The 72,089-nt window shown below is 38.3% G+C and overlaps 1 long non-coding RNA gene across 1 annotated transcript; it reads right to left on the bottom strand.

The window, feature by feature from the left end:
• Nucleotides 1–51,815: 51,815 nt before the first annotated feature.
• LOC311296690 lies at nt 51,816–52,730 on the bottom strand. The gene is made up of 3 exons (XR_014628676.1): nt 52,598–52,730; nt 52,185–52,419; nt 51,816–51,923 (listed from the first exon to the last, which is right to left on the bottom strand). It is a non-coding gene; the product is annotated as an uncharacterized lncRNA (long non-coding RNA).
• Nucleotides 52,731–72,089: the final 19,359 nt, after the last annotated feature.

Here is a 72,089-nt window from a genome sequence, read left to right as displayed (position 1 = left end):
TTTGCGGATTGGTTGGCAGTCCGAAAGTTGGCAGATATTTTCTTTACCGATAATAATTAACAAATTTAATTAAATTTGAAATGAACAAATATTGTAAGTAAACAACAATAGCCCAAGTTTAGAAAAACATTTATTATTAAGACCTTAAAAAATATTTCTGTATACATTTTTAGTCTCACACTATTTACTTGAATGTATTTGACATGAAAATGAATTGTTGCTCATTGTGACGACTTCTTACGACATATCTTCATGTGAGTCGGAAGGCTTTTTTATGTTTGAAGCTTCAAAAGAGTTATATTTGAACCTAGACTTTTGAGAAATACTGAACATATTACTATAAATTACAGCAACACCCCTTTGCCTTTCACAGGAGGCTCATGTTTATAACAGTGATCTTGGAGGTGGACTCAATAAAGTAATGTGATCATCTGGTTTTCTGCCAGGCTTCTGTCAAACACAGCACATCTAGATTATGATAATCATATCATTTACAATAAGTGCTTTTGAAGAAAGGGATTTAATATTCAGCAACCCAAGCTTTGTCATTTGTTTATCTGAATTATATATGTTTTTTATTTGTTGAACATCAATTACATTTTTACCCTTAAATGAATCTGGGAGCCACTTCTAGCATGTCGTTTTTGCCAAAATAACTTGATATTTTTATATTAATTTAAAAGCAAGTTTAATTTTACTTGTCAATTAATAGGCTATAATAACTATATGAATATATTTCATGAATCAAAAGTAAATATATTTCATATAATCTAAATATAATGAATAATTAGCAGCAAAAGATGGGCAATTTGGTCTCTAGAGTTTGTTTCACACTATAAACTGCTTTGATTTGGAGTGAGAGATACAGGGGGAGTGGCTTTACTGTATCAGATACATGTCACTGCACTGATTGGTCCAGTTTTGGTCTGCGATCTCTAACCCAGAATAAAACCTGCTCCGGAGCAGCTTAGCCGTGTAGCGTAAGTTACCATGATGATGAACACAACTAAACAACAATCCACTTTGCTCAAACTAATCTCGAACTTTACCTGTTAGCAAATGAAACCGGCTTTGTGCAACAGGCCACAGGACGTTTGTATTGCTTTACTAGAGACAAAGAACTGCCTTACACTGACAGCTAAATGACAAGTCAGAAAGTTACAACTCAAAAACAACTTCCACAAAACTAACGTCACAGAACTCAAGTTTATTTCATTTATACATTTGCTTTATCTGAATCTCAGTTTATATTAATTATTGGATCTGTAGAAACCTTTTACTCACAAAATCACACATTGTCAGTCAAAACATTTGCTCGCTGTGACACAGAACAATGCTTTCTAATATGCTTCACTAGATTATGTGATTGGGTGAAACTCTTCTCACACTGAGTACAGTAGTACGGCTTCTCTCCAGTATGAACTCGCTCGTGTGATTTCAGGTTTCCACACTGAGTGAAACTCTTGTCACAATATGAGCACTTGTAAGGTTTTTCTCCAGTATGAATTCTTTGGTGCTGTTTCAGATTGCCCGCTGTAGTAAAGCTCTTCCCACAGTCAAAGCACATATAATCTCTCACTTCATTGTGTGTTTTCTGGTGCAGTTGCAAACTGTCCAGCCTTGAAAATCTCTTTCCACAGAGAGAACACACATAAGGCCTCTCATCTGAATGAACTATCAGGTGTTGATTTAGATTTGATGATGAAATAAAATCTTTACCACACTGATCACAGATAAATGGCTTTTCTCCAGAGTGAACGTGCAGATGATAACTGAGACCTGATGCATCTCTGAAACTCTTCTCACACTGAGTGCATGTATACGGTTTCTCTCCAGGGTGAATTCTCATGTGTATGTTAAGGTTTCCTTTCTGTGTGAAACTCTTTCCACACTGAGTGCAGGTGTGCGTATTTTTGGCTTTTGTTCTTTGAATTGTAAAGTTACGATGTTCCTCCTCCACTTCATTCAGTTCTTGTCTTTGCTCTTTCACTCTCACCTGGTCTAAAATACACAGAAATACAGTTAGAATCAGTTCAAGTGAACCCTGATTTAATATCAGAAAGCAAAAGAGATCAGGTATAAGATATTTTAAGTGGCAAAGTTTTGTTCTGTCATTCACTTGTTAATATAGTTAAAACATGTTTGACAACTGCTATATACAAGGTTATGATTTAGATGCATTTCATCATTTATCATCCATATACTGCTTATTAATTCACATCTACCAAAGACGTTGTAACGACTGAGACAATCAGACACATAACTATAACATTTAACAATTAAGCTTCAAAGCCCACTCTTAGGAATGTAACATTGTTGTATGTTTGTTTTTTTTAGTTATGTTTGTGATTTAGTTAATAAAACTTGTGCACAATATGTATTTGGTTCAGATTCTCTGCTTGCAACAAAGTTTACTTTACGATTTAGATTTTGACTACAGGCTCTTAGTGCTGTGCAGTAAGAAAAGACATTTCCCTTCCCCGCAATTGCAAATTTCTTAGAATTAATAAACAATTAACGCTGAGTGTTCACAAGACAAACAGGTGGGTTGATTGTAATATTAATTTTACTACATTAAGTTAATTATATTAACTGATCCAAATATTCATAATCAATTATAACCAGTTATTATTGATTATTAATATTTCATAGAGCTAATTCATTACACAGTCAACAATGAAGAATTAATAATGGACACCAACCTATTAGTTCCTCAGTATCTTCATGTTTTATTCTGGATGGTTCTGGATCCCTCATGTCTTCAATCTCCTCTTTAATAAACTCCATCTTTAACAGTCACACAGATTTCAGCTTCTACTCCTGGAGTTTGTCCTTCTCTTGTAGGATGATGGGAATGTTAGAATGAGTTCTGGAGGATAAATGTGAATTTTCAAGTGAACCCTGATTTAATAACAGCAAACAAGTGAGATCTGTTTATCAAATATCATATTTTTGATGTACCAAAGGTTAGTTTTGTCATCCTCTATCCGATTTACGGCAAAAGAGTAACACTTGACCTGACGTACAACGTAATGACGAACGTGGAAGCGCAGAGGATAGAGCAAAACAAAACACCAGTCATGAATCAAAGTCTAAAACGGCAATTTCTGAAGAGAAATGTTGGAGGAGCTTGAGTTTGTTGTCCAGCCCTGTTTGTTTGTAACCGCACATCGTCACTCATCGTCAAGTGTTACTCTTTTGGCGTAAGTCGACTTGCGTATGCCGTCTGCCGGATATTTTTCTTACACGAACACATCGCTTCACTTCAGAAGGCCTTTATTCACTCCCCAGGGCCGTGTGGAGCACTTTTATCATGGATAGATGCACTTTTATCATGGATAGATGCACTTTTATCATGGATAGATGCACTTTTATGGACTTCACAACAGAAACGGCCGTTCACTTCCATTATAAAGCTTGGAAGAGCCAGGACATTTTTATTATAACTCAGATTGTATTCGTCTGAAAGAAGAAAGTCATATACACCTAATTTTAATTACTAATAAATTACTAATACTAATAATTAATTTTTAATCATAGGGAACTAGTTAAATAGTTAAAATGTGAATGACAATTGCTGTAGAAGATTATGATATAAGTGAATTTATGCCATATATATACCTAGATTATGTGCTTATTTTTCACAGCTCTTATTGTATCTAACAATATATATAAACTAGGGCTGTGCCGGTAAACTTGACAACCCTGGTGACTAACCCATGATTAGATGCATCACGATGCGGACGTGGACGATTCTGAATCGATTCACAAATGTCAAAAATTGATTTTCTAAAGAAAAAATATATAATAATTCCTAATAACGTAATATTGACGGAACTCAGCAGACGTGCAGTGCGCGGACAGTCTGTGGCGCGCACACAACAGAGACGCATTAATGCCAGTTGTGATTAATACTTAAATCATAATTTGATACTTTTTGTTGCCCTTATCCTTGTGGTGTGACTTGGCCAGGATTCGTCAGGAGGGTCACCTCTCATCACTACCCTGTTGCATTTCTCCCTTACTTTAAATGGAGGCCAGAGGCTTCGACCATCCTTTACCCATGAGGTTGGAGGAAGTCGGCAATGTGACACATTGTCTTTGAACAGAAAAGGATTTAAAAATAATTTGAAAAAAAACTAAAAACTAAAACCAAAACCTTTACAATGATTTACAATAGTACATAATACAGAGGTTGCATGATTATTCTGTGACAGCTAGTAATTTCATACTACTTCAATAATACTAATATGCTGCTAAAAAGAAGCATTTCTTATTTTCTTATTATTATTTTTAATATTATTAGTATTGAAAACGCTTTTTTTATATAAAAGTATTTTTTTTAAGCATAAACAAATAACACTAAATTTGTCTTCACTTAAAATGTTATAACCTCTAACTTAACCTGCCCAGATAAGCTCCAGCTACTAAGCTACTACTAGCAAACATATAAAAATGAGGTTTTTATTTTCAACTTGGGTTTTACTGTTGACCAAGTTCAAAGTCTTTCATAAGACAAAAACCATAACAAACATCTTTGTAAAAAAATAACTTTTTCATTACACTAGGCACATATCTAATATACTGTTTAATTACATAATAAAAGTTCACTCACCACAAAATACATTTTAAATCCAATAATCAGATGAGATGATCCTATACTTTAACAATTATTTGTCTTTATTAAGCCATGATTAATGACTAACTGCATGATCTACATAGCTTTACTGAACCTAAACGCAAATATTGAGAATGTGACTGACAAATATATGCATATACTTACAAAGCCAAAGACGCACTGTGCTGTGGCTCTTAAAGGAGCCTTTGGGTGTGTGTAACAGCTATTGACAAAAAAACAAGGGAAGGAAAAGATGAGAAAAAGAAAAACACTGAATTTGATTCAGAAATATTGCATTTACAAATCGAAATGTATTGATTGGTCATCAATGATCACTGACTAATACATTTTTTAAGAACATGGCAAATCATACATGCAGATGACTGCTAGATTGATCACTTACAACGATCAGATGAAAGTTGACACTAAAAAAGAGAGAAAATAATTATTTTCATGCCATTCACCATAAAATCAATAAAAGCTGTTATAACCCAAGAAGGTTGTGTTTTAAAAATAAACATTCTGACATACTCTGTCAGCTACACTGTTTACTTCTGAATATTATATTTTATTCACAGCCATCATTTGTGGTAACCTGATCCCTGAACTCAATGGGTTCACAGTCTCTTTCACGACCACTAAAACCACACACAAAACTGATTTTGCAAGGGCATTTTGCACTAGTTATTATAATTATATTATTATTATAATTTCACATGGGTAGGCTACTGTATGCTTAGTCATTTCTGTCTCACTCACTCTCTCAATGTAAATAGCGCTCAGAGTGCGTGACAGAGGAGTTCACGCGCTCCTTAGAGAGCGCACTCCCGCACGTTCACGCAACCAAATATTAGAGTAAAATATTATTAATAATTGTAAACTTACTTTAAAAAAATAAACTAACGTTAACTTTACCAACATGAATCTGAAACGAAATAGGTTTTCTCAATCCTAGCAAATCTGCTCCATATAGTATGAATGACGTCAGACAGATATAACGGTATTAACGGTAGCGACCCTGAAAGTGTACCATATGGGGGAAAAAGCCACAAAAAAGGCAGAAAAGCCATTGTTTATGAGAACAGAAGATCCAGATGTGATACGTTTAGCATACAGGCCGTCCATTATATACTTATATATACAAAAAATACTTTACCTCAGTAAAACTCTCAGTCCGGCGATGACCTCTCACCCACAGGGGAGTCCGACTGTGCGCGCGATGGGCGCGTGTCCCTTGCTTATATACCCTCGATCTGGTTCTTTCGCGTCTTTGCACTTGTTGTGAAATAGTAATGTTTATATCTTTTTTTTTTCTTTATTATTATTATTATTATATTTATTATAAGCAAAGTCCATTTGGATGGGATATAATAATAATAATAATAATTATTATTATTATTATTACTACTATTATTACTAGTAATAATTATTATTATTAGTAGTAGGCTATGGCACTTTTAATAATAAATATATATATACTAAAAGTCAAATGTTTTGGTGTAACTTCAGTTCGTAGGTGTATACCCATCAGATTTATTTAACAAAAACATGAACAAATAAAAAATAAAAATAAAATAAAATAAAATGTATGTCATTCCAATTCTTCAATTCATTTCAATTATTTTATATACAGTATAGGCTATTTATTGTTGCTATTTTTTTTTTTTTTTTTTTTTGGCATAATTCACCTCTCTCTATTTTTCCTCACATTGAAAAATCATGGGAACTCAAATATGGTCCTTGTGGATTTTTTATTTCAACATGGTGAAAATAATATAATAATTGTATTTGTCCTGGTCTCCCATTTGCTCTACCCCATTTAAGTTCATCATGCTAATCCTTGATATAATTAAATCATAAATAATATAGGCACATATATTTTATTACAGTACAACATTTTTAGTTTATGATTCATTTGTGTTACAGTTTTAATGGCAACAGGTAAACAAAAAAGATTATTAATATAAAAATGTATATTAAATCATGAATTTAAAACTCCTTTTGAAGTTCTATGAATTGTGGTATTTTTATAATTTAATGTGCCTAATGCGCCATTTCTCAACCACAATCGGCCCAGCTACACACAGCCAAAACCTAGCCAGATCTGGCAACCATTACTGGGCCAGAGCTGGTCACTTCCGGTGAGCCGCTGCCAGTACACAGCCGAGTGAGCCGACACTCAGCCGCGATTGGCCCGATTCCGCTGGCTACCTGGGTAACGTATGGAAAATTGGCAATTTCATTGTGACCTATTTAGTATTTTCTGTATGAGAGCTGCTTTCTGTATTATTTAGTTTTTACATCAATATGCTGTAAACCGATCTGTTATACGCACGTTACACTGCCCTCAACACTCACAGTGTGTATCAGTTCAATGCCAGTCACAAAAAGTTACATTTTGACTGTGCTCTCTGCAGATGTTCATTCACTTTTTTGTATAAGCTGTTTTTGATTGTGGTATACAGCAAACATTTCAAGTCATAACTCTTTATTCTTTAGTTGTATAAAAGCGGCTTCTAGCAAGCGCATCTTTTCTTGGGCAATCTTCTGAGTAATCTTCTGACGCCTTTTGTTGCGATCTGTAATAAGAGCAAAAACAATGGTGTTACAAAAGAGCTGCCATGGCATTTAATGAACAGAAACAATATAACTTCCATCTGCATCACTTACATTTACTAATACACTGTAAAAAAATTCCCCGTTAATTTACAGTAAACTACAGGCAGCTAGATTTACCTGTATAATGCTGTAATCTGAAGTTACAGTTTATTACTGTAAAAAATATTAAAGTACTGTGCTGTAGAAAATATAGGCTGCACAGTATAATACTGTCAGGTGTTCGGCTGCATATACACAAACTGTGCATTACTATAAAGTGTATTAAAGTACTCTAAAATGTGATCTTTACATTGTAACACTACTAGAATCTGACAATTTAAAATTTGCATTCTAAAATAAAAAACACTGAAAATTGCTTGCAAACAAATGACTCAAACAAAAGATTACCTTAAAACATGCTTTTATTAAAGCTAATACATTTAAGAACAACACAACACTAGATAAACTTTTAGATTTATTCTCATAAAACATTAGATAGACCTTTACCATATGCCTTAAAACAGGCATACATAATTACATATACATACATAAATACATTACCTATTCATAAAATACTCTTAAGTACTCTTAAATACTCTTAAGTCAGGCTTCAGTGAACACTAGCCAATTATTTTATATCAAAACAAATAGTTTATAAAATATATATCAGCATTTTATACTTTTGGACTGATGGTTAAAGTCTTTTTCTGCACAGGTTTCCCAATTATTTTACACACCTCTTTTCTCTGTGCAGCTTTGGTTCTCTTTTCCGGATTTATTCGAATAAAGTATCTGAAAAATAAGAGGAGAAATTTTTCAATTAAAATGATTTGCAGTGTATAATTTTGATTATCTAAAAAATTCCTAACCAAAAACTACTGGATAATTCACTGAAGACTTGGAATTAACTGTGGAGATCATACAGAGTACATTTATAGTCAGTAGATTCTAGCATGATGCACATAAATGTGAATCTTATCCTGATAAACGAAAGTTATGTGTCAGTCTGGAGTGTTAGCTTTGTTTTAGAGAAACAAAATGCAGACATGTCTAATATGACATACTTACCAAGAAGGATCAAACAAGGAGACACAGGCAAACATTTTCTCAAGGTCAGCAGGTTTGGCAGACATCTATTGGTAAAGAAAACAATTTAAGATGACTGACAGTATTTGTATCTGCAAATTAAAAATTAAAAACTTAATGTGCTACTTGTTCCTTATATTCTACAGAGGCAATAGGCCTAACATATTCAGAATATGAATGGTTTATGTAAAAATTATAATTTTCTCATTTACTTACCCTTATGCAGATTTAAACTCTAATGATGAAAAAGATGATATTTTAATGGAAAAGCAATGTCTGTTTGTCCCTACAATGGAAAAGAAGAGAATCGGGATCAATAATGGGGAACACCATTAGTCATAGTAAATGAAAGATAAAACTAGCCTAATTTATACGGGTCACTTGTTTCAATTTGTTTCACCATACATCTAGCAATTGGAGTCCAGTTTTTGATGCTTTGGTCTCATATCTTTGATATTACATGAGAAAAAAATAACACAATTTCACTCGGATTTTTACTCGGATAAGTTAAGGAAAATGTGCAAGTTGAATAAAAGTTGCTTACCTGTTTGAATGTGATGTGATGACAGTCTGTACAATGGGCTAACTTTCCTGTGGTATCTTCCGGATTAAAACAAAGTCGCTTCATCAGACTTAAATCACAAAAACATCACTGGATGTTTAATATTTATAAGTAATAGGTAGTTTACGTATAAAATAATACTAGGCAGAGCTGCAAAATGACCTCATGCAGATAAACTAAAATGTCTTCCTAAACTCATGTGCATGGAAAAATATGGTATTATACTGTTAAATAACAGTGTCATAATGTTGCTGGTCAACACGCAATTTGAAGCGACCAAGTTTTCCCATAATGCACTGCAAAAAACAGTAACTTGCAGTTATTACATGAAAACAGCATTTTGCTGTTAAATTTTCATGTAAATTTACAGGATTTTTTTACAGTGTACATACCATTCTGTCTATAAAGGTAGTGCTTCTTCTGACAAATGCTCACAGAGAAAGAGTGCTTCGATGGAGATCTGCAAACCACGAGCATCAACAGAGCTGGCTGCTGCATTTCCTAAATTCAAGTTAAGAAGAAAGAGAAATGTTTCAAACACACTTAAAGGGATACTTCACCTCTGGGAAGATGAATGTGTATTTAAAATAGATCATTTAAGTAGAAGAAATGTGAAGAAATTTTTGAATTTGGAGCTTTCTAGACTGAGAAAAGCCAGAAAATGTATTTTTGGCTTATGTGGATGAAAGACAACAACTCCCAGAATGCACTTGCTTCGCTGTCTTAGGAGGCCACGCCTACCGGTAAGAGTGCGCAGTTTAAAACAACAAAGCTAGCCTACGTGATGAGTTTGCGAGGGATTTAGAGATAGCCCAAAATGTCCGGGATTCGGCTTTTGCGTTCTACAGTCGCCATTCATCATGTTTACTGTGGCGAGCAGGACGAGGCTGACGGCCGCGGGAGAACAGCGCGAGGCCGGTGGCGTGATTACTGAGACGCGCTGGGTCTCCCATCTCTCACGGAGGAGCGGGAATTTTTCTTAGCAATGGTAAAACGCACATCAACCGATCACTTGTTTAGCGTTCATGTAAACACTACATTCAAATTCACCAATCGGAATGAATTCAGTTAGATTGAAAGGTGTGCATGTAAACAAGGAATAGCGACCGCAGAAAGCAAAAGCTGAATCCCGTACATTTTGAACGATCTCGCCCACCGGACAAGTCCGGGAAAAGGAGGATGGTTACTTACTCAGCTTTCTCCTACTACTCAGCTTTCTCCACAGAACAAGAGCCTGCTAGCTTAGCTTCCAAAGAAAGACGGCTGACACTGTGTACATTCTGACTAAGTGAGATCCCACCCTGTATGGGCGGGCTGAAAACATGCGGAACAACGCCATCTACTGGCTGTAGTCTTTAGCCTCTGGCCAGAAAATCCAGACAAAAAATACATAAATCTCTCCTCTCAGGGGGATATGAGGGTGGAAAGCATGGTAATTCTAAAATACTACAGGTTTTCTACTAATACAAAGCTTAATGCTAAATCCTGAAGTAACCCTTTAAGTTTTCTTAATTGCACATAGTACAGCAGCAACAGACACACTTTAGGACAATGTTTAATTTGGACAGAAATATCTGTCTCGTATGTTTTTCTCATACCGTACTGGACACTGACTGCATGTTTCAGCAACAATTAGGGACCAAGCAACATAGGCCAAGAGGCATAGGCATCTAATCTGTGTGATATCTTTTTTATCATCACTTTTCAAGATTCTGTTTATGAGAGTCCATAGTCCACAGTCTTTCTTTATGAAAGTCATTGATGGGGGATTATGTCCCTTATCCATTCCACACATCGAATTTGGTGACCCCATGACCTTTATTGTAGCTCCACCAATAGGCCAAACTTTCAAAGATGAAAAAAAAACGATATCCTCTGAACTGACAGAAGTAACACGTGGTGCTCTTGCGGATTAAGGAAAAAAGTGAAATCCTTAGGTTCATAGTTTTCTACAGAACTAGTTTCTGTTTCCAATGAGAAGCTGAGATACTTGCACCAAGAATGAGAACCAACAAGTGCCTTTTGAAAATATCAGAATTACAAGCGGAGCATGCATGAATGCTGCAAACATGGAGCCTTAAGGCTGATTTATACTTCTGCGTCGGACCTACGCCGGAGCCTCTACGCTATAGACTACGCGTTGGCTTTCATTTATACTTCTGCGTCGTTGTCCGCGTTGACGCACAATTACACATGCAGAGGGAGCATGTGAAACCCGAGGGAGGGGTTCTAGCAGACCAATCACAGCGCTTGCGTCCGCATACAATTGACGCGTTACATTTTTGGAGAGGTGCACGTCAGGGTACGCTGAAGGGTTCGCACGCTACACACAGCATATGACGTAGATATGGCGGGAGTTTGACACAGAAGTATAAATTGGGCTTTACTGGCACATTTTGCTTGGTCTGTCATTTCCTACCTCAAATAATATTGGTCCATTTTGGTGGAAAAAAAATGACCAAAGAGTTTCGATATTTTTCCTATTTAAAACTTGACTCTTCTGTAGTTACTTCGTGTACTAAGACCGACGGAAAATGTAAAGTTGCGATTTTCTAGGCTGATATGGCTAGGAACTATACTCTAATTCCTGCGTAATAATCAAGAAACTTAAGCAGCAGGCGTAATGATAGCAACCAATACTACAGATACACTGTGCCCTCTGGATTAGAATCTAGTTGTATTTTTTTCATCCAGCTCTGCAACTTCACTCTTTGTGAAAGTCCGATTGCATCGCTAACCTCAGCAACCTGCCATTGCCATCTCAACACCTGATCAAAGATTCCCTCATCCGAACACCTAATAAGGCTACAGTGTTTCCAACTTTACTTCCAATTAGTTATAAAATAAGCCAGAGATACCCGCTGCTCAGCCTGACTGAAGACTTACACTCTTGACTTCCCCCGGACTTCCTCAACAAAACTGGACACCTCAGAGTCTTGGGATAAAAACACTCCATCAAAGAACCCTGGCTCTTCACTCCTACAACAAAATGTATTCTGGATAACCACTGTAGTAAGAAGTTTTACATAATAATAATAATAAATTATAATAATTGTATTTATATGACACTTTAAAAAAAAAACAAGGTTACAAAGTCTAACATGGATATTATATTCAACAGCTACAGTATCAACAGCTTAATTTTAAATAACAAAATGAGAACTATATTATTATGATAATGTTAATAGCAAGCACATACATTAACTACATTGACTGTTTTTAATGTGTACACAAAACTCACTGGTTTGCTTTCTGGAACCTGTAGAGTTTTCTGTTGCCATCCACTGAAACAGCCACCATTTCAGGACTACAGGCTGGACAGACAAATGGCTCCTTTTCCAGAAGTGTGTCCTCTTCAGAGTTGCAGTACATATTGCAGAAAGCTCCTCTGAAAAGCATCTGCATTCACTTTGCCAGTCTGAAAAACTATTTATAGAACAGCTTTAAATGACAATGAACTACAAGGTCACCCCATTTGTGTTTTGTCAATGTACCTTTTCAAACCCAAGAAAGGATGCAATTGGCAATGCTGTCTAATATGGTCTTCAGTTCAGTTCATTTCAGTAACCTGAAATATTACAGCCACTTGTGGACCTTGACTTCATATGTGGGTATATTTGAATTCGCGCCCTGTTTGGACTCGAACACCCTTTTTGCCATTCTGTCCAGCCTTACAGCTGCTTACAATAATAACAACTGCATTTGTCTTTCAGCTTCAAATGTTTACTCACTCTTCCAAACCGTTTTGTTCTCTGGCCCAACATTGCTGTGAAGGCTTTCACTGACATTCCTGGAGCTGTTGTCTTCATAGCTGCAAAGGACTGGAACAGATCTTGGTGGAAAAGTGTCTGTGCTTGCATGGTAGCGGGCCAGTAACCCCTCCTTACAAAGTCACTGACTTCTGGAGCCCATTGCTTATTGCAGTGTTTGCATGTTAGCACCAGAACGTGAAGATTATAACGGCCTGAGAGCACATGAAAGACAAAATAACTAACAAGGAACTAGAGTAATATGTTAGATTAACAATATTTTTTTACCCAATCCTACCATTTATGCAAACCAGTATGATGGATCTACCAACAGAGATTGCAACATCACCAGTGTCACAGGAGCATATATTTTGAGGAAAGGCTGTTGGCAGCAAACAATCTGCAAGAGACAATCAGGATGACATTAAAGAATGTTTGGATTATTAGCAAGTACTTGGAAAAAATAATGAATAATTTAATAATGTTGTGTGTTGATGAAAAAATGCAAATCAACTGAAAAAGAGACACCAACCTTGTTCACAGATGATGTACTTATCATCATGGAGTTTCACAAACTCTGTTGGGGGAATGTATTTATAAAAGCCATACATGGTGGTCCGCCTACTGTGCAGAGTGTGGCGTTTATGTACCAATTGATCACAGTCTGCACAAAACCACTCTGAGGGCAAACCTTCCCTGCAACGGATGATGGCTTCTGTCCCGTGACAGTGGTTGCACTTCATCTGGACAATGTTCTCAGCTGACAACAAGTTGTGAATGTTTTGTGGCCTCGCCTGTTGCCAACATTGTTGGACCCCTTTCTGTCTTTGACACCAACTGGACAAAGATGGCTGCTGAGCAAAATCTTGCCCATCAATGCTCTCTGAATCCCGTAGAAGGTCCTCAAGCCTCTGCATATTAAAATCTTCAGAGAGAGAAAGAGAAAAAGAAAAACATACTACAAATCCAACATTGCAATTCCACTACCACTGACTTCTTGTGAGGCATTTCCATTGCTTTTAATACAGGGACAGTCCAGTGTTAGCAGAGAAGGCAGAGGGTGAAAGGATAGCTGGAAATGGGCAATCAAATCCATGACCCTTAAGATTCTGTGTAGGTGCTGGCTGTCAGTAGTGTTGCCCACTTAATTGTGAAACTAAACAACAACCATGTGATTTTGCTGAGAAACAGTGATGCTATTGTCTAAAGTGCTCCTATTTCTGTCATGTTGACAGGGCTTGATGCACCAAATTGTGGTAACTTTAATATTTGAGGCATGTTAGGGGACTGTGGAAAAAGCATTTAGAAAACGAACATTGTCAGATGACTAGTTACTAAACATAGCAAAAGTGCAGGTATAATGAGGCTTCCTTTTTACGTAACTCCTTGTTTTCATTTGAAGCATACCATAGTATGAAAAGTGTTTTTAAAGTAGTTTTTCTACTCACCAGGATCTTGGTAGCTAGTATATGAAGCTGTGATGGTGGAACTAGCACATGGAGAAGTACCGGTACCAACTGTTTGGAAGTAAAAATAACATAAACCACATTAGAATTCTTATTAGAGTACAATTATTTCAAACTCTTTGCCAAATGTACAAAAATAAAAGCTGAAACCTTTGGCAAACTTGCAACATGAAAACTATCAAACCTAAATGTATTTGGCATTATAATGTAATTTACATCATGAATGTGCAAGCATACAGAATATTGAGTAACAACAGCATTGTCAAACCAGCGCCTACTCTAAATCACACATCATCACTCTCCATTTAAAGTATTTGACATAAATTTGATAAGATGTACACTAACCAGCAGATTAACCTTTTTTCCTCCGTTTGCTAGTGGTCACACACTGCCCATCACGGTCCCTCTTCCACCAGGTCACTTTAGATTGTCCCGTGACTTCAGCCTTCTGAGTTTGTAACTCTGTGTTACGTTTCTTTATGCACATGTAATGAAAAGTAGATGAGTGAAACATAGGCATTAACTAACTGGAGTTAATTAATTACACATTTGTGTATAACAAGAATGAAACTTGCCTGTATCTCTTCAACAAATGCATCTCCGAGCTGAAGAACAGCTTCTAGTTTGTTCTTATTTCCTCTTGACATTGTACTTCAACAGAAAATAAAGGTGTCAGTTAGATCTGAGATCTGCCTGCAACTCAAACTTGCTGACTATATAATTGAATGGAAAGTTTGGACCACATCAGTGATATGAGGGTAAAGGTTAAAATGTAAAATTTTCCGGTAGAGGATAGTGGTGTCTGACTATTTGCAGGAGAATGCAGATTTTCATTACAACCTTTGGTTGAAACTATAATGATATTTCTGGATTCAATTGTTTATTTTACCAAGGCTACAATTATGTCAGCTAACATATTAGCTATTATTATCAACAACAGATTTATGTTTTTTTTTTTTGTAAGCGTTTACTGTTTTTCAGCTGAAGACAAAGGGTCTAGTCTAAATCTTGCTTAATTTTCCTTTACATTTAATCATTTATCCAATGCCACTTACAAATGAAGAGAGCAATAGAAGCAATCAAACCACCAATGTGCAATTTAGGTAAAATTTACTATATATATATATATGATGACATTAGAAATCAAATATCTTGGGGATAGGAGTCTAATCCAACCCTACAGTATCATGCATCTGCAAGCAACTAGTAATGTCTGCGTGTGCCTGAATTATTCCATACGCACTGATTAGTCCACATTATTGACCCCTGGGGGGTCCCGTAGGCTTAGGCTAACCATGCCACTTTAGCTAAAAACATTAGCAAACACTAATTCAGTCTGTTGATTTGTAGTGCTGTCATCAGCCATGTCTAAAAGCTGAAGACCCATGTCAAAACATGATTAAAAACTGTTTATTTATTTATTTCAAACTGCAACAGGCATACAGTAGAAGTTAGCTTAGGCTAATGTCAATGGTAGGATACCAGCTGTGCTAACGGAGCAGCGCACGGTTCCACTAACAACTCATTTTAACGCATTACGCTGCCATTTTGACACATGGCCCCATGTAACAGAAACACTGAAATAATTAAAATAATACAGTTAACACCGTGATCTCATTACAAAAAAAAAGACTGCTGTCCTTACTTACCTGTTTGAAGGTGTAACGGTACGCGCATCAGGTGCAGGTGAACTGGGTGAACTGAGCCTCGCTGGTGACGGCATTGCCGTTGAAGGTGATGCGTGGTATTTAGACGTTAGAAGTTAATGGGAAGGATTGGCGTATCATATGCACGCAAAATTGGACTTTGGCGTATGCATTACACGCAATTTGAAAGTGTAAAGTCGTGTTATTTATATGCAGATTGATGAGAACGGGTTTACAATAAGTGCTTTTGAAGAAAGGGATTTAATATTCAGCAACCCAAGCTTTGTCATTTGTTTATCTGAATTATATATGTTTTTTATTTGTTGAACATCAATTACATTTTACATTTTACTAATGTACTTTTTGGTCAACACTTGACACAATTCTGCAAAGATAACAAGGTTATTTTGTCCACTAAGGAATTACTGCCAGCTGATAGCTATACACATGTGAGTGAAGCTTGGCATACTACATCCTGGTTGGACCATTGTATTTCTACAGCTGATGCACATGACTGTATAAAGGAGGCTGAGATCCTATATGGTTTGGCCACAGCAGACCATATTCCTGTCTCTATGTTCATAAATATTAAGGGTTTACCTGAGCTTGTCTGTAGTGACAGCCATAAACCAGGTGAGATACTGGACTGGACAAGGCTCACAGAAGATGACCTGCAATATTACAAGTTACTGACTGATGTGCACTTGAGAAATATTGAGTTACCTGTTGATGCAATTATGTGTGTGGATAGCAGCTGTAAGAATGTAAGTCATAATAATGACCTATGTGCAATGTATGATAGAATTGTGAACTGTTTAGTTAATGGAAGTGAACCACTAAGAAGTAAAGTAGTGAAACAATATATTGTAAGACCAGGGTGGAATGACTGTCCATGATGTTCATATGGAGGCAAGAGATGCATTTAGAAGATGGGTCTTAGCAGGCAAACCTAGGCATGGCCCAGTCTGTGAGCACAAGGTACGGTCTAATGCTAGGTTCAAATATGCTGTGCGTTTTCTAAAAAGAAATGAGCAGACTATGAGGGCGAACTCTATGGCGAGAAAGTTTCAAACTAATAATGTTTATGAGTTCTGAAAGGAGGTGAAAGTGGTTGACAACAGCAAAATGCCACTGCCTTCTAGTATTGATGGCATTACTGAACCTGAAAACATTGCAGAGCTATGGAGGAGACACTATGAGAACATTTTTAACTGTGTGAAGAGTGATGTGTTTAACATAGGAGAGATACCTCACAGTGATGGTGTAGTCATCAGGCCGGAGGAAGTATGTTATGCTATTGACAAACTTAAAATGAACAAAGCCTGTGGGCGGGATAGAATAACAGCAGAACATCTGAAATACGCTAGTCAAAGTATTTCAGTTTTACTTGCTCTATGCTTTTCTGGGTTTATGAAGCATGGCATACTTCCTGGATCCATGTTATCTGTCTTGCTAGTGCCTGTAGTTAAAAATAAGACTGGTAAATTAACTAGTATAGATAACTATAGACCTATTGCACTTGCAAGTATACTATCCAAGGTACTAGAATGGATCCTTATGGATAGGCTTGCAGAATACATAGCGTCAACAGATAATCAGTTTGGTTTTAAGAACAAGCATGGAACTGATCTGTGTATTTATGCACTTAAAGAAATTGTCCATAGGTACAGATCACGCAATAGCACAGTCTTCATGTGTTTCCTGGATGCGTCAAAGGCTTTTGATCGTATCAATCATGGGAAACTGTTTGGTAAACTACATGAGCGTGGTGTCCCCTCTTACCTAATCAGGATACTGCAGTTCTGGTACTCTCACCAAACTATGCAGGTCAGGTGGGGGATGAGTTTGTCAACAGCCTTCTATGTCTCCAGTGGAGTGCGGCAGGGCGGAATTCTGTCTCCGCTGCTATTCAATCTGTACATGGATCATTTATCTAGGGAGCTAAAGGGCTGTATAACTGGCTGCTTGGTGGGGGATAGTCTCTTTAATCATATGCTTTATGCTGATGATTTGGTGGTACTGTCTCCCCCCAGTGCTGGCCTGCAGCAGCTTCTTAGAAAATGCTCTCAATATGGACTAATGTTAACTCAATGAAGAGTGTGGTACTGATCGCCAGAACCAAGGAGGATATGAAGTGTGTCCATCCTTCTTTCTCATTGGCAGGTGAACCACTAAATATCTGGGACATGTGATAAGAGATGACCTCTGTGATGATGATGATGATGATGTGCAGCGTCAGTGTGGAAAACTGTATGGGCAGGCAAACATGCTGGCACGCAAATTCCACATGTGCACTCCTGATGTTAAAATCTCACTCTTCAAAACCTATTGCACTCCACTGTATACTGCCCACCTGTGGTGTCATTTTAGTGAGTCGAAAATGAAAAAACTTCAAGTGGCTTATAATGATGCGCTGAGAATTGTCCTTAAAATTCCTAGGTGGAGTAGTGCCAGTGAAATGTTTGTGTCTAACAATGTGCCCACTTTTAACGCTGTTTTAAGAAATTGTATGTATAGATTCATGTGCAGACTGACAGGGTCTAAGAATATGATCATTGTGTCCATAGTTGATGTTTCTAAGAGTGACACAAGGTATACATCTTGCTTTTGGAAACATTGGACCCGAAGCCTGTATATGTTTTATAAATGATGCCTCATTTGCATAATTCTTAAATGTTTTTTGTATTGTTTTTCATATTTATATATATATATATATATATATATATATATATATATATATATATATATATATATCTGTACTGTGTTGTCTCTATGGACCTCTGTGTCTTGAATAAAGTTGATTGATTGATTGATTGATTGATTGATTGATTGATTGATTGATTGATTGATTGATTGATTGATTGATTGATTTTTACCCTTAAATGAATTTGGGAGCCACTTCTAGCATGTCGTTTTTGCCAAAATAACTTGATATTTTTATATTAATTTAAAAGCAAAGTTTTTCATTTTACTTGTCAATTAATAGGCTATAATAACTATATGAATATATTTCATGAATCAAAAGTAATTATAATTCATATAATATAAATATAATGAATAATTAGCAGCAAAAGATGGACAATTTGGTCTCTAGAGTTTGTTTCACACTATAAACTGCTTTGATTTGGAGTGAGAGATACAGGGGGAGTGGCTTTATTGTATCAGATACATGTCACTGCACTGATTGGTCCAGTTTTGGTCTGCGATCTCTAACCCAGAATAAAACCTGCTCCGGAGCAGCTTAGCCGTGTAGCGTAAGTTACCATGATGATGAACACAACCAGGGCTTGACATTAACACCCGCCAACCCGCCAAATGCGGGTGGATTTTGCTCGTGGCGGGTAACACAGTCACTCCAACTAGCCACTTTGGCGGGTTGAATAATTGTAGTCTTTTCAAAAGGCATCTGAAATAAGTGTGACACTACGACACTACAAATCCCATAGGGCTGTCAACGAATATTCTAAATTCGAATATAAATTCGAATAGTTTTAAAAAACAGAATTTCGAAGGTGAAAATTAATATTCGAATGTGGAAAAACGCCCGCGGTAGCAGAGGCGCGGCTGTCTGCTTTGCGAGTGGGCGCGCTGCCTGAGGGATCATTTTATTTAACGTTACACAGAAACATTACTAAAGTGTAGGCTACTGTACTGACTGAATAGATATTGCATGAATAAGGTAGTTAGATACAGCAGTTTCATGCACTGCAGGCTTCCACTGGTTTGATTATTTACCGTTTCATGTCAAGGAAAAGTTCCATGTTTACCACCGCACAGCTCGCTCGGAGCGTTCAATGTCGGTTATATATACTGTAAAACTTCAATTAATGTTAATAATATTTGTTTCAATCACTGAATGAAGCCTGCTATATAAGAGTCGCGACCTTAAATTGCTTGCACAAAACTCTTGATCAGCACTCAACATTTGCTTTGTTGTTGTTCATTTAAACTGTTATGCACAGAGCGTCATTCGCGCTACATTACATTCGCGTTACATTCAGCGCGCCTCATTCGCGCCGCAAGACCTCCAGACGCGCGTAAACGCGTCTTTACACTCGCGCCAGACGCTCTATTCGCGTTTGGTGCTGAGGGTGAGGGCGAGAGAGAGAAAGAGTGCCTGCGAGTGAGCGAGCGAGCGAGAGTGAGTGAGGTCTGTGGTCTTGGCCATTAGATTTACTTGTACGTTGTCAAATATGTTTAAACTTAAATAAACTACCTATACAATGTAACGAAAATGAGGAGAAACCAACCACAGACTAATTTTCTTCCAGAAAATTAATTAGAACTCTCTACTTCCGGCCGAACCAAAAGAGAAGATTTGTTCAGAACGTCTCATGATCGTCATCATTCAGGCTATTTAAAAGAGCCTCCCCCCAGCACTAACACATAACTGGTCAATGGCTAGCTTTGTGGCCTACTATCTTACTGGTTAAGATAAAGACAGTGTCCGCACATTCCAGAGTCAAATCACCAAGACCAGAGCCATAAGTCACCCATCCCGGTGCCAGAGAGTCTGCAAAAGACCCTTTAGAAGAAGAATCGACACCAGCAGATGTTACTGAAACCCCCGACAACATTCCTGAACCACCGCCTCATTAAGACCTCTGAACAAACAGAGTTCTGTCTCTTCACCAGAGAACTGATTCTTATCAATAACTATACATAAAATCATTCAAGAACAATTTTCAATGGACTCATGATCAAACAATCATGCAACTACCTAATCCTGGGTTGTTTCCACCACTTATATGTATATTTTAATAAGATAATATGTTTTGATCCCATTTAATTCAGGTAATAGTTAATATATTAACTATTAGAAGGAGTGAATGAATGAAAGTGTGTACTGTTTCATATCAATGCTATCTTACGAACACAACTAGCAAGATGGCTTGAATGATATCGGTGTAATATGTTTTGATCTTCTTTTAATTAGAAATCATGTCTAAACTGTGGCCCCTGTTCTCTCTGTTAGTAAGGAGAGCACAGATAAGCATGATTTACGATCAGAACTGAAAAGAACTTCACCTCCTAAATTCCGCCAGTGTCTAATTGGCCAGAACTCATCCTGGAGGTTGGACAAAGTTTTAGTTTAAAACCTTAGACCCAAAAACAATGCTCTCTCTCTCGCTGCTCTCTCTCGCTGCTCTCTCTCACTCTCTCTCTCGCTGCTCTCGAAGCTCTCTCTCTCTCTATAGGAACCATGTAAACGCGCAAACGAAATAACCCAAATCAAGATCTGAAGAACATGGGTTAAATAGCTTCATTCAAGCCATCATCATCTACTCTCAATTTCCTTTCTTTTCTTAGTTTCATTTCTTTTCGTTGTGAGTGTCGGTTCTAAGTTAAGTTTTGCGACAAGATTTCGAGCCACGTTTCTTCTGCAAAGCCAGCTTCAAACAAAGACTTTCATTCCGCCAGCACACCACGTGACTGACCACGTGATCCAGACATCAGGCACGAGGAGACCGAACGGACCGGGAAAACCCATTTCACGCAACAAAAAGGGAATCCCCAAAAGCAAATACGCAAGTACCTCCATGCAGGCTAAAATCTTAACTGGTGTATTTATATAACTTTAATAACCTGCCTAAAACGATAGAAGGATTAAATTAATGATTGATGGTTCGTTCAGGTCATGTCTAGTGTATATGGAATCGTGAGATTTCATCCTTTCACTCTTAAACCCACTCTTTCCTCACTCTATCCCTTTCTGCAACGCGTATGAATGTGTATGTGTGTGTGTGCGTGTGTTTGTGTTAGATATTAGCTTTATGTGTTAGTAGTCTATATAATCAATAAAGTATTGTTTGTATTTGAAAAGAGATTACTCGTGTATGTGCTTATCAGATTTATTGTCTTGAACTTCGATTTAAGTTACCTATGCTGTTACCCTTAATTTACTTCGTAATTTATTGTTAGCTGGGATTAAGCCTTTCTTGACCAGGAAGATATTATATTTCCTAGAGTTAATACTTGTTTATGCTTTCTGTTCATTGGATGAACTGATAAAATGATCATACTATTGATTCTGCTACAGTAAATTCTGAAGATAATTAAACATAATTAAAATATTAATTATTGGTCATATTCCGTTATGAATAATAATTAATAATATTTATACGTGGGCGTATAAACGCTGCATTATAATGGTGGAGAAGAATGCGGGAAGTTTAACCTAAATTGTAAGCATATACGAAGTAATTATATTTTCATAGTATGCGGAGGAGAGATCCGAACCTCCGAGTCTGTGTGTATGACGTATGCAGCGAGCGCCGCGCGCCCTGTTTGAATGAATGTCTGCTGAGTGAATACACAGAGAGAGCTGTTACTCTAGTCTAGGCTGCCTGCCTATTTTTATTTTATTTTAAACTGCAGTAAAATAACCCAAGATATAAGATCTCACACAATGATAAGGTAAGGATTGAGCGTGTCCCTCAATTTCTGAAATACTTATAGCTTAAGACGTCTGCGTGTTCCAGAGTCTTTCAAATAGCTATAACGTTATGTGTGTTTGTATCAGTCAGAGAGCTGAATGAAATTAAAACTGCAGTAATTAAAATAACCATGTAAAGGACGGATGAGCGTGTTCCTCGTCTAACGTTCCTTATTTATCTGATTGTCACTCAGTGCGTGTTCCACTGCAAGGACGAATATTCTCCTCACAGATTAGTCTTTATTTATCAGGTGCCCGTGCGTGTCCCACGGCAATCCCCGTGATAAACTATAAGCTTATCTGTGTCAGTTCAATTAATTCTCGCGTAAACACTGCGTATGTCCGAGTGTAGTTGAATAGGAAGTATTTAAAGTTGTGTTCAAGTAAAGCTTGACGTTGAAACTTAACCAACAGTTAGGAACCCTGTTGTTTTTGTGTGCTCAGATAACATTGCACAGAGACGATCCGCCGAGATCGCTATTGTTCCATCTATTACAGCGCAAAGCTGCCCTTTAAAGTTAATCTCACTCTTAAACAACTGAGTGAAGCCCCACGTCGTAAAAACTACGAGTGGTGTCCTTTATTTGTATTTTTGAAATGCGCCGACATTTCACGTAATATGATCGACGTGCATATTCTTTGAACATTGTTGAAATGTGCCGACATTTCATGTAACATGCATTACTGTTTACAAACTGCAATTCACATGTTTGCCCACTAGCGTTGTTTTGTCGCCATAGTTACAATCGTGACACGGAAGTCTTAACCAACGCTTCCGGGGGAACTCTGACCCTCGCATGATCAGAGCCACAGCAAAGCCCTGACCACAGTGTAAACAAACCCTTTGGTGGCTAAGCTAGCTGCTAACCCTTGGCTAAGCTAACCTAACCTAGGCAGTTGTTTACAGTGAGGCCTATATGCTAAAGCCTTAAGCATTATTTACGTTTGTCATTGGTATTAACATCAGTGGTTAAATACAGTGTCTGTTTGAACAACGTTAAAGTGATTTAACCATTTAAACACCTTGATTTTTACACCTGTTGGTCTTTTCTTCTTTCTTATTTTACCTGTCTAATATTTTAATTACCCATATTTTCAGTGAAAAGGAAATTTCGTTTGCAATTATTAATTTCGTTTACCTGCATTTTACTTGAAAAAGAAAATACTGGTTTATGATTATTAATTGTCAAATTCTAATTTGATTTAAAAAAGGAAATTAAAATTGAAAATCTATTTTTCTAAACAGGTAATTTCTAATGATTTCTAGATTTATTTTTAATAAATCTAATTTCATAATTTTCATAATTTCTAAATTACTCTTTTAGATTTAATCACTTAAGGTGAATACGTTTTGAACTTTGAAAGTTAAGTAAACTTATTCAACCCACATTTCCCTATTTCAAATATTGTTAGACTCCTACTTGCTCATTTATTGTTATTGCGTTGTAACCTCCTTCTCAAGTTGTGGTTATAAACTTAACCATTCTATTTTACCCATTTACCTCTTTGTGTCGCTGTGGAGCGACACACCTGAGCCTCAATAGGAGACATTGGTATCTCACTACAAGTTTCAAATAGATCAGAGATAACCCTCTCTTTACAAAGCTTTATTTTTGAATGTTTAGTTGGTTGGCAACTATCAATTCTATACTTGTAGTTCGACAAAGGCTCCAGAGCCATTTGTGGATCCAATCTCCTTCCCTCCTTTCCTTCTTACATCCTTCCTGTTCTGTCCTGATTTCCCATCCTTCACATTTGTAGGAAACAAACCTGGAAGAACCATCAATCGAGTCTAAAGAAAGAGAAAGATAATTTTTCCAAAGAAAACAATTATTAGGTATTTGATTTGTAATCAAACCCTCTCTTGTTCTCCATACTCTCTCTGTCTTTGTAAACGCAATTTACAATTTAACATCTTATCCAAGATCAATTAACAGAGACCAGTGTTGAGCAACCGTCGCCTTCATAGCATCCCAGCTGTAAGCGGTCCAACTGACGGTGTGTGGTGTCAATCCTGTAAAACTCGGAAAAAGGTATCAGCATTATTATTGTATTATTTTTCCTTGTAAACATAAGCAATAATATTGTTTACCTTTCTGGAAACAGATTCTCACCGATAGGAAGCATTTACGAGAAAAATAATATTTCTCCTACTTAAGAATTTTCTTTCTTGTTTTATTGAAATTGGTTTTAACCTCTCTCTTTTTTCCCCTTACTCCGTTGAGCGACACATCACGAGTTTAAACCAGCTTTAAAAAAAAAAAAAAAAAAAAAAATCCTTTCAATTGAGATTTGTTTTAACCTTTTTCTCTCTTTCCCTCACTTAGTTGAGTGACAAAGTTTCCACATCACTAACCTACCTGTCTACACTGAGACCAACACTTAGACATTACAACACTTCACTATTGTTGTACAGTCACTGAAACGACACTTAGCTGTTCAACCACATATAGGCTTACACCCCACACAGATCTGTGTCAGTCTCTTCACCCCAGCGTGCCAACATGTCGTGGACAACAAACCCCACTGACGTGGACGCCTGGCTCGGAGGCATTGCAGACTGCCTCACACCAAAGACATTTGAACTGTTATTATTTTTAATAATAATCATAACGCTGAGAAGATTCCTGACACATGATTCAAGCCAGAATCAGAACCACAACCACGCGGAACTAACCAAGATTATCTGTTCCCTAAGCAATGCCTTCACAGCCCAGCTGACACTAAGCGACAAGCACATCACCCACCTTCAGGAGGAGCTGACACGTGCCCAGAGCCGCATAGACAAGCTGGAAGTGAAAGTCCAGGACGACTTCAAGCTTCAGACCACTGAGTTCCTGAGAGAGCTGATGCACACTCAACTCTGCACTGACCAGCTCAAAGTGAAAGCTCAAGTCGAACTCGAAGTGCCCGACAAAGTGAAGCAAGAAACAAAGAAGCAAGTTTACAAGCTCCAAGAAGCCCTTGCAGTCACTGAACGTGACAAACAAGAATTAAAGACTGTCCAGAAGCACCTGGTAAACCAACTCCAGTCTGCTGAACACCAGCTAGAGAAAGCTAAAGCTGACATTAAAGTCAAGAACTCTAAGATCATTGCTCTGAAAGACCACCTGGAAAGGTGCAGTGCTGAAATCGACCACCTGACCCAACAGCGAGATGACGTCAACGACGAGCTCTACGCGGTCAGAGATGAACTCCAGCACATTTTCAAACAGAAACCAGAGCCAAGAAGGGAGAGACCTCCCTCAGCATCACCACTGCTGAGCAGAACAGAGTCCTCCATCCAAGAACTGGCATACAGTGAAAGAAGTGAATGGCCACAACCCGAAAGGTCACCAGCCTTCACCACAGAACTGTTCACTGCCAACAAACAAAGAGAGCTCATTCAGGCAGACTCCAAAGCTGCACAGGGGATGACCTGTAAAGATCTCAACCAGCTGGTTAAGAGTATCACTCAGTTCAACCTGAACTCCACGGAGGGCCCAGACATCCAGGCCCACATCCGAGATATCAACTTCCACCTAGAGGTGAGACCACATGTGACTGACAGAGACAGGTTTTACATCCTCAGATCGACATCCACTCCCAAGGTACGAAGCTTCCTAGACCGACAACCTGCTCATGTCAAGTCAAACTACCAGCTGCTATGTGAGACACTGATTAAAGAATTCACAGGCCCAGAGTCGGAACATGGTGTGTTAATCGCCTTGGAAACCAAACAAGGTCGGCAAGAGACTCCTCAAGCCTACTACCACCGTTTTCGACAAGCCTTCTTTGGTGCACATAACTCACCTGAACATGAAGAGGATGTGAATTTCAAAAACCTCTTCCTGAGAAATCTGCACCCCGGATTGAGTTATTATCTTGGTCTCGAGGCCTGCGCAGACACAATGACAATTCAACAGCTGCGTGACCTGACACACAAGGCCCACATCAAACAGAAGATGTCCTCAAAGAAAGGTTTGAAAACATCCACAATTTCAAACTCCTTCAGCCAAGACACAAGCCTTGCACTGGAAGACAACCAGTGGCATGACAACACCACAGTTCTTCGTAAGAAGCACAGAGAACGTGACTCCCATGCCGATGACAGCTACCACACCAACCGCATGGAAAAGACATGGAACCACTAATGAGGCAACGGGAAGTGTTCCTAGAAAGCAGGCTGAACACGGATGACCAACAAGATGAGTCAAATTTGCTATGACTAGCGATGGAACGGAAGACCCACGACTCATCTGATACACCTTCATAATGAAGATGACAACCACTTGTTCTACAACAACACAGAACAAAGTGGTCTCTCACAGTCAACCACTGACAAACACCCAGAGGTACCAGAAAACACCATCCTGGTTACCCATCACTCATAAAGAAACCACCAAACGAGCTCCAACTCAAGAACCATGTGTGTGCTACAGCAACAACAGTAAGCACAGAAGATCAGAAAGGCTGTCACAACCAGAAGGCATCATCGGAGGAATGCAACAACGGAGACCAAGTTTCGCACTACAGCTTCACGCATCCATGCCAAACTACCTCCCCATGTCTGCCAGAGAACTTCCTGCCTTACTGGTTTGACCCCCAGCAGATCACAGAAGATCCTTTCTCCAAGGCAAAGAGGCAACAAGCTCATCAAAGCTAAGCCATCAAGCAAAGGGGGGGGCAAAACAGACTGAAACAGATCTGACCATACATACATACATACATACATGCATGCATACATGCATACACTACACAACACCCCTAACATACTCACTAACATATAGAAGTTAACCACCTCTACCGTGCAAAACACGCAACAAACATGTTTTCTCCCACAGGTAAAAACTAACTTCAGAAACTAGCTTAACAACGTAGCTACACTTACCATAGGAAACATGGTAACTACCCATCCAACAAGTACACCTGAGAACACCTCTCATTACATCGTGATACCTGACACCTTAGCTGCGCAACAGTAGTTATAAGTCATCCCAGGAACACTCAACTGCTTTGTCTTGTTTTACCTCTTCCTTCCTTTCCTTCTTCTTTTATTAGGTAAAATGCCTGTCCACCCTATAAGGGTCAAGGTCGCAATAATAGGATTGACACACCACGCCTAATATTTGTAAGTCACCTTAAAACGAATGTGAGCCAGAGAACTCCCTGCATCATTCTTATCACAAATTGAAAGGTAAATTGGTCCAAACCTAGAACAATTTAGAAGAGAATAAAACAAACAAATCAAATTTAATCACAAAATTGATTAATCACCGTCCCAAAACGAACTAGGATAACGGTCCTAAGATTGAACTAAACTTTATTCAACGTGATTAACTACATTGAGAGAGTGAACCTGTTTATGCCTAGGTAATCTAATGCCCTGCACCAGTAAAGTGACCAGTCATGGAGGTGTTGTCTTGTTGTTTGCTGTTTGTGTTTGCTTCCTCTACCCATTTCTCTAGCGTTCACCGATGTCTTCTACTCAACACATCGGCGACCGAAGGGGGGATATGTAACGAAAATGAGGAGAAACCAACCACAGACTAATTTTCTTCCAGAAAATTAATTAGAACTCTCTACTTCCGGCCGAACCAAAAGAGAAGATTTGTTCAGAACGTCTCATGATCGTCATCATTCAGGCTATTTAAAAGAGCCTCCCCCCAGCACTAACACATAACTGGTCAATGGCTAGCTTTGTGGCCTACTATCTTACTGGTTAAGATAAAGACAGTGTCCGCACATTCCAGAGTCAAATCACCAAGACCAGAGCCATAAGTCACCCATCCCGGTGCCAGAGAGTCTGCAAAAGACCCTTTAGAAGAAGAATCGACACCAGCAGATGTTACTGAAACCCCCGACAACATTCCTGAACCACCGCCTCATTAAGACCTCTGAACAAACAGAGTTCTGTCTCTTCACCAGAGAACTGATTCTTATCAATAACTATACATAAAATCATTCAAGAACAATTTTCAATGGACTCATGATCAAACAATCATGCAACTACCTAATCCTGGGTTGTTTCCACCACTTATATGTATATTTTAATAAGATAATATGTTTTGATCCCATTTAATTCAGGTAATAGTTAATATATTAACTATTAGAAGGAGTGAATGAATGAAAGTGTGTACTGTTTCATATCAATGCTATCTTACGAACACAACTAGCAAGATGGCTTGAATGATATCGGTGTAATATGTTTTGATCTTCTTTTAATTAGAAATCATGTCTAAACTGTGGCCCCTGTTCTCTCTGTTAGTAAGGAGAGCACAGATAAGCATGATTTACGATCAGAACTGAAAAGAACTTCACCTCCTAAATTCCGCCAGTGTCTAATTGGCCAGAACTCATCCTGGAGGTTGGACAAAGTTTTAGTTTAAAACCTTAGACCCAAAAACAATGCTCTCTCTCTCGCTGCTCTCTCTCGCTGCTCTCTCTCACTCTCTCTCTCGCTGCTCTCTCTCTCTCTCTCTCTCTATAGGAACCATGTAAACGCGCAAACGAAATAACCCAAATCAAGATCTGAAGAACATGGGTTAAATAGCTTCATTCAAGCCATCATCATCTACTCTCAATTTCCTTTCTTTTCTTAGTTTCATTTCTTTTCGTTGTGAGTGTCGGTTCTAAGTTAAGTTTTGCGACAAGATTTCGAGCCACGTTTCTTCTGCAAAGCCAGCTTCAAACAAAGACTTTCATTCCGCCAGCACACCACGTGACTGACCACGTGATCCAGACATCAGGCACGAGGAGACCGAACGGACCGGGAAAACCCATTTCACGCAACAAAAAGGGAATCCCCAAAAGCAAATACGCAAGTACCTCCATGCAGGCTAAAATCTTAACTGGTGTATTTATATAACTTTAATAACCTGCCTAAAACGATAGAAGGATTAAATTAATGATTGATGGTTCGTTCAGGTCATGTCTAGTGTATATGGAATCGTGAGATTTCATCCTTTCACTCTTAAACCCACTCTTTCCTCACTCTATCCCTTTCTGCAACGCGTATGAATGTGTATGTGTGTGTGTGCGTGTGTTTGTGTTAGATATTAGCTTTATGTGTTAGTAGTCTATATAATCAATAAAGTATTGTTTGTATTTGAAAAGAGATTACTCGTGTATGTGCTTATCAGATTTATTGTCTTGAACTTCGATTTAAGTTACCTATGCTGTTACCCTTAATTTACTTCGTAATTTATTGTTAGCTGGGATTAAGCCTTTCTTGACCAGGAAGATATTATATTTCCTAGAGTTAATACTTGTTTATGCTTTCTGTTCATTGGATGAACTGATAAAATGATCATACTATTGATTCTGCTACAGTAAATTCTGAAGATAATTAAACATAATTAAAATATTAATTATTGGTCATATTCCGTTATGAATAATAATTAATAATATTTATACGTGGGCGTATAAACGCTGCAACAAGTAGTTATGTCTCTTTGTATTAATTTGTCCTGTTATTGACGTAATGCGCGTCATTGACATGCGCAACCAGATGTTCGAATAGTTCGAATATAAGCTATGTGTTTTTTTTAGAGGGAATATTCGAAGGTCATTTTTGAGCAATTTTGACAGCCCTAATGAGTATTGTCGCTAGTGACCGACAACAAAGAATCGAAGAGACAGCTAGCTGCCCTGCTGGAGTTATGTCGTATGCTGTATTATACATAATACATGGTTTTATTTAAAAAAAGGAGCTTTACACACAACCTTATCAGAGCTAATGATAATGACCTGTATTGTTGTCTTTATTTTGGTGTGTACAGTGGTTTTACATTTAAAAGGGTTGTAAATCTAGTTCAAGTAAATTTTAGCACGCCATAGTCAACTTTTATCAGGTAATTTCTCAACAACAAAAATGTGGCTAGTAAAAATGCTGTGTGGCTAGTAACTTTGGAAAACCACTAGCCACATTGGCTAGTGAGCAAAAAAGTTAATGTCAAGCCCTGAACACAACTAAACAACAATCCACTTTGCTCAAACTAATCTCGAACTTTACCTGTTAGCAAATGAAACCGGCTTTGTGCAACAGGCCACAGGACGTTTTTATTGCTTTACTAGAGACAAAGAACTGCCTTACACTGACAGCTAAATGACAAGTCAGAAAGTTACAACTCAAAAACAACTTCCACAAAACTGACGTCACAGAACTCAAGTTTATTTCGTTTATACATTTGCTTTATCTGAATCTCACAGTTTATTTTAATTATTGGATCTGTAGAAACCTTTTACTCACAAAATCACACATTGTCAGTCAAAACATTTGCTCGCTGTGACACAGAACAATGCTTTCTAATATGCTTCACTAGATTATGTGATCGGGTGAAGCTCTTCCCACACTGAGTACAGTCGTACGGCTTCTCTCCAGTGTGAACTCGCTCGTGTACTTTCAGATGTCCAGACAGAGTGAAACTCTTGTCACAATATGAGCACTTGTAAGGTTTTTCTCCAGTATGAATTCTTTGGTGCTGTTTCAGATGACTAGATGTAGTAAAGCTCTTCCCACAGTCACAACACACATGATCTCTCACTTCATCATGTGTTTTCTGGTGCTGTTTAAAACTGTCTGGCCTTGAAAAACTCTTTCCACAGAGAGGACACACATAAGGCCTCTCATCTGAATGAACTATCAGGTGTTGATTTAGATTTGATGATGAAATAAAATCTTTACCACACTGATCACAGTTAAATGGTTTTTCTCCAGAGTGAATGTGTAGATGATAACTGAGAGTTGATGCTTGAGAAAAACTCTTCTCACACTGAGTGCATGTATACGGTTTCTCTCCAGTGTGAATTCTCATGTGTGTCTTAAGGTGTCCTTTCCTTGTGAAACTCTTTCCACACTGAGTGCAGGTGTGCGTCTTTTCGGCTTTTGTTCTCTGAATTGTAAAGTTATGATGTTCCTCCTCCACTTCATTCAGTTCTTGTCTTTGCTCTTTCACTCTCACCTGGTCTAAAATACACAGAAATACAGTTAGAATCAGTTCAAGTGAAACCTTATTTAAAGGGGTCATGAACTGGATTGTTTTATTATTTTATAATGTTTCCTGGGGTGCCCTTATAATGTTAGTATGATTTTTACATCAAAAATTGTCATAATTTATAAATAAAAGCCATTTTTCCAAGCCTGATTTCAGGCTCAGATTTGAATGCTCTGTTTTAAGGGGCGTGTCTGCTATGAGACTGCAGTGCAAACGCCCACTGCTGTGATTGGCTGACATGCTTGCATATGAAATAGCTAGTATTACATGAACTCTCTCGAAAACTGTTACTACGTTTTTACTATTACAGCTATCGAGATTAACAAATCGTGAAAAGTATCGTTTAAAGCATTATATTTAAATCTATTCCATCACATGAAAGGTTGCAGCATGATGAGCACTGACTGAGCAGATGACAGACTGTTGATCGCGTGAATAAAGATCTTATCATTGCAACGCAATTTTTGCACTCTCACAAATGCTTACACCAAATCACAATGCAAACACGATGTGAATACACAGTAAGAGCTTCGTTGTGTAGTGTAACAGTGTCATTATTTCGTTTGGTAAGTGTCCAGATAAGCTCTCGCGGCTCGCGCTGTGCTGTATGATTGACAGCTTGGGCGAATGGAAAGGGATCGTTCTTTGATCGCTTTCTGATTTAATCTAATTTAATAACAGTTTAAAAAGGATTATTTTCATAATACTACGAGAAATTATGTGAAGTTGATCATTTAGTCACTGATGCATAAACAGTATTGAACGATTTTAAGAGAATCTGAACTTGAATAATTACACAGAAACCACTGATCGCAGATCAGGCATTAGAGTACACATGGTTACTTACATGTTGCTGGCAGATCCGTGTCGGGAAATTGTGATTGACTGATTTAATAAAGTTTAACCATGCTGGAATCCGAAGGAAGCTTATGCAGACTGTCTTCTTCCACAACCAGGCACTGCACAATATTTAGTAAACAGCATGTTTATTGGTTTATTGCTTGGAAGTAGCTCGATCCGGTAAGCAATCATCATGTCGTCCTATGTTATTTAGCATGTTTGGGCGAATCAGTGGGCGGGGCTAAACAGGCCGTGTTGAAGTAGGCGTTGATCTTCTTTTGTGGAGGCGGTGTTTTATCCTCTTTGACGTCATAGTTCCCCACTTTGAAAAACGAGTCGTTTGCTGAGCCTGATGTCTATAAAAGCTTTTATTGGACTAACAAGGTAGTTTTCAGTTCTGAAACTTACAGGATATTATTATAGTATGATGATCTCTTATATGTCAAAAGCTCAAGTAAATTTTGATTTCTCAGTTCATCACCCCTTTAATAGCAGAAAGCAAAAGAGATCAGGTATAAGATATTTTAAGTGGCAAAGTTTTGTTCTGTCATTCACTTGTTAATATATAGTTAAAATATGTTTGACAACTGCTATATACAAGGTTATGATTTAGCTTAGCTAACAAATAAGCTTCAAAGCCCACTCTTAGGAATGTAACATTGTTGTATGTTTGTTTAGTTTAGTTATGTTTGTGATTTAGTTAATAAAACTTGTGCACAATATGTATTTGGTTCAGATTCTCTGCTTGCAACAAAGTTTACTTTATGATTTAGATTTTGACTACAGGCTCTTAGTGCTGTACAGTAAGAAAAGACATTTCCCTTCCCCGCAATTGAATATTTCTTAGAATTAATAAACAATTATCGCTGAGTGTTCACAAGACAAACAGGTGGGTTGATTGTAATATAAATTTTACTACATTAAGTTAATTATATTACCTGATCCAAATATTCATAATCAATTATAACCAGTTATTATTGATTATTAATATTTGATAGAGCTAATTCATTACACAGTCGACAATGAAGAATCAAGAATGGACACCAACCTATTTGTTCCTCAGTATCTTCATGTTTTATTCTGGATGGTTCTGGATCACTCATGTCTTCAATCTCCTCTTTAATAAACTCCATCTTTAACAGTCACACAGATTTCAGCTTCTACTCCTGGAGTTTGAAACTGAAAATGTCACTTCAGTTCTTGTCTTTGCTCTTTCACTTCCACTGGGTCTGAAATATATTAAAACATTAATGAGTTCTGGAGGATAAATGTGAATTTTCAAGTGAACCCTGATTTAATAACAGCAAACAAGTGAGATCTGTTTATCAAATATCATATTTTTGATGTACCAAAGGTTAGTTTTGTCCGATTTACGGCAAAAGAGTAACACTTGACCTGACGTACAACGTAATGACGAACGCGGAAGCGCAGAGGATAGAGCAAAACAAAACACCAGTCACGAATCAAAGTCTAAAACGGCAATTTCTGAAGAGAAATGTTGGAGGAGCTTGAGTTTGTTGTCCAGCCCTGTTTGTTTGTAACCGCACATCGTCACTCATCGTCAAGTGTTACTCTTTTGGCGTAAGTCGACTTGCGTATGCCGTCTGCCGGATATTTTTCTTACACGAACACATCGCTTCACTTCAGAAGGCCTTTATTCACTCCCCAGGGCCGTGTGGAGCACTTTTATCATGGATAGATGCACTTTTATCATGGATAGATGCACTTTTATCATGGATAGATGCACTTTTATCATGGATAGATGCACTTTTATCATGGATAGATGCACTTTTATCATGGATAGATGCACTTTTATGGACTTCACAGCAGAAACGGCCGTTCACTTCCATTATAAAGCTTGGAAGAGCCAGGACATTTTTATTATAACTCAGATTGTATTCGTCTGAAAGAAGAAAGTCATATACACCTAGGATGGCTTGAGGGTGAGTAAATGGGGTAATTTTAATTACTAATAAATTACTATTACTAATAATGAATTTTTTATTATAGGGAACAAGTTAAATAGTTAAAATGTGAATGACAATTGCTGTAGAAGATTATGATATAAGTGAATTTATGCCATATATATACCTAGATTTATGCCATATACATCTGACGTCTGTCCATTTTGGATTTAGATTCATTTTCTGTAACCGTTAAAAAAATGACACATTTGCGCGTACTTGTTGTGGACCAACTCAACTCTGACAGATTGGGGAGGGAGGGGGGCAGTGATAGTGGTCATGTAATCTTTATTTATTTATAATTTATTATTATTATTTTTGTTAAATTAGTGTTCATAAACGAGTTATGTATGGTCCTTCAAGAACTTCAAGTTAATAATATAACAATTTACGAAAAAAATGTTTAAAGCTTGTGTCATGTGGTGCCCCCCTAGTGGTTGTGAATGGTTGGTGCCCCTAGGCACTGGCCCAAGTGCCCTTATGGATAATCCGGCTCTGACAACAGAGACACGTTAATGCCAGTTGTGGTTAATACTTAAATCATAATTTGATACTTTTTGTTGCCCTTATCCTTATGGTGTGACTTGGCCAGGATTCGCCAGTGTAACGTTCTCAGGTAGAAGGAGGAAGCCCAAGCGAAGACATCTTAACTCAAGTAGTTTATTTACAAAGATTCTAATAGCGGGAACACGGAACAGTGTGCTAGTGCACAAACAATAACCGACAAGTGAATGCAGAGAAGGAACTAAATACAGAGATGATGAGGTGACAACAGGTGAAGGTGATTATGCTGATTAACTAAACTAGACACAGGTGATGACACTGAACTAATGATGATAACCAAATCAAAGACATGAACAGAACAGAAGAAAACCAACTAAAAGTCCATGAAAACGTGACAGTCAGGAGGGTCACCTCTCATCACTACCCTGTTGCATTTCTCCCGTACTTTAAATGGAGGCCAGAGGCTTCGACCATCCTTTGCCCATGAGGTTGGAGGAAGTCGGCAATGTGACACATTGTCTTTGAACAGAAAAGGATTTAAAAATAATTTGAAAAACCCAAAAAACTAAAAACAAAACCTTTACAATGATTTACAATAGTACATAATACAGAGGTTGCATGATTATTCTGTGACAGCTAGTAATTTCTGAGATGCAAAAAATAAATAAATAACTCATATGTGTTAAGAGCCAGCTTTTCTTTTCTTCTTTTCTTACACAAGCAATATATATATATATATATATATATATATATATATATATATATATATATATATATATATATATATATATATATATATATATCAGCGTCATTACTCCAGTCTTCAGTGTCACATGATCCTTCAGTAATAATACTAATATGCTGCTAAAAAGAAGCATTTCTTATTTTCTTATTATTATTTTTAATATTATTATGATTGAAAATGTTTTTTTTTTTATATATATAAAAGTAATTTTTTTAAGCATAAACAAATAACACTAAATTTGTCTTCACTTAAAATGTTATAACCTCTAACTTAACCTGCCCAGATAAGCTCCAGCTACTAAGCTACTACTAGCAAACATATAAAAATTAGGTTTTTATTTTCAACTTGGGTTTTACTGTTGACCAAGTTCAAAGTCTTTCATAAGACAAAAACCATAACAAACATCTTTGTAAAAAAAATAACTTTTACATTACACTAGGCACATAGGCTAATATACTGTTTAATTACATAATAAAAGTTCACTCACCACAAAATACAGTTTTAAATCCAATAATCAGATGAGATGATCCTATACTTTAACAATTATTTGTCTTTATTAAGCCATGATTAATGACTAACTGCATGATCTACATAGCTTTACTGAACCTAAACGCAAATATTGAGAATGTGACTGACAAATATATGCATATACTTACAAAGCCAAAGACGCACTGTGCTGTGGCTCTTAAAGGAGCCTTTGGGTGTGTGTAACAGCTATTGACAAAAAAACAAGGGAAGGAAAAGATGAGAAAAAGAAAAACACTGAATTTGATTCAGAAATATTGCATTTACAAATCGAAATGTATTGATTGTTCATCAATGATCATTGACTAATCAATTTTTTAAGAACATGGCAAATCATACATGCAGATGACTGCTAGATTGATCACTTACAACGATCAGATGAAAATTTACGCTAAAAAAGAGAGAAAATAATTATTTTCACGCCATTAACCATAAAATCAATAAAAGCTGTTATTTATGAATATCCCAAAACATCTGAAAAATTTACAAAAGAAACTCTGACAAATAAAAGGAATATTAAGTCACAATACAACATATTTTCATTATTGAAAATAATTTTACTTGATATGTTTAATTGTTTTTTTCTTTCCTGGTTGTATAAATGTTGTACCTTTACTGTATTTTTTTATTATTCTATAAAAAGTGCAATTATTATTAATATTATAATCTCACACGGGTAGGCTACTGTATGCTTAGTCATTTCTGTCTCTCACTCACTCTCTCAATGTAAAAACATTAAGTGACATGGCATCTGACGCACAGAAGCCAATGGCACATGTCACTATGCGTATTGGCACATCCGGTCTTCATTGGCATGTGCCAGTGGATAGTGACATGTGTCACTGACATTATTGGCATGTGCCAGTGGTGGATAGTGACATGTGTCAGTGCACTGACATCGCAACACACTGACACTGACATGTCACCTGACTGACACCGAGTCGCGGAACATGTCACCGTGTTGCGACACCTCCGTGACTGACAGATTAATCAAACACCTGACCTAGCCTATTGACGTAATTGTGGCACAAAATCCTAAATAAATAGCCTAATTTTGTGATTTTTAAAAAATCAATTAAACGAATTAAAGTGCATTAATAGTTTTTCAAACGTGTTATTTGTGTCACGTCTGTATTTGATTGGTATGTGCCACTGAATGTTTTGTAATACCAGTGCTACTTTATGTTGTTTATCTCACAAAGTCACAAAATGCCCATTCTATGAAAGACACGAAATAAATCTATCATGGGTCACTACGAATACAGTCGCGTCCATTACTGTAAACCTTTATTTTTGCGCGATGCTGCACAGACGCACGCCAGTAGGTGTCAGTATAAGTGAGTGTAACAGTGGCCAGCGCAAGATTCTTATCTGTGGCCTTAATATGTCAAGTCCTTCCAAAAAGTGTAAAAAATAATTTGTTTGTTAGGCTATGTAGGCCTATCTGAAAAGGAGTTTATCGAGGTAGGCTACTAGCAATATTCTTTATTTATACAAGTGCAAAAAAGTGCTCCGTGCATTTTAAAAATTCAACAAACAGGACCTACCTCAGTACCTTTAATATTTCAAAAATAGTTTTATGGAATTATTCAGTAAATAAATACAAATTAACTATGTGCATATGTTATATAATCTACATTATACTCCAGCAGACAGCTGCAGGTGTCACTACTGGAGGTGCCACAACATAAAGAGACATGTCAGTTTTAGTGACACAGGCCAACTGTACGGTGTACATTTTAGGACATCCTCAGACCTCAGACATATGAAGACAAGGCATCATGCCTCAGACTAAAAGGCTTCAGTCATTGCACAAAACGGCATCGCGCCTCAGACTGAAAAGCTTCAGGTCTCAGGAAAAACAATGTCAGGTGTCAGGTCTCGTACAATTAGGCATCAGACGAAACAGCCTCAGACAAAACGGCATCAGACATAAAGGCATCGGACGAAAAGGACTCAGACTAAAAGGCATCAGACGAAACGGACTCAGACTAAAAGGCATCGGACGAAAAGGCATCAGACAAAAAGGCATCAGACAAAAAGGCATCAGACGAAACGGACTCAGACTAAAAGGCATCAGACAAAACGGACTCAGACTAAAAGGCATCAGACGAAACGGACTCAGACTAAAAGGCATCAGACAAAACGGACTCAGACTAAAAGGCATCAGACGAAACGGACTCAGACTAAAAGGCATCAGACAAAACGGACTCAGACTAAAAGGCATCAGACATAAAGGCATCAGACATAAAGGCATCGGACGAAACGGACTCAGACCAAAAGGCATCAGACGAAACGGACTCAGACCAAAAGGCATCAGACGAAACGGACTCAGAGGGAGTTTGGAGATTCGCATTGCCCCGCCCCATATGACGTCACATGTACGCGGTTCATAGCTCGAAAGAATGCTTTAACTCCATGATAGTTTGCCAACATACAAACTAGCTAGTTGAAATATGGCATCTAAGTTTTTAAATGTGCAAATAAAACTTGCAAAATGCATGTTCTCTTCTGTAAACAACTTAATTAGTGTAACATTTCAATAAAGCAGGGATTTTAAGCAGTGATTTTAACACTGTTTTAACATTTAATTAAAGCATATAATATATAGGCTACATAGCATAAATATATATTTATCACACGTTCAAAAAGCTTAAGCAAATAGTAGCTGCCCCCAATCATGAAAAATTAATCAATGAGGCCCTTTTTGAAAATATATTTTATATAGGCTTTTTTATATTTTATATTTTATATACAAGTTTTTTTTTTTTATATGATATATTATATAGGCCTAATAAGATGTATTTTTGTTAATAGGCTATATCTTCATTACCTAGAGATATAATTAAACAAAAAGTAGTCAAAACACATCTAACAGAACATAGCCTAAGTTGTTTATTTTTTACAACATCGTGTTTTTATTTTGTTTAATTAACGAAATGTCAATCTTCGTCTTTATAACAGAAGATACAATACAATACAAAAATCTTCAAGATGTATAACGGATTGTCACCTTATAAACAGTCCTTTTTTAATGGAATAATACACCCTTATAATAAAGAAAAAGCTTCAGTGGTAAAGAATATGAACGCAATGCATTTAATTATACATTAAGCGTTTTAAAGAAAATAGGTGGCTCTTAACGTGTCTTTCTATGGGAGGATGGCATAGCGGTGCACAGCAAATATTCAATGAAAATATTCAATGGTATTCAATGCAAAACAAAAATGAAAAATACAATTAGCCAATAAAATAAACAAATTATTGTGGCATTAATTAGCCCATAAACAATATTTATTTTAAAGCCTAAACGAATTTGCTTAAAGAAAAACACCAGCGTTTGGCGTTTATCTGTATAGGCTAAGTGTTTCAACCGCCCTTTTCAAACTGGCGCAATAAAATGCAACAGAATTTGATTAGTTAAACATGAAGAGGATTATCCGTCTGGCATGGCCGCTCTCTAACGTTAACCAAAATAAATGTTTGCTATTATGAAGCGCATATCCGAGTGTTTGTGCGGAGTGTGGAGCGCGCACTATGACATGGATGGAGGCGCCGGTGCCATCACTCGCATTTTCCTATCAACAGTGGAAACAACTTAAAATAGGCTACTCCATTTCTGGTCATACAGAAAATAATAATACATCAGTCGCAACTACTTTTATTTGTGTAAACTCACAACAACAAGAAAACGGTGTGCCTTTGTAAAATAAAAGAAAATGAACAGGGCGCGCTTTCATGATCTCTGAATTGGAGCGCGCCTCAAAAATGAACTGACAAACAGTGTATAGACAAGCCTCACAGACATGAGAAATATAACTATAAAGTTATTAAAAAAAATGTCCACCAACGAAAAAAAATCCAATCGAAAGCAAATACGGTAGCTACCATCTGATTATGTAATCCTGTCCGTATGAAAGGCGCATCTAGGCTACATTACAGCGGAGATGTATGGAGATATGTATGCAGGCAGCCTACTGATTTAGAAAAGACTAGTTAATTAATAAACAATTAAAATGCATCGTTATTTTAAAACAACATAAAATCTCGTTATTAGACATAATTGAGGTGAAAAAAATAATATGTATGTGGCAGCAATGCGTCACCGTATGATTCTGCTATATTTACTTTTTATATATTAAATCCAGGCAATTGGTTCATGAAACATTGATTAAAATTAAGATATAATTAATACAAAACGAAATTCACTTTAAAGAAAGGCAGCTGTTCTGTTTGAGGTCTCTGTGAAAGTTTTAAAGCAGTCTTTTAGTGGCGCTTTCAGAGCGCTCACGTCCATAACCGAGAACTGTCACATTGTTTTTTCCCTCATAAATGCGAACACGGAAAATAAAATAAAATGAATATTATAATGTTTTTTTGTTGGGTCAGACAATGATTACCAAATTTCTCTTTCATATTGCTCCTCACAACCACTGAAAACGGTCAAAAAAAATCGAACCAAAAGTCAAATTAATATGGACGGAAGTTAAAAGTGGTGGGTACAAAATGACTCATAACGAAATCTGGTGGGTACGCGTCCCCCCCGTCCCCCCCGAAATCGACGCCTATTATATATATATATATATATATATATATATATATATTGGGGGGGGGGGGGGGGGGGGGGGATATATGGGATACATGGTAGGACAGAGAGAATGTTTTTGAAAGAAGTTTCTTCTGCTCATCAAGCCTGCATTTATTTGATCAAAAATACAGAAACAAAATGTAATATTGTGATATATTATTACAATTTAAAATAATTGGTTTTCAATTTATTATACTTTAAATTATCATTTATTTCTGTGATGCAAAGCTGAATTTTCAGGATCATTACTCCAGTCTATCACATGATCCTTTAGAAATCATTCTAATATGATGATTCATTATCAAAGTTGGAAACAGTTCTGCTGCTAAATATTTTTTCATAACCTGTGATACTTTTTTAGGATACTTTGATGAATAAAACGTAAAAAAAAAAAAAAAAAAAAGCAAATATTTAAAAAATATAAATCTTTTGTAACAACAATATACACTGGTCAGTAATTTGGGGTCAGTATTTTTTTTCTTTCTTTTTTTGAAATAAATCAATACTTTTATTCAGCAAGGATGTGTTCAATTGATCAAAAGTGATAGTAAAGAAGCAGGGGCGGATCACCCCAGTTGGCAGCAAGGAATTAAAAGTTACGGCCAATTTAACTGTGATTAAATTCAGTATATATACGTCTGCCATATGTTGCCACCCCTCAAAAATTCCTGCACCCCTCTCGCCACACCATAAATATTTTTCTAGATCCGCCCCTGTTCAGAAGATTTATATTATTAGATTTTTTTTTTTTTTGGAATAAATGCAGTTCTTTTTAACCTTTTATTCATCAAATATATTAGGCAGCAGAACTGTTTCCAACACTCAGAATATTATAAATCAGAATATTAGAATGATTTCTAAAGGATCATGTGATGGACTGGATGTCACATGTGACACTGAAGACTGGAGTAATAATGCTGAAAATTCAGCTTTGCATCACAGAAATAAATGATAATTTAAAGTATAATAAATTTAAAACCAATTATTTTAAATTGTAATAATATATCACAATATTACATTTTGATCAAATAAATGCAGGCTTGATGAGCAGAAGAAACTTCTTTCAAAAACATTAAAAATAGTAATGTTTCCAAACTTTTGGCCTGTACTGTATATTATGTTGAAGAGAACATGCATTTCACGAGTGCATGTTTTAACATTGAATTAAAGCATATAATATATATAGCCTATATATATATATGCTTTAATTAAATGTTACTCTAATTATGCTGTATGCAGAAGAGAACATGCATTTCACGAGTTTTATTTGCACGTTTAAAAAGTTAGATGACATATTTCAACTATAGCTTGTATGTTGGCAAACTATCGTAAAGCGTTTTTTTTTTTTTTTTTTTACTTTTATTGAATATGTATAAGATAACAAGCGGATATAAAGGACATATAACTTCTACAGGAATTAAATTATATCAAGTATATGTAAAGCTTCACATTATATAAAATAAATAAATAAATAAAAGACATACACAGAGGAAACATTATGCATCAGTGGTATTGTCAAAAATATCATCATAATATTTCAAGAATCTGTCACTTTTCTTGTTTTTAATCAACCAGAGACTTCAGAAATGCATCAAGTAAAGCGTTCTTTCGAGCTATGAACCGCGTACATGTGATGCCACATGGGGCGGGGCAATGCGAATCTCCAAACTCCCTCTGAGTCTGTTTCGTCCGATGCCTTTATGTCTGATGCCTTTTGGTCTGAGTCCGTTTCGTCTGATGCCTTTATGTCTGATGCCTTTATGTCTGATGCCTTTTAGTCTGAGTCCGTTTCGTCTGATGCCTTTTAGTCTGAGTCCTTTTCGTCCGATGCCTTTTAGTCTGATGCCTTTATATCTGATGCCTTTTTGTCTGAGGCTGTTTCGTCTGATGCCTAATTGTACGAGACCTGACACCTGACATTGTTTTTCCTGAGACCTGAAGCTTTTCAGTCTGAGGCGCGATGCCGTTTTGTCCAATGACTGAAGCCTTTTAGTCTGAGGCATGATGCCTTGTCTTCATATGTCTGAGGTCTGAGGATGTCCTAAAATGTACACCGTAGTACGGGCATGTACCAGTGGATATTGCCATGTGTCACTAAAACGTGATATGTGCCAATGGATTGCGTCATATGCCACTTGCATAACAATTTGCTTTATGCTGTCAACATTTTTTATATTTTAGATTTTAGATTTATAACATCGCTAAGTTAATGTGTAGCCTACAACATACATAATTAGATACAATTATTTGTGACATATTAAAGCCACAGATAAGAATCTTGCGCTGGCCACTGTTACACTCACTTATACTGACACCTACTGGCGTGCGTCTGTGCAGCATCGCGCAAAAATAAAGGTTTACAGTAATGGACGCGACTGTATTCGTAGTGACCCATGATAGATTTATTTCGTGTCTTTCATAGAATGGGCATTTTGTGACTTTGTGAGATAAACAACATAAAGTAGCACTGGTATTACAAAACATTCAGTGGCACATACCAATACAGACGTGACACAAATAAAACGTTTGAAAAATATTAATGCACTTTAATTCGTTTAATTGATTTTTTAAAAATCACAAAATTAGGCTATTTATTTAGGATTTTGTGCCACAATTACGTCAATAGGCTAGGTCAGGTGTTTGATTAATCTGTCAGTCACGGAGGTGTCGCAACACGGTGACATGTTCCGCGACTCGGTGTCAGTCAGGTGACATGTCAGTGTCAGTGTGTTGCGATGTCAGTGCACTGACACATGTCACTATCCACCACTGGCACATGCCAATAATGTCAGTGACACATGTCACTATCCACTGGCACATGCCAATGAAGACCGGATGTGCCAATACGCATAGTGACATGTGCCATTGGCTTCTGTGCGTCAGATGCCATGTCACTTAATGTTAAAACTGCTACTGTCAGAGTGCGTGAGAGAGGATCGAGTTCACGCGCTCGCGCTCAGAGTGCATGAGAGAGGAGTTCACGCGCTCCTGAGAGAGCGAACTCCCGCACGTTCACGCAGCCAGATATTAGAGTAAAATATTATTAATAATTGTTAACTTTCTTTTAAAAAAAAACTAACGTTAACTTTACCAACATGAATCTGAAACGAAATAGGTTTTCTCAATCCTAGCAAATCTGCTCCATATCCACAACTTTCCTGTGAGTCTTAATGGGCGTCGCCATGACACTCGATACTTCCTGTTGCCGGTATCTCAGTTCCGGTTTAGCGTAACGCTCAATGAAGCTTGCACACAAGGGATACTTGCGTCGCGGTACAAACGGGTGAAACTGATTACTGACAAGTAGTAATGCTGACAGATAAGCAATGGCTCCTTGTGGCTCAACGTGTACCGTTGTCAGGTGCACAAACAACACGCGAAAACTGAAGGATTTTATGAATGGGAGTTGTTTCCAACATAAACGGACCCTCTACGCAGAAAGAGTGTTTCTTGTAACTCTACTTAGAAAAAACTGCAGTACAACTGTATATATTTTTAAGTGGTATGTTTATTGTTTTCAATAATGTGAAAATTAATTCGAGAATTAACTTGAATGTGCAGCAATTTGTACAAATAGAGAGTATGTAGGCCTACTATATTTGTTGTAGCCATTAAATAAGAGCATTTAGTTTCATATTTGTTCAAATATTATAATGTAATTTTTTCCATCTATGTTGATTATGAAAAGTGAACACCATGATCATCTTCATCTTTGCAGCAGACACTGACAGAAAACACTAGTTTATTAATAAAAATCAATGCACGCGTGTCACTGGATTTACAAATGCACATCTTGCTTATTGCACGCACCGCACACATTTGATGTCGAAATAACGAGATATTGTGTTGAAATAACATTATTAATAATAAATCTTTAATAATATTTGATTGAATGCCGAATGTTGTGCTTGTTCAATTTAATAAAATTAATACTTTAATTGTGATCATTAAAATAATTGAATATTAAATATTAAGTGGCCAATTTTTGCTCATTTATTAAAAGTATTTATATATATAATATATATAGCACCCCCTCAGCACACGTTAAAAAATTATCTGGCGCCGCCCCTGGTTATAACGGCCCACGTATTAAAAATGATTGGGTCTAAATTGGGCTCGGCTCATGTGTCGGGCCGGGCTCGGACACAACGGGCTCAGGTAGGGTCGGGCTTGATTTTTTGGGCCCGATCTAAGCTCTACTCCTCATTATCCAAGCAAATTGTTTGGGCTTGTTGAGGCTCTCTGTTAGCGGTATCTTCAGGATAACGTAAACCGGAAGTTCGTTACCGGCTTGTTCTACGTTGCCATAGCGATCACGGGAAAGGTCAGAGTTCGGGAAAGTCGTGGATAGGCCTAGTGTGAATGACGTCAGACAGATATAATGGTATTAACGGTAATTAGCGCTGAAAGTGTAGCCTACCATATGGGAAAAAGCCACAAAAAAGGCAGAAAAGCCATTGTTTATGAGAACAGAAGATCTAGATGTGTACGTTTAACAGACAGGCCGTCCATACTTATATATACAAAAAATACTTTACCTCAGTAAAACTCTCAGTCCGGCGATGACTCTCATCCACAGTGGAGTCCGACTGTGCGCGCGATGGGCGCGTGTCCCTTGCTTATATCTTTCGCGGTCTTTGCACTTGGTGTGAAATAGTTATGTTTATATATTTTTTCTTTTTCTTTATTATTATTATTATAAGCAAAGTCCATTTGGATGGGATATAGTAATAATAATAATACTAATAAAATATTATTATTATTATTATTTATTTTATTATATTGAGCAAAGTCCATTTGGATGGGATATAAATAATAATAATAATTATTATTATTATTACTAATTATTACTAGTAATAATAATTATTATTAGTATGGCACTTTTAATAATAAAAAATATATACTAAAAGTCAAATGTTTTGGTGTAACTTCAGTTCGTAGGTATACCCATCAGATTTATTTAACAAAAACATGAACAAATACAAAATAAACAAAAAACTAAATGTATGTCATTCCAGTTATTTTATATACAGTATAGGCTATTCATTATTGTTGTTATTATTATTATTTTTTGCCATAATCCACCTCTCTCTATTTTTCCTCACATTGAAAAATCATGGGAACTCAAATATGGTCCTTGTGGATTTTTTATTTCAACATGGTGAAAATAATATAATAATTGTATTTGCCCTGGTCTCCCATTTGCTCTACCCCATTTAAGTTCATCATGCTAATCCTTGATATAATTAAATCATAAATAATATAGGCACATATATTTTATTACAGTACAACATTATTAGTTTATAATTCATTTTTGTTACAGTTTTAATGGCAACAGGTAAATATATATATCATATATTTGATGGGCTCCCGACGCCCATCAAAACAAAACAAAAAAACAATAGTTCAGGAGGGTGGTGGAGCGGAGGCGGACCCGGGGGCGGGATGGAGGACCAGGTCCGTGGAGCGGCAGAGGAGCTGGAGACTGCAGCAGGACGGGAGGCCAGGGCGGAGCAGGCTGTACAGGCGACCAGGGCAGAGACCACCCTTCAGGAGGCCAGAGCGGAGACAACCCTTCAGGAGGCCAGGGCGGAGACCACCCTTCAGGAGGCCAGGGCGGAGACGACCCTTCAGGAGGCCAGGGCGGAGACGACCCTTCAGGAGGCCAGGGCGGAGACGACCCTTCAGGAGGCCAGGGCGGAGACGACCCTTCAGGAGGCCAGGGTGGAGCAGACGGTTCAAGGGGACCAGGCGGACCAGGCGGACCTGGCGGTTCAGGGCTACAGGGCGGACCAGACGGTTCAGGAGACCATGGCGGCACGGCCTCCATGGTCATATCAAGGGACCTCCTGCCCCCCAAAAAAATTTCCTTGGGGCGACTATGGGGTTATGGGCAGGAACAGACAACGGCTCAGGAAGACACCGGCTCAGGAACAGACACCGTGGTGGTGGCCATCTTTGCTGAGGGCTCAGGTTCAGGCGTGGCGGTGGCCGTCTCTGCTGAGGGCTCAGGCGACGTGGCGGCGGCCGTCTCTGCTGAGGGCTCAGGTTCAGGCGTGTCGACGGCCATCTTGTCCAGAGTAGAGTACGTGACGTGACGTGACGCATCTCTGGATCGGCAGGACTGACGTGAAGTGTCTCTGGCTCAGCAAGACTTACGTTGAGCGCAGGCTCGGCGGATGCCAAACTCACATAAAAGGTTGAGCCGCTCAGTTGCAGGGCCAAGTCAATATATTGTTTCAGAGTCCAGCTAGGGTCATGCAATGGTTTAAGGTAGCTAAGCGGTTCAGATAGTCCTCCCCGAAAAAATATCATCAAGCATAACTCTTCCATGCAAGTCCGGTGAGCAAGCTCCAAAAAGTCAACCACGTACTTCTCTATGGTTCGATCTCCTTGACGGAGAAGCATAATTTGTGCTGCTGGATTCATCTTTGGTGGGTTCTTCTGTAACGATGAGATAGAGTCAAAGGTAGTGATGTTACGTCTGACACTGACGCTCCGAAGCTTGCTTCAAACTCGAATGGTCCTTGCAATAAACCACTGCTTCGGAGCTTGTATCATTACGTCACTAGTCACGTGAAAATGACTTCTGAAGCAAACACACTGGTTCACTCCTGTAGTAAACCACCTGACTGCTTTGACAGCCCAATCCAGTGTTGACAGGTTTGAAACCTGGCGGCTGTATATCTTATAAAAGTGAAGGTAAAAAAAAAAAACTATAGAAACCATTACAGAAATTCTATTGGATTTAATGGTTTTCATGGGAATTTTATTGGTTGTAATAGGAATTATAGTGGTCTCTGTGAGTCTACTGATATGTGTTGGGTTGTATTGGTGGGGGCATTAAATCCTAATGGAATATGTCCCTAACACACTACAAAAAAGAATTCTGTAGTGGTTCAAATGGTAAAAGCCAATGGTTCCTATTTTAATATAAACCATTAGAATTTCTGTGATGGTTTCCAACTTTTTTTTAAGCTGGTCTGATCTCCTGTCCTTGTCTAAAGAAATAATTACACACACACATCATGCTTAATGTTTTATTATCAAGGTGAACACATGAAATTCATCAGTATCTGTAAAATTCACCTACATAAATGAGTTTCACAGCACTAACACTGTTTCAGCTTTGATCGCCTCGGTAAACGTAATAAACGGGCGTTACTTGCATTTTATGGTTGTCAGCTTTGTTGCATTACATTTACTTCACCAGGAGATGGTGCTGCAATTTCTATCTGAATGAAGCTTCGAGTAATGAACCATTTTCGACACAATTGTATCAGAAATCAATAATGCTTCGAAACGCTTCATTTGGCCATCACTAGTGATGTTACGTCTGACACCGACGCTCCGAAGCTTGCTTCAAACTCGAACGGTCCTTGCAATGAACCACTGCTTCGGAGCTTGTATCATTACGTCACTAGTCACGTGAAAATAGGCTTGTTCGACTTGAACCGGCGCTGCACAGACCGATCGGTTTATGACATCAAAGTACCGCGAGAGCAATTCAAAAGCATAAGGAGCCGTCTACTTTCTATTCGCTCTCGCGGTACTTTGATGTCATTCACCGATCGGTCTGTGCAGCGCCGGTTCAAGTCGAACAAGCCTAATGACTTCTGAAGCAAACACACTGGTTCACTCCTGTAGTAAACCACCTGACTGCTTTAACAGCCCAATCCAGTGTTGACAGGTTTGAAGCCTGGCGGCTGTATATTAGAAAATAATATTTCTGAATAAAAACCATACCATTTAATGAACACTTTGTCTAAGCCTTCTGCTCCTTTTTTTTATTTTTTTTTTATTATTAATTAGAGAACATATGAACATTGTTACATAATAACATGCATCAAAGACAGAAACTTCAAAAACCATCTGCTACATTATACAAGTACAACCAGTTACACAAGCACATCCTTTTTAACATAAAAAATATCAGTCCCACCAGTTAACAAGTTATAGAATTCTGCTTCCCACAGCTAAACAAGATAAAGCTTTCACACATGATACTGCCCTGCTAAAAAAAAACATAGAAACCATTACAGAAATTCTATTGGATTTAATGGTTTTCATGGGAATTTTATTGGTTGTAATGGGAATTATAGTGGTCTCTGTGGGTCTCTACTGATATGTCTTGGGTTCTATTGGTGGGGGCATTAAATCCTAATGGATTACACACTAAAAATAATTACACACACACATCATGCTTAATGTTTTATTATCAAGGTGAACACATGAAATTCATCAGTATCTGTAAAATTCACCTACATAAATGAGTTTCACAGCACTAACACTGTTTCAGCTTTGATCGCCTCGGTAAACGTAATAAACGGGCGTTACTTGCATTGTATGGTTGTCAGCTTTGTTGCATTACATTTACTTCACCAGGAGATGGTGCTGCAATTTCTATCTGAATGAAGCTTCGAGTAATGAATCATTTTCGACACAATTGTATCAGAAAGCAATAATGCTTCGAAACGCTTCATTTGGCCATCACCAGTGGTGGAATGTAACGAAGTAAAAATACTTCGTTACTTTACTTAAGTACATTTTTCACGTATCTGTACTTTACTTAAGTAGAATCAGTAGTGCATACTTTTGACTTTTACTTCGTTACTTTTTGCAGCAATTATTATACTTTCTACTCCACTACATTTTTACAACGTTTCGTTACATTTTCGTTACATTTTCTGATCAGTTTTTCCCCTTGCCAAAACAGGGATTGAAAAAAATCTCCATGTTTTCGGTGCTGACGCGTTCATGTAACATGCAACTGTGGCGCTGCCAATAAAGCTGTCACAAAGAACTGGCAAAAGTAATGATTATGAATATGTAAAATATAACAAGGAGACATTTTAATTGATGCTGACGCGCGATCTTTGCAGTGAACGCGCCAGAGAGAAATGCACATTTCATACGGATTAGGCCTACATGCAGAAAACAGTCTGTTTTCTTTCGTTTTGAATTGTTCTGTTTAAAAGTACACATTTCAAGTTTTCTATATATATCTATCTATATATATATATATCTATATATATATTCACGCGGGCGCGTGAACTGGTGAAACTCATGAACCGAAACTCAGGTCTGTACTTGCCTCACAGACCTGAGTTTCGGTTCATGAGTTTCACCAGTTCACGCGCCCGCGCCTCCGTGTCCTGATCTATTTTCTGCTATATTTACTTATTTATTAAATCCATGAAACATGAATGAAATATTGATTAAAATTAAGATACAATTAATACGAAACGAAATTCACTTTAAAGAAGGGCTTTTGAGGTCTCTGTGAACGTTTTAAAGCAGTATTTTAGTGCTGCTTTCAGAGCGCTCAAGTGCGTAACGGAGAACTGACACGTCCGTAACATTGTTTTTTCCTCATAAATGTGAACACAAAAATAAAATGAATATGATATGGTCTGTGATATGTTCTTCATCCGGTGGGTAGCCTATTACTTTTGGTTTGCACAGTGAAATTCACAGAATTACAAAAAAATATTTTGCCACCTAAAAGTTAAAGATTTTTTTTGTGTCACGTCCGTTACGGATTTATATTTCCCTCATATTAAAATATAAAACGCATGTGTCTGTAGTAGACTAGTATTTTTCTAATGTCTGGACTTCTTTATTAAGGGAGTATACTCTATATATAATCCATATATGGATATATAAACAGTTTCAATTGGTATTTGAGAATTTACATTTCAAGTTTTTACTGCAATTGTCACGACCATAACGCTGGGATTGCCCAATTTTAAAGAATTTAATTTATCCAGGTCTACGTATTGTATAATGTTAACTTCAAATAAGGGGTGTGTCGCGATTCTGCCTTCTCGCACTCACACCGCGACACAGGTTCGTGGATCCGAGTGTCGCGATTTCGGTTTCATATTGCATATTGTTACAGCCCTAATTATTAGAATATAGGCATTAAGAGAATAAATTGTTATGAAAGTACTTTTACTTTTAATACTTAAAGTACATTTAAAATCAGGTACTTTTTACTTTTTACTTAAGTAGGGTTTTCATTGTGGTACTTTTACTTTTACTAAAGTAAATATGTCTCTGGTTATTTGTACTTTTACTTAAGTACTGAGATTCAGTACTTCCTCCACCACTGGCCATCACTAGCCATCACTAGTCAAAGGAGGAAGCAGGATCCAAATCCACATGCAGCACTTTATTAAATAAACTCAAGATCAAGACTCAGGAACAGAACAACATTCAAAATCAAGAACCCACAAACACTGACACAAGACACAGGGTTTAAATACAGATGCAAACAACCTAAACTAGATAACAAGGGGGCGTGGCTAATCAAAAACACCTGAGGAAACTAATCAACATCACAGGGAACTGCTAAACATGGGACAAGACAGGGGAACACAGACATGAGTCATGACAGTACCAGTTACGTAATTTATTGGTACTTTTTGGTAATTTCATGACTTACTAATTGACAACAAAATTACGACACTACGATTTATTTATTTATTTATTCATGTATTATTATTTATAATGAAGTGATATACAGCACACGCTGTATTTGCAGTATAACGGTTGACAACAGTGACAAGACAGGAAAGTGTGTATTCCTAAGGTGAGAGACTTTTTTATTTCATGACAAGTTATGAAATTAACATTACAATAATGACACTGACATATAATTCTGCAACATTTCTGACCGCAGATACTGAATCAGGAAAACATGCTTTTTTCAGTTGCTTTTTTGAAAGAAAAATGAGTCTGACAGAAGTCTCAATAGCTTTCATGCATTTATTTCTAAATAAAAGCCTCATATTATAAAATCAAATAATTATGTTTGGTGTTGTTTCTTTGAAAGCAAACTCCACGACCCACTCTTTTGGAAGCAACTCCATATTTTTTTCATCTCACACCATTTACTTGAATGTATTTGACATAAAAATGAAATGTTGCTCATTGTGACGACTTCTTGCGACATATCTTCATGTGACTCAGAAGGCTTTTTTTATGTTTGAAACTCTTCTCACACTGAGTACAGTCGTACGGCTTCTCTCCAGTATGAACTCGCTCGTGTTCTTTCAGATTTCCAGACTGAGTGAAACTCTTGTCACAATATGAGCACTTGTAAGGTCTTTCTCCAGTATGAATTCTGTGGTGCAGGTTCAGATCACCAGCTGTAGTAAAGCTCTTCCCACAGTCACAACACACATGATCTCTCACTTCATTATGTGTTTTCTGGTGCAGTTTAAAACTGTCTAGCCTTGAAAAACTCTTTCCACAGAGAGAACACACATAAGGCCTCTCGTCTGAATGAACTGTCAGGTGTTTTTTTAGTTGTGATAATGAAATAAAATCTTTACCACATTGATCACAGTTAAATGGCTTTTCTCCAGAGTGAATGTGTAGATGATAATGGAGACCTGATGATTGGGAAAAACTCTTTCCACACTGAGTGCATGTATACGGTTTCTGTCCAGAGTGAATTCTCAAGTGTCTCTTAAGGTTTCCTTTCCGTGTGAAACTCTTTCCACACTGAGTGCAGGTGTGCGTCTTTTTGGCTTTTGTTCTCTGAATTGTAAAGTTATGATGTTCCTCCTTCACTTCATTCAGTTCTTGTCTTTGCTCTTTCACTCTCACCTGGTCTAAAATACACAGAAATACAGTTAGAAGGGTTCACTTGAACTGATTATTTAATAGCAGAAAGCAACAGAGATCAGGTGTAAGACATTGGCAAAGTTTTGTTCTGTCATTCACTTGTTTTATACAGTTAAAATATGTTTGATAACTGCTACAAGGTTATGATCATTTAGATGCATTTCTCCATCATTTATCATCCATATACTGCTTATTAATTCACATCTACCAAATCAGTCAACATTGAAGAATCAAGAATGGACACCAACCTATTTGTTCCTCAGTATCTTCATGTTTTATTCTGGATGGTTCTGGATCACTCATGTCTTCAATCTCCTCTTTAATAAACTCCATCTTTAACAGTCACACAGATTTCAGCTGCTACTCCTGGAGTTTGTCCTTCTCTTGTAGGATGATGGGAATATTCCCAGTATTTATTGGTGAATTGTTGTGGGAGGGGCTTCACTGCAGGTGTGAACTGTGATCACTGTGTTTTTATCCAATCTGCATTTAAAAAGTACAGAGTCATCATGTTAAACTGCTGCTGAAAAGCCTCTTTGTCTCCAAAAGTTCCCTGTTTTCAGCTCATTCATTATATTGATGGCTGAGATCTTCTGTAAATTGGCACATTAAGCTCATTTTATTGGTGTCAACAGGCTGAAACAAACTACAGCATCATCACCTTTAACTTCAGTTCTTGTCTTTGCTCTTTCACCTCCATCTGGTCTGAAACATATTAAAACATTAAGTTGTTAGAATGAGTTCTGGAGGATAAATGTGAATTTTCAAGTGAACCCTGATTTAATAACAGAAAACAAGTGAGATCTGTTTATCAAATATATTATATTTTTGATGTACCAAAGGTTAGTTTTGTCAAATGTGTCTTGTAAATATATAGCAGATTTCACTTAAATGAACATCTGCAGTTTTATTGCCAGAGGACAGACAATCAACACACACACTCTTCAGATTCATTGTCTTTCAGCTGAAGGATGCATGAGAAAAGACATGTTAATTACCGTCCTCCCTAACAGTAACTGCAATTCATCTAATACATGGATATATGTAATTGAAAATGTTTAATGACAAAATATGGTTATGGTTACACTTGAATAGTTACAAAATAGATGTATGAGATTATGATAACTTATACCATTAATCTTACTCAACATATATGTAAAATGTTACCTGAGAGAGAGAGAGAGAGAGAGAGAGAGAGAGAGAGAGAGAGAGAGAGAGAGAGAGAGAGAGAGAGAGAGAGAGAGAGAGTATGTAGAGAGTAATAGAAAAGAGGAGGTAAAGAGAGAGAGGGGCCCAGAGAATAAGAGAGCCAGGGCATAAAAGAGACAGAGCAACAGTTTTAATTTTCTTTTATCCCTTCCGGGACCATATATATGAGACGTTCAAACTGACCAATCAGATAATTACAACTTCCCCCAACATACTAAAGGTGTGACAATTCATCAACCCCAGTTTGGCCTACAGGCCTTGATCACTAACAGCACCTCTGTGCCTTTAGCGACTCCAAACTATAAAAACAAATGTCTTTGTTCATTTTCAAATATCTTGGATTATTTTCAACCCTACATCACCATAATGAATGAGCTGAAAACGGGGAACTTTTGGAGACAAAGAGGCTTTTCAGCAGCAGTTTAACATGATGGCCCTGTACTTTTTAAATGCAGATTGGATAAAAACACAGTGATCACAGTTCACACCTGCAGTGAAGCCCCTCCCACAACAATTCACCAATAAATACTGGGAATATTCCCATCATCCTACAAGAGAAGGACAAACTCCAGGAGTAGCAGCTGAAATCTGTGTGACTGTTAAAGATGGAGTTTATTAAAGAGGAGATTGAAGACATGAGAGATCCAGAACCATCCAGAATAAAACATGAAGATACTGAGGAACAAATAGGTTGGTGTCCATTCTTGATTCTTCATTGTTGACTGCTTTGGTGGATGTGAATTAATAAGCAGTATATGGATGATAAATGATAGAGAAATACATCCTAATTTTATAACCTTGTATATGGCAGTTGTCAAACATATTTTTACTGTATTAACAATGAATGACAGAACAAAACTTTGCCACATAAAAGATCTGACATATGATCTCTGTTGCTTTCTGCTATTAAATAAGGGTTCACTTGAACTGATTCAAACTATATTTCTGTGTATTTTAGACCAGGTGAGAGTGAAAGAGCAAAGACAAGAACTGACTGAAGAGGAAGAACAACATCATAACATTACAATTCAAAGAAAAAAAGCCAAAAAGACGCACACCTGCACTCAGTGTGGAAAAAGTTTCACACAGAAAGGAACCCTTAACACACACATGAGAATTCACTCTGGAGAGAAACCGTATACATGCACTCTGTGTGGAAAGAGTTTTTCTCAAGCATCAGGTCTCAGTAAACATCTGCGTGTTCACTCTGGAGAAAAACAATTTAACTGTGATCAGTGTGGTAAAGATTTTATTTCATTATCAAATCTAAACCAACACCTGAAACTTAATTCAGGTGAGAGGCCTTATGTGTGTTCTCTCTGTGGAAAGAGTTATTCAAGGCTGGACAGTTTTAAACTGCACCAGAAAACACATAATGAAGTGAGAGATCATGTGTGCTTTGACTGTGGGAAGAGCTTTACCACAGAGGGCAATTTGAAACAGCACCAAAGAATTCATACTGGAGAAAAACCTTTCAAGTGCTCATATTGTGACAAGAGTTTCACTCAGTCTGGAAACCTGACATTACACGAGCGAGTTCACACTAGTGAAAACACGCACGACTGCACTCATTGTGAGAAGAGTTTCAAACATAAAAGAAGCCTTCTGACTCACATGAAGATATGTTGTAAGAAGTCGTCACAATGAGCAACATTTCATTTTCATGTCAAATACATTCAAGTAAACGGTGTGAGATGAACAAAATTTGGAGTTGGTTCCAAAAGCACAGTATCATCTAGTTCTACCAGAAAGATTCGGAAGGCGAGATGATATCACAATGACATTTATTAACTAATAGACCAGAAAATGAAAACAGAAATTTGAATGATAAAGTCCTTTGGCACAACCGAGCCCCCCGGGGAGGTGAGGATAGGGACCATATTGGTGGTGGTGGAGAGGATGGGGGTGAATGTTTGTGTCATCATCTGCAAACTCAAACTTGTAATTAATAATGTTTTATACTCTAGGTATTAGATAGTGATTGGATAACCAGAAGTAATGAGTTAGTAGTTAGACCTATTGGTCTAGGGGTATCGAAGAGACATAAAACATAAACTAGAACAGAATCAACTATAACAACACTGTCTTACTAGACAGAAGGAGACTCAAACAGACCACCAACAAAGCGTGAAGCAAAATAAGTAAAGGTTTACTAAGATGAATTAAATGTATTTACATATTCACATAAACAAAGATACAACAAAAGAAAACACACAAAAAAGGTGAAAAGGGAACCTAACTAGATAAAAAAACATACAATAGATGGCAACCACTCCTTACCTGGTGTTACTAGACAGGGTTAAGGTCTACATGTTGCAACATGTAAAGGGCCCCTAACCTGTTCCCAATTCAAAAATAAAACAAGCATCAAGAAAGGTGCAAAGACCTTACAATGTCAAAAGAAGAAAACAAACCAAAAAAAGCTTTACAAAAGCCACAAGCAGGGGGCAGGGGAGGCACCTGCAACAGAAAACACACACAGAGAGAGAAACAAAACAGATACGGCTAGAAAGCGTAACAGTAACATATAATTGAGTCTTCCTGGCAGAACTTTACGCTAAAGCTTTCATTTCAGTGCTTCTCAACTGGTGGGTCGCCAGACTGTTTTGAGTGGTCACGGAGTTTGCAGTCAAAGAAAACAACAACAAATGTAATTCTATGATTTTAGGATTCGAGGCTTTTATTTTGAAAGACTTGCATGAAAACTATTGAGACTTCTGTCAGACTCATTTTACAGAGCCTGAGAAAAACATGTTGTCCTTATTCAGTATCTACGGTCAGAGATGTTGTAAAATTATATGTCAGTGTCATTGTTGTAATACATGTTTTTTTTCGTAACTTGTTATGAAATAAAAAGTCTCTCACCTTAGGAATACACACTTTCTTGTCTTGTCACTGTTGTCAGCCATTATACTGCAAATACAGTGGTGTGCACTGTATATCACTTCGACATAAAAAATGATACATAAATGACTAGCATGCAGCGTCATAGTTATGTTGTCAATTAGCAAGTCATTAAATTAATAAAAAGGTACCAATAAATTACGTAACTGGTACATCATTTGTTAACTGGGAAGGATTTGCATGCAGGAATGATGTTCATTCTATTCATCCGTATGTTTCCATATGTTTCATTAATAGTTATTGTGTATTTAATGTTGTTTCCACCCCAAATTGCCATTTCACTTTGTGTTATTTTGTACATTTAATTTTTGGTGGTTCTACCAACTTTTTTGTTTTAACAAAAACTACACTGGTAAAAAATTACATGATCAATAAAAGCAGTGAATGTTAAACATATTGAAAAATAGAGTTGGTTGTTCCCTTTTGAGGGAACTCGCGCTGGGTGGAGAATCGACACATTGGGGAAAAGCCTTCAGCGTGATGCGTCTGAAGCCTGTATGGAACTAGTCCAATCCCGATTGGTGTTGCGTCATTACGTCACTCGTGACGTCGCATGTGATGATGATGCGGAATCTATAAAAGGATGCCGGATCACAACAGCGTCAACTTTCTGTTTGCTTTCACCAAATCTGTTTTCTTATTTGGTGTTGTCTGTCTGTTTTCACAAAGCACTCTCTCTCTCTCTCTCTCTCTCTCTATATATATATATATGATTATGGCGAGTAAGGAGAATATAGACAGTGTGAGTCCCCTTGCCCGCGTTATTTGAGCGTTGTTGTTTGTCTGGGAGTGGAGCATGCATGGGCAGCGCTCAAAGGCGCTGTCTGTGCAAACTGTGATCTGCTTCCACTGAGAATGCTCCGCTCCCACCTGTTCGATGAATCAGGCCAGGCTCGCGCTCCCCGTGGGTCAGGTCCCGCGTCTCTCGAGGCAGTCAAGTCAGTCAAGTCAAGTCATCTTCATTTATATAGCGCTTTTAACAATGTAGATTGTCTCAAAGCAGCTTCACAGAGATAAATGTATAATATAACGTAAGATTGTTTTGGCTTTATAGCGGTTCTTTAATAAAGTTATTTTCCAGCTAAAGTTAGTTTTGATTGATTCGCTTCCGTCGCAACGATCATTTGTTTTTAAATTAGGGCCGCCAAGACGACACCATTCTCTCTACACAGACTTTAAACGCGAACCTGTGAGAAACGCTGATGGCGTTCAGATGCACATTAAGAACGAGTTCTATAGTTATGTGCGTTTGAATATATGTGTGCAGGTTTGGAATTCCCTACAAACCAAACCTAAACAAATTACTGGTGTTTCCTTATAGTTTTGATTCAGAATTTTATTTTATTTTATCAATTCGGGGTAGATACGCAAATTGAGTTTTCCCGACGACGCGTTATCTGTAGAGTGGGAAAGGGATCCTCCATAGGGAGAGACTAGTTGGCCCTTCAGCACTGCATTGACATCGGGTCCAGGCGAAGGTCCTTCATCAGATCTGGAAACGGCCTGGATCCGGCAGGCTGCGGGAAAACCTTGGGATAAACAAAGACACTAAAATTAGCGTAGATGCCATTCTTCTCATGATGTAACAAGTACATCAGGATTTATGGGAAGTGTTCCCGGTTCCAGCTGACCTAATCTATGCAGCCTAATATTGAATTATAGAAGTCTATAATGTATTATGTGAACGCTATGTCAAAGAGATGTGTCTTTAATCTAGATTTGAACTGACAGAGTGTGTCTGCTTCCCGGACAATGGTAGGAAGGCTGTTCCAAAGTTTTGGTGCTAAATAGGAAAAGGATCTACCGCCAGCAGTTGATTTAGATATTCTAGGTATTATCAACTGGCCGGAATTTTGAGATCGCAATAGACGTGAAGGAGTATAATGCGTTAAGAGCTCGCTCAAGTACCGCGGAGCTAAACCATTTAGTGCTTTGTAAGTAATCAGCAATATTTTAAAATTGATGCGATGTTTAATAGGGAGCCAGTGCAGTTTTGACAGAACCGGGCTAATATGGTCATACTTCCTGGTTCTGGTAAGAACTCGAGCTGCTGCGTTTTGGACCAGCTGTAGTTTGTTTATTAAGCGTGCAGGGCAACCACCCAGTAGAGCATTACAATAATCTAGCCTTGAGGTCATGAACGCATGGACTAATTGTTCCGCATTTGTCAATGAGAGCATATGACGTAATTTAGATATATTTTTAAGATGGAAAAATGCGGTTTTACAGATACTAGACACGTGACTTTCAAATGAAAGATTGGTATCAAAGAGCACACCCAGGTTCCTAACCGACGACGAAGACTTAACAGAGCAGCCATCAAGTGTTAGACAGTATTCTAGGTTATTACGTGAGGAAGTTTTTTGTCCAATAATTAGAATCTCTGTTTTTTCAGAATTTAGAAGTAGGAAATTACGAGTCATCCAGTTTTTTATATCAGCTATGCATTCTGTTAATTTAGTGAATTGGTAAGTTTCGTTAGGTTTTGAAGAAATATAGAGCTGAGTATCGTCGGCATAACAGTGGAAGCTAATTCCATGTTTCCTAATAATATCTCCTAATGGCAGCATGTACAGAGTGAACAGCAGCGGTCCTAGTACTGAGTTTCTGTTTGCTTTCACCAAATCTGTTTTCTTATTTGGTGTTGTCTGTCTGTTTTCACAAAGCACTCTCTCTCTCTCTCTCTCTCTCTCTATATATATATATATGATTATGGCGAGTAAGGAGAATATAGACAGTGTGAGTCCCCTTGCCCGCGTGTGTAGGCAGCACGGTGCCTACACACGGGGATCGCAAATGGAGCTGGTGGATGATGTTGAGACGGCTTCTGCCCTTTCTCAGCATTCAGCAGCCAGCTCCATTGGGCCTGCGCTCGGGTCGGAAGCCCAATGGATTTGGCTTCCTGAAATTTAAACACCTGGAAAGGTCTTCAAAATATATCTCAGTGGGTCCTGCGCACAGTGGAAAAAGGGTACAGAATTCAGTTTGAGTATCGTCCACCGAAATTCAGCGGGGTGGTTGACACGCTTGTCAGGCCCAAGCAGGGTCGGGTCATGGAACAAGAAGTTCAGTCCCTCTTAGTAAAGGAAGCCATAGAGCAGGTTCCTCTTCAAGAAAGGGAATCCAGGTTCTACAGCCGGTACTTCATAGTTCCCAAAAAGGATGGGGAGTTACGCCCTATAATAGATCTCAGGGTGTTGTATAGGTCTCTGAGGAGGTTGAGATTCAAAATGCTAACCATACCTATTATCGTGAGTCAGATCAGTTCCCAAGGACTGGTTTGTCATGATAGATCTAAAAGACACGTATTTCCACATATCCATCCTTCCCCATTACAGGAAGTTTCTGAAGTTCACTTTTGGGAGAAAAGCATATCAATACCGAGTTCTTTCATTCGTCCTAGCATTGTCACCTTGCACCTTCACGAAATGCATGGATGCTGCTCTAGCTCCACTGAGACTTCAGGGCATTTGTATTCTCAATTACATCGACAACTGGCTCACACAGTCAGAGAAGATGGCGGTTCAACATCGAGATGTTGTTCTGAGCCATCTGAGGTGCTTGGGTTTGAGACTCAATGTCAAGAAAAGTTCACTAATTCCTCTTCAGAGAATGACATTCCTGGGGGTAGTGTGGGATTCAGTTACGATGCGGGCACAGTTGTCTCCTGCTCATATAACCACCATCTTGACCACAGTCACAAGTATCAAGCTAGTCCAGGCCATCACTGTCAAACATTTTTTAAAGGGTTCTGGGTCTTCTGGCAGCAGCGTTCAACATAATACATTTTGGCCCTGCAGTTGTGGCTAAGGACCAGAGGGTTTTCCCCGAGGGTGAACCCATTTTGAATGATCAAAGTAATGGGCAGATGCCTTTGTTCCTTGGTCATGTGGAAGAAACCATGGTTCCTGTCCCAAGGCCCTGTGTTGGGAGCACCGTGTCAGAGAAAAATAGTGACCACTGATGCGTCCCTCACAGGCAGGGGAGCGGTCATGGAGAGCCACTACACCAGGGGTCCATGGAAGAACCACCATCTCTTGTGGCACATCAATTGCCTGGAAATGTTGGCAGTATTTCTGGCTCTCAGACATTTCCTTCCAGACCTCAGAGGCCATCATGTTCTAGTACGGACAGACAATACGTCGGTGGTCTCATATATAAATCGACAGGGGACCTGAGATCATGCCCTCTATGCAGACTGGCGCACCAGGTCCTTCTGTGGTCCCAGGGCAAACTACTCTCAATCAGAGCAATGTTTATTCCGGGGGACAAAAATGTGGGGGCAGACATCCTGTCAAGGCAGGGGCTGAGGCCTGGGGAATGGAGACTCTTTCCCGAGACAGTGGAGTTGATATGGATGAAGTTCAGTCAGGCGGAAGTGGATCTGATCGCCTCTCACGAGGACACCCACTCTCCGCTCTGGTTTTCCCTCACACATCCTCGGCGTGGCCGAGGCAACGTCTTTACGCATTTCCCCCGATCGCTCTGCTCCCAGGGATTCTAGAGAGGGTCTGGCGGCATAGGATCAACTTGCTCCTAGGAGCCCCATACTGGCCGGTCCGAGTATGGTTTTCAGACATAATAGCTCTCCTAGCAGGCCCTCCGTGGCAAATCCACATCAGAAGGGACCTTCTTTCTCAGGCCGGGGGCACAATATATCACCCTCGACCAGAGCTGTGGAAGCCGAGGGTCTGGCCCCTGAGGGGGAACCAACTCATAAATGCTGGTCTCTCAACTGTGGTTGTTGAGACCATCTTAAACTCTTGAGCCCCTCCACGAGGAAATTGTATGCATTAAAATGGAATGTATTCACTTTATGGTGAAGATAACGTCGCAAGATGCAACGTGCTAAGACAGTGATAGTCAGAAATCGGAAGGTCTCCTTAATGATGTGCCCTATGCTCCATTCATTAGTGCCTTCGGTTTGATCTATCCTAGAGTAGCTTTGCAGAAACACCAGACTACACATTTAATCTACTAGGAATAATGATTTCTGAAAAATGCAGAATAAATCATGTAACATTTATTTGTCAGGTAAAATGTATCATGCCAATTACACAAGTGATTTAAAGCCAATTCAGAAATAATATATACATGACACCAATTACTCAAAGATGACTCTAAAAGTAAGCAATGCATTCCTGACAGAGACATACAGTGATGTGGGAGTGTTTTCCAACGGGAAAACACTGACACAGCACTGTATGTTTAACGTCGGCAGGTTGAAGAAGACGAAGGTCAAGCGAAGATACAAAATACTCAATATTTATTTCCATAGGCAAAATCCAAACAAACTAGAAACAGTGTGCTAGTACACAAACAATAACCGACCTCGACATGAGTGAGAAGGGGAACTTAAATACAGAGGTGATAATGACACGACAACAGGTGATGGTGATGATGATGGGTGAACACAGGTGAAGAGGATGATGATGACGATGTGCAGGTGAAGGTGATGATGGAGGATTCTGGGAAGTGTAGTGCAGACACAGACGAGGAAGAAGGCGGTGAATGTGACATAACTCCCCCCTCCCGCTAGGCGCGACCCGCACCATAGATGGCAGAACCTGGGTGGGGGGGTGGGCATCCTTGAGTCAGTGACCGGAGGGAGAACAGGGACAGGACAGACAGGAGACTCCAGGATGGTGTCGCTGACCATGGCGGAGCAGGCTGAGGAGGAGACCACGGCGGTGCAGGCTGAGCAGGAAGCCACAGCGGTGCAGGCTGAGCAGGGGGCCACGGTGGTACAAGCTGAGCAGGGGGCCACGGTGGTGCAAGCTGAGCAGGGGGCCACGGCGGTGCAAGCTGAGCAGGGGGCCACGGCGGTGCAAGCTGAGCAGGGGGCCACGGCAGTGCAGGCTGAGCAGGCGGCCATGGCGGAGAAGACCCTTTGGGTGGCCATGGCGGAGACGGACCCTCGGGCGGCCTAGGAGGAGCAGGCTGAAACAGCATTCCCTGAAGGGCCAGGCAGCACTAGGATGAGGACTTCTTGCCCCCACCCCCCAAAACATTTTCTTGGGGAGGTTAATGGGCTTAGGCTCCGGGTAGGAGGAGTCCAGCGACGAAGGCGTGTCAGGGCTGGATGAGACAGGCGGTGAAGGTGGGTCAGGGCTGGATGAGACCAGCGGAGAGGGCAGGTCAGGACTGGACTGGACCAGTGGCGAAGGTGGGTCTGGACTGGACTGGACCAGCGGCGAAGGCGACTCTGGGCTGGACAGGACCAGCGGCGAAGAGGGCTTTTAGCTGGGCAGGAGCAGTGGCGAAGAGGGCTTTGAGCTGGGCAGGACCAGCGGCGAAGAGGGCTTTGAGCTGGGCAGGCCCAGCGATGAAGAGGGCTTTGAGCTGGACGGAAGCAGTGGAGAAGGGAGATCCAAGCCAGGCGGAACCAGCGAGAAGAACCTCTCTGCAGGCGTGACGTTCTCAGCCTCTAGCTCGGCGGGCATGACGCTGTCTGCATTGGCCTCAGCAGATCTTGTGTTGAATGCGGGCTCAGCATGACTGGCGTGACGTGCAGGGTTGTTAGTGCTGGTGACTGACTCTGGATCAGCTGTGCAGGCGACTGACTCTGGATCAGCTGTGCAGGCGACTGACTCTGGATCAGCTGTGCAGGCGACTGACTCTGGATCAGCTGTGCAGGCGACTGACTCTGGATCAGCTGTGCAGGCGACTGACTCTGGATCAGCTGTGCAGGCGACTGACTCTGGATCAGCTGTGCAGGCGACTGACTCTGGATCAGCTGTGCAGGCGACTGACTCTGGATCAGCTGGGCCGATGAGAGGAGGGAGATCGGAGAAGTCATCATCCCTGGTGATAAGCTCGGTTGTGCAGATGACTGGCTCAGGTTCTGGCTTTACTGGGCAGGCGACTAGAGGCTTGACTGGGAGATCCAACGGGATGTGGAGATCGGGCTGGACGAGAGGGTCGTCCACGACTCCCACTGTGAGGGAAGAGCCACACACCCACAGGGTGCGGTCGATGAACTCCGTGAAGGGGAGATGAAGATCATCCAACAACAACATCTGTTCAAGTGGACTGCTCAACCCACTCCAAAACGCCATCTTTAGAATTTCAAGATCTTTACTCACATCTTGATAGTAGACGAGGAATATTTCCACATACTCCTCCAAAGACAATTTCCCTTGCTCCATGTTTAGTTTTTTTGTCTTGGTCGGTTATTCTGTAATGTCGGTGGGTTGAAGAAGACAAAGGTCAAGCGAAGATACAAAATACTCAATATTTATTTCCATAGGCAAAATCCAAACAAACTCAAAACAGTGTGCTAGTGCACAAACAATAACCAACCTCAACATGAGTGAGAAGGGGAACTTAAATACAGAGGTGATAATGACACGACAACAGGTGATGGGGATGATGATGGGTGAACACAGGTGAAGAGGATGATGATGACGATGTGCAGGTGAAGGTGATGATGGAGGATTCTGGGAAGTGTAGTCCAGACACAGACGAGGAAGAAGGCAGTAAATGTGACAGTATGGGGGTTTTCTCTGGTTACAGGTTCCCAAAGACTGCTCTGTAACTTGCCCTTAAATACCCAGACCAGAACAACAAAAGAGTTGTTTTGGGGTCAATTCATGTACCCCAGGGGGTAACACCTGGTTTAGAGGGAGAGGGGAGATATCTTGAAGAGACATCACCCAAAGAGGAGAACAGGATTTTCATAAGTTCTTAATCTTTCTCATTATACCAATGACTGCAATGAAATTAAGACCATTTTACCAATCGCACTGAGACATTTAAAATGATTTCCCACAAGCTTCCCCTTCTGGAAGTAATCTAACGAAGTGACTCTCAGATACCTCTTGGTTATCTTCAGATCCACTGTTATGCTGCTCAGAAACTTCACTTTTTACCATCAAGTCATTATATTCAGAAGCATTGTGGTGCTCCCTCCATTTGTGTGAATTGAATGGGGAGTAAATATTTGTCTGGAAATTACAATTTCTATAAGGACAAGTGACCATTTAATTTTTTTTCAAATGACTTTGCAGGTGACAGAACATGTCCTGTTCTACAAATGGCTGCTTCAATGTGCACAAAGGACAGAGAATTCGGTAGACTTTTCACAGCCATGTGTCTTTTGCTTCTCAGGATGAAATCTTGTCAAGTGTATCTTCAGGGAATTGTATGATTTGAATATACACATGCAACCGTCATACAGACATGGTATGGGACATACTGTTGAATGTACAAAATGGTAAAGTCTGTAATGTTTTAACAGACTTTGTCTGACAGAGCAGACAAATGGGCATAGCTTGCATTTCAAGAGCATGACAGTGATCTGTTATTGAGAAATTCAAATTAGAAAACGTGACAAGCACTCAGCTTTGTCAGTCATTTTAACTAACACTATCAAACCAATCTGCCATTTTAACCTCAATTACGTGTTTTCCTGAGCTCCAGACTTTATGTAATCGCCCGTTTTGAATTCAAGCTTAGGAGGGTTTATACTTTTCTCTTTAGGTTTTACCACTTAAAATGTCAGTCTCCTTTGTGTCAAATATGCAAAATGCACAGCATACGTTTCTCTATGCCGAACTGTGAAGAAGAAAAAAAAAGATTAATTTTCCCCTGTTAAAACTGTAGTTTACTCACAGTATAATAAACAATAGAATAGGTTAGCTTTTAGTAAGGTTTCCCGCTGGTTTCTAATTTACTTATCATATTATTTTTATTTTCAACCATTAACATAAACTAAATTAAATTAATTAAATTCAACATAAATCTTTAGAGTTACAATAACAACTAGGTTATTCATAACTTATTCAGTTTAAGTTCTGCTTAATGCATTGCAGTTTTTGAGTTAATATCAAATTTTTTATTAAGTGAAATGAAATTTTATTTTAAAATAAGTTAAATGAACTCATTTCGTTTAGTGACTTTCAGTGAGAGGTTTATTTTCCCCCTTCAATAAGTTTTGTCAATTGTTTCGTTTATTGGTCTTATTCTGGTTTCTCTTTCTAATAAACGTTGCATTGGGCTAGTCACTCAATTAATTATCTTGTGCTTCGTTCCCACCCTTCTAATTTATATTGCATTGATAAGGAGTTATCACAAACTAAGACTGTTTAGTTGTGCTATCTTACAATCAATACAGTGCCCTCCACAATTAATGGCACCCCTGGTAAATATGATCAAAACTGGCTGTAAAAAATAAATCTGCATCGTTTATCCTTTTGATCTTTCATTCAAAAAATGTGCAAAATTCTAACCTTTCATTGAAGTAAAAGAATTGAATGTGGGGGGGGAAATCAGATTATGAAATAAATGTTTTTCTCCAAAACACGTTGGCCACAATTATTGGCACCCTTTTATTAAATACTTTTTGCAATCTCCTTTTGACAAGATACCAGCTCTGAGTCTTCTCCTATAATGCCTGATGAGTTTGGAGAACACCTGACAAGAGATCAGAGACCATTCCTCCATACAGAATCTCTCCAGATCCTTCAGATTCCCAGATCCATGTTTGTGCTTCTTCTCTTCAGTTCACTCCACTCATCAGGTCAGGGGACTGAGACGGTCATGGCAGAAGCTTCATTTTGTGCTCCCTAACACATTTTTGTGTTGATTTTGATGTTTGTTTTGGATCGTTGTCCTGATGGAAGATCCAACCACGGCCCATTATAAGATTTCTAGCAGAAGGCGTCAGGTTTTGATTTTTTATCTGTTGATATTTGATAGAATCCACGATGCCATGTATCTGAACAAGAAGTCCAGGACCTCCAGCAGAAAAATATGCCCACAACATTAGAGATCCAACAGTATATTAAATTGTACACATGGGGTACTTTTTATCCTTGTGTTCACCAAACCCATCTAGTGTGTTTGCTGCCAAAAAGCTCTTTTTTTAGTCTCATCTGACCACAGAACCCTGTGCCGTTTGAAGTTCCAGTCATGTCTGACAATTAAATTTGCTGGAGTTTGTTTCTGGAGGAGCGAGGAGGATTTTTCTTGAAACCCTCCCAAACAACATGTGGGGATGTAGGTTTTTTTTTTTTTTTTTTTTTTTTTGGCTTTCTGACCCCAAGACTCAACTAATCTCTGCAATTCTCCATCTGTGATCCTTGAAGAGTCTTTGGCCACTCAAACTTTCATCCTCGCCGTGCATTAAGACAGTATAGACACACGTCCTCTTCCTGACAGATTTGTAACGTCTTTAGTTGATTGGAACTTCTTAATTATTGCCCTGATGGTCAAAATGGGGATTTTCAATTCTTTAGCTATTGTCTTACAGCCACTTTCTATTTTGTGAAGCTCAACAATCTTTTGCTATACATCAGAACTATATTATGTGGTTTTACTCATTGTGATGGATGATTAAGGGGATTTGGCCTTTGTGTTTCCTCATATTACTCCTGTGAAACACGAAGTCATAGCTGGACAGTTTCATGTTCCTAGTCACCCTGGTGTACTAAAAAAGGTAAATATTAATGGGAATATACTTCAGAGATATTTTACTCGTAAAATTCTAGGGGTGCCAATAATTGTGGCCAACGTGTTTTGGAGAAAAACATTTATTTCATAATGTGATTTCCCCCCACTTTCAAATATTTTACTTCAATGAAAGGTTAGAATTTTGCACATTTTTTGAATGAAAGTACAAAAGGATAAACGATGCAGATTTATTTTTTACAGCCAGTTTTGATCATATTTACCAGGGGTGCCATTAATTGTGGAGGGCACTGTATATAGGCTAGTAAATGCAAGGTTAAAATTTGGAAGTGACGATGATGTCTTAAAATGAATGGAGGGAGTCTTAAAAAGGTCTCAAAATGTATTAAATTTAACTCCATGATTCCTGTAAATATCATAATCTTGTGCAGCAGTTGTCATTCAAATTATGACTATTAGGATTACGAAACTTACCTTTGGTACATCAAAGATCTGATATTTGATAGATAGATCTCACTTGTTTTACTTAAATCAGGGTTCACTTCAATATTCACATTTATCCTCCTTGAACTCATTCTAACAACTTAGACTAATGTTTACATATGTTTATTTCAGACTAGATGGAGGGAAAAGTCAAAGACAAGAACTGAAGTTAAAGGCGATGATGCTGTAGTCTGTTTCAGTCTGTTGACACCAATAAAATGAGCTTAATGTGCCAATTTACAGAAGATCTCAGACATCACCATAATGAATGAGCTGAAAACAGGGAACTTTTAGAGACAAAGAGGCTTTTCAGCAGCAGTTTAACATGATGACTCTGTACTTTTTAAATGCAGATTGGATAAAAACACAGTGATCACAGTTCACACCTGCAGTGAAGCCCCTCCCACAACAATTCACCAATAAATACTGGGAATATTCCCATCATCCTACAAGAGAAGGACAAACTCCAGGAGTAGCAGCTGAAATCTGTGTGACTGTTAAAGATGGAGTTTATTAAAGAGGAGATTGAAGACATGAGTGATCCAGAACCATCCAGAATAAAACATGAAGATACTGAGGAACAAATAGGTTGGTGTCCATTCTTGATTCTTCATTGTTGACTGCTTTGGTGGATGTGAATTAATAAGCAGTATATGGATGATAAATAATAGAGAAATACATCCAAATGACCATAACCTTGTATATAGCAGTTGTCAAACATATTGTAACTAGGGCTGGGCGATAAAACGATAACAATATGTATCGCGATAGACACGTAATCAATATCAATAAAAAATGTGTTCGATGAAACGTTCAATAATTTTTGTTTCTTCGTCGGAAGAAACCAGAGGTTTCGAAGCAAGTTTGATTGCATGAACAAAGGCACTCACTCTCTGATAACCACTAACAGCCGGTCATGTAACAGTATGGTTGCGCCATATTGTTGTCTCGTGTTGGATTCTTCCGTAACAGAACCGGCGTGGAGTGATAAGTGGAAAATGAGTGCCGCAGCGATTGTTGATAAAACAGGAAAAGTCAGCTCGCCAGTATGGCAGTTCTTTGGATTTTATAAGTCTGACACTAGTCAGAACAATGTCGTCTGCAAATTATGCAAGACCGTCATCGGTTTCTCTATGTTTATATTTAACACTTTGCACTAATTTATTACACTTTATTATGCATTTCTTACATATTCTTTAATTTTGCACCTTATTGTTAAGAGATAATTGTTAAGTGTTCATTGTGATTTTAGACTTATGCTTACATTTTAATTATTTGAGTGTTTTCCATGGTTGTGTTGACATTTCTGCCTTTATAACTGAGGGGATTATAATCAGAGGAAGGTTAAGTTTAAAATAAAAAAAAAGTTTAAATGTAATATATTTGTCTCCTGGTCCTTATTTTAAAGGTGCTCTAAGTGATTAGATTAGATTAGATTAGATTCAACTTTATTGTCATTACACAAGTACAGGTACAAGGCAACGAAATGCAGTTTAGGTCTAACCAGAAGTGCAATAGCAGCAAGTGCAGGATATACAGTGGTTCATAAGTGCAGAACATGGATATGTACTGAATAAATATAGAGTTGAATACTATTATAAACAAAAATTTACAGATAGATTGTCCTATGAATATAATATACAGATAACTATTACTGTGAACAGAATTTACAGCTAGATATGTACTGAATATAATAATATACAGATGGCTATTACTATAAACAGAATGTTTACAGATAGATATGTACTGAATATAATATACAGATGGCTGTTACTATAAACATAATTTTACAGATAGATATGTACTATGAATATATATACAGATGGCTGTTACTATAAACAGAATGTGAGCATAATATACAGATGGATATTACTATAAACAGAATTTTACAAATAGATATATGTATAAGTTAGGCTAATGAGCAGTATAACAATGGATTTAAAGTAGTGCAAATAAAGTTTGGACAGAAGCTATCCGAGTGAGTGCAGTGGAAAGTAATTGCATATTACAGTTAAGGTACGATATTGCAATGTATATATAACAGTCGGTACTGTAAATAAACAGTCGGCAGTGCAAATGAGCATATTCCAGTCAAGGTAGTAGTGCAAGATGCATATGTAAACAGTTGTTACTGTAATAACAGTCAGCAGTGCAAATGAACATTATAGTATTGCAAATAACAAAATGGAGGCAGGTGTGAGGAGGGAGAGGAGAGTCAATCAGTATATAAGGGGAGTGGGATCAATGAGGGTTAGAGTTTAATAAAGAGACAGCTCTGGGGAAAAAACTGTTCTTTAGTCTGCTGGTCCTGGTCCGGAGGCACCTGAAACGCCTGCCGGAAGGCAGGAGAGAAAACAGTCTGTGGGCTGGGTGAGAGGAGTCCTTAAGGATGCTGCGAGCTCGATGCAGACAGCGTTTCCTCTGGATGTGCTCGATGGCAGGTAGTGGAGTCCCAGTGATGCGCTGGGCGGTTTTCACCCAGATGTTGGGTGACGTCACTTCTTGTTGACGTTTAAAGTATTGTCAAACAAAACGGAGGCTAGCTAGACCCTCTCTCCTCCTCATCAGCGCACTAACCCCCCAAACCCCACCACCAAATCTTTCTTGTCGGTTATTGGCTGGAACAGTTTGTTATGTTTCGTGGTGCGGGTGAGCCCAGTTTGTTTTCCTAGCCGTTTGTGGAGCCTGTGGTGTCTACAGAGACCATGTTTTTTTACAGTGTGTTCAGGGGACAGGCAGCTAGCGGATGGTGAGGAGATGTTTGCTAGATGTGACAAAAAATGTTTTGGCCTAAAAAAAGTGTGAAATCGCTTAGAGCACCTTTAAATAGGTCATAAAAAATATCAATAATTATCGATATCGACCTATATGAAACACTTATATCGTGATACAGTTTTCAGCCATATCGCCCAGCCCTAATATTAACAAGTGAATGACAGAACAAAAAGTGAAAGATCTGATCTCTGTTGCTTTCTGCTATTAAATAAATGTTTACTTGAACTGATTCTAACTTGATGTGTATTTTAGACCAGGTGAGAGTGAAAGAGCAAAGACAAGAACTGAATGAAGTGGAGGAGGAACATCGTAACTTTACAATTCAAAGAACAAAAGCCAAAAAGACGCACACCTGCACTCAGTGTGGAAAGAGTTTCTCACAGAAAGGAACCCTTAAGACACACATGAGAATTCACACTGGGGAGAAACCATATACATGCACTCAGTGTGGAAAGAGTTTCACACATAAAGGAAACCTTAACACACACATGAGAATTCACACTGGAGAGAAACCATATACATGCATTCAGTGTGGAAAGAGTTTCACACAGAAAGGAGACTTTAACATACACATGAGAATTCACACAGGAGAGAAACCATATACATGCAATCAGTGTGGAAAGGGTTTTTCTTGTTCATCAACTCTCAGTTATCATCTGCACCTTCACTCTGGAGAAAAACCATTTAACTGTGATCAGTGTGGTAAATGTTTTATTTCATCATCAAATCTAAAAGATCACCTGAAAGTTCATTCAGATGAGAGGCCTTATGTGTGTTCTCTCTGTGGAAAGAGTTTTTCTAGGCTGGACAGTTTTAAACTGCACCAGAAAACACATAATGAAGTGAGAGATTATATGTGCTTTGACTGTGGGAAGAGCTTTACTACAGCTAAATGTCTGAACCAGCACCAAAGAATTCATACTGGAGAAAAACCTTACAAGTGCTCATATTGTGACAAGAGTTTCACTCAGTCTGGAAACCTGAAATCACACGAGCGAGTTCATACTGGAGAGAAGCCGTACTACTGTTTTCAGTGTGAGAAGAGTTTCACCCAATCACATAATCTAGTGAAGCATATTAGAAAGCATTGTTCTGTGTCACAGCGAGCAAATGTTTAGTTAGATTCACATAAAGTAAATGTGTAGTTAGTTTACTAATAAACTAGTGTTGCTGTAAAATGCCACATGATTTGTGTTTTATACATTAGAGAACTGTAATGAATATTGGAGAACAATTGAGTATGATTTTGTCTAATAAACCTTCTGAAAACTCCCCAGAAATTGAATATGTTAAAGAATGGTTGAATGCATTGATTGTAACAGATGAGGGTGAAACAGAAAAAAGAAATGTTAATGTCACGGGCAAAGTTGAGATTTTTATGGACGATCTTATAGTTGAACACCTCCAGAGAGACAACGCAAAAAGAGCTCGCAAGACGGAGAAGAAGGAGAGAAAGGCGCTGGCGAAGGTCTTCCACAAATGCTGGGTACACACCAAAAGATTGTTTACATCTTATAAGATTTTCAAAATGTGATAGACCACAAACATGAGGACAAAAAAATCCTAGATTTAACCGTTTTGCTCCTATAGTGTGTGGTGTGCCATGATGTGACAAAGACAGCACACCACACATGAACAGATTTTCAACCAGAGTCTCGACTGTGAACACAGGAAATCTCGCGAGACTTCAGAATAAGCATGGCGGACGATATGCAGGAAGAAATTGCTATGATAGTGTTTGGAGTGATTTTCACAAAAAATGGTTTTCACAGAAAAAAACATTGTACCCAGCATTATATAGAACCTTTTATACAGAAAGATATTCATTCTTTATTGTCTTTATTTATTCTTTATTGGATTTATTGTCTCTTTAGGAAGAGTTCTTTAATCCCTCTATAGAACCTCGCTGAACCCTTAACACTCAGCTTCCTGCAAGTGAGTGTGTGTGTGTGTGTGTGTGTGTGTGTGTGTGTGTGTGTGTGTGTGTGTGTGTGTGTGTGTGTGTGTGTGTGTGTGTGAACATGTCTTCCATCATCTCGCTCGAAGTTTATAACAGCGCTTTGTGTTTTCTGTTCTTAAACCTGTCACCCTTAATGAAACTTAAAGAAAGCATATGTCTCAAAATCATTTTGCTATCTGATAAGTTATCATCTCGGTTCGGTACAGCTTCGCTCTTTCCTCATTCGACTGCTGTTTGGATTTCATGTGATTTCTCATTGTGGTGGTGATATTATGATAACTCAGTATCATTAATTAATTTGATTAAAAGTAATTCCATTTTGTAATATCATTTAGTAAGGTCATTTTCATCCAAGTAATTCTAAACTTCGCGAGGCAAATGACGACGTTATATGATCAAATACAATCAACAC

Source organism: Rutilus rutilus, assembly GCF_951802725.1.
Source record: "Rutilus rutilus genome assembly, chromosome: 9".
Taxonomy (NCBI): domain Eukaryota; kingdom Metazoa; phylum Chordata; class Actinopteri; order Cypriniformes; family Leuciscidae; genus Rutilus; species Rutilus rutilus.
The sequence above is the reverse complement of the archived record's forward strand: the minus strand, read 5'-3'. Positions and strand labels throughout refer to the sequence as shown.